Source organism: Perna viridis, chromosome 8 (genome assembly GCF_037379345.1).
Source record: "Perna viridis isolate PV_CMFRI_1.1 ecotype Kerala chromosome 8, ASM3737934v1, whole genome shotgun sequence".
In the NCBI taxonomy this organism is placed as follows: domain Eukaryota; kingdom Metazoa; phylum Mollusca; class Bivalvia; order Mytilida; family Mytilidae; genus Perna; species Perna viridis.
In genome coordinates, this window is record NC_142452.1 from 32,885,698 (window position 1) to 32,952,654 (window position 66,957).

Below are 66,957 nucleotides of genomic sequence, written 5' to 3' on the forward strand. Positions count from 1 at the left end.
TCAGTTTCCGCTATATAAATGACGTATCATCTTTAAACAATCCTAATTTCAGGGATTTGATACATCGCATCTACCCAAGAGAACTTGAGATAAAGGATACTACAGACACTGTGAAGTCAGCCTCATATCTTAATTCATACTTAGAGAAATCGATGGTAAAGGAAAACTATTGACCAAACTTTACGACAAACGTGATGACTTCATTCAGAATTGTCAACTTTCCTTTCATCTGTTGCAGCATCCCTTCGTATGGAGTGTTCATATCATAACTCATACGTTATGCCAGAGCTTGCCGAAACTACGCAGACTTTTTGTATCGCGCTAGAATTCTAACAAATAGGCTTCTGGAACAGGGTTATGTTGCTACAAGATTGAAGTCATCACTACAGAAGTTTTGTGGTCGTCATCATGAGCTCGTGGATCGTTCTGGTGTGTCCGTCAGCGCCATGAGAGTTGGTTTGTTCGGCGAGTCATGATTTTCATTTCCTCGTTTGTCTACCCCGGACTTGACTTTTTATGAGCAACTCGGCGGGTGTTTCTAGGAAGGCAGAGGACGCTTACCCTTCTGGTGCACCTGGTCCATGCTCCCAGTTTTTATTGGAGTCCGAGTTGCTCATTTGCTTTTGTTACTTTGTATGTATAATTTTAGTTACTTTATGTTCTTTGTTGTGTATGTCTGTTTTCCATGTCTGGTCTTTGTCCCTGGGTTGCATTCTTTTGATTGCCGCTATAACCTTGGTTCCCTTGATTACTCTTATATTTTGTCAGGACTTACCTTTCCCTCTCTTGGTGCTCTGCTAGACGATAATGCGACATATAATTGCAACCCCTGTTAGTGCATACTATTATATTATTACATGCTAAGTTATACAAATACGGGATTGCATTATATAACAATTTATGACATTGAAAATAACGGTAAGCTCTTAGTTTAAAAAAGATATCGCAAATGTTAGCATGTTAATAAGTTACTCATGTTATTGGCCGATAGACGTGTGAAAGTCAGTATCCATTGAGTTATTCTACCATGTCTGTTTAACTGTGTTTTGCACATTTTTTGTGTAAATATCATATGCAATTAATGTGTACTATAATTTGCACTTTACAAAATACTAGTATAATAAATTACTTTTAAAATAAATAAAAAATAACACGATAAAGAAAATCTTACAAATAACAAACAGAACCATTCAAAAGAAATGTTGTCTATAATGTAGATTTAAAATAATGTAGATTTGAAATAAAATAAACCACTGCACACTCAGTTCAACACAAGGAACGGAAACAGAATACTTAGTACGATACTATCAGAAAAGAACATATAAAAAGGCAAAAGTAATATAGAAGTGTTAAAACGATATGATAATTCATAGATTTTTTTTTCATTTTCTACAAGGCAAGTTAGAAATTTATCATAAAAAGTTTTAAAGTTATAAGATATAACCAATTCAGGAATGATGTTATATATTTTTTCGGTCTTTGAAGATATAACTTCAATCATGTAGTGCACACTTAGTAACTTGCATACGATGTTGCAGGTTATTTTCAACTTTGCACCACGGGCATTGAGATTATTTCAAATCGACCGAAAAAGTATAATAATTATTCCTTATAATTTAGTTCTACTATCAAAATTCGAGTAAACCATTGAAAAAGGTTTAGTCTATGAGATGATTGACAAAATTATTTATCCAGTCAGAGAGCGTTACACTTCTGAAATTAAATTATTCAGTTATATCTCAAATAACAGTGGATAACTTTTTTAAACCACTATTGCCAATAGTGTTATATGCTGGACAAATTTGGTTAATGTAAGGCTTGGCAAATTTACAGTATTCCCAATTCGTTCAGGGATAAGCAGGAGTAGTCTTGATTACTCCAAAGTCTATTCGAGGCAGGCATAAAAAGAAATAAACTACAATAAGAGATTTTCTTACATATAGGATGAATAAAGCTTTGTAATACATAAATATCGGCATAAAATACCGAAGTGTCAGCAGCGGGATGGTTCGTCAAAATCCAAAGAAAAAAAAAACATGGCCTAAACGTGAACATAGGCAAAAAAATACAATTATACATATACAATTATCGAACCGAACAAAATAGATTAAACATAACAACTGAAATTAGTTCTCAAAACTTTTGGTCTTGAAAGGCAAGGAAATGAACCATTATATTATAACGATAAATAAATAAGGGGATTGACAAAAACTCGTTTAAACAAGCTTAAAGCTATCATACACAATATCTATTTCGTATCTGGCATTTTAATACCAGTTTAAAATGATTACCATTAATTTATCTTCAAGCATAGTAATCTGGTTAATTGCCTCATTAACGTTTCACAAACTGTATTCATACGACAGTTAGTTAAAAGGAACTAATTAAAAGAAACTAAGTAGAAAGAATCATTATATAGATATAAGTAAGTGTTCAAACAAGCAACAAAATTCTCGAAAAACGAGCAGAATAAGAGCAGTTGACGTCATTAAATTACGACAAAGTATGACACAATCATAGAATTTAGAAAAAAAATCATCAGATGAAGCGTCTGTATGAAATTGATACACTACATGTCTGTGAACTTAAAACGATGCAGTACTGTTAATAAACCTCTGGCATTATCCCGTCATAAAATACAATTATGTGTCTCCAGTGGTTTGTTTTGATAAAATCGATGTCTCCGTTAAAAGTAAATTTTAAGGGAAATAGTAAATTTAATTGGTTTTCTAATTCATTATCATGATTTGTATTTTGTTTAATTCTTCCCTCTAATGACTTTGAATTGAAATGATGCCATAGAAAAATGGCATGCCACTTTTAAAAGACTTTTGTTATTATGTGTTAACTTTATTTAGCCATATTTACATTTCTGGCTAACAGGAAAAGGTCAATGTTCATGTACATATTTCCCATTTAAATCAATTATCATTTGTAATTGTCTATTTTGAGGAAGACAATTATAAAAATTTTGACGTATATATGTACCAACTGATGCGATAGTGCTGCAGAGTGATTTAACAGATAAATGGTTGGACTGATTCGTTTAGTGAGGTCTCTGCATTTAGGTAAGCATGGTTTTCTTTATTTACTCCACTAGAAAATAAAAATAAATAAAAACTAGCCAATTGCATTTTCATGAAAATCTTTCATATTTATACGCTTCATTATTCAGCAAGAAGTATAAAACTAAAGTAGTTAAATACAGGTTTAATAAGCTGTAATACATGATGCAACTAAACCATAACATTCACTAAATTTGAGAAATTATATACTTGGAAAAACCTGCTACCATCCATTAGGCTTTCTTAAGAAAAAGTACGCCATAGTTTTAACAACAGAGTTATTTAATGCGTTTAGAAAAAAATCTTCTAACGTTGTTTTGTAAGAGCTCGCTGGACATTTTATACGCAACTCGATACGAGTGTCTAGATAAGCATAGAACGCTTACTTTTTTGGTGCACCTAGTTCATTTTCCTAGTTTTTAGTCGAGTGCGGGTTGCTGATTTTTGTTTCTGTGTGCTTGTTATTTTTGTTATTTCATGTTCATTGCTGCGTGTGTCTACCCTACCGGTGCACCTGGTCCATGCTCCCAGTTTTTAGTGGCGTCCTAGTTGCTTATTTGATTTTGTCACTTTGTATGTATGATTTTAGTTACTTTATGTTCTTTGTTGTGTATGTCTGTTTTCCATGTCTGGTTTTTGTTCCTGGATTACATTCTTTTGATTACCGCTATAACCTTGGTTACCTTGATTACTCTTTCATTGTCTTGTCGTTATCCATGGATTTTATTCTTTTAATAACCGTTCCAATCCTAGTTCTCTTTCATAAACAGAACTGATAAATAATAAAATTAAAATAAGAGATTTTTTGTTAAAACAATTTTCCAACTAGTATGCCTTCTGAATAAACGCAATTATAAAACTTTACATTATATTTTTGTCACTGGTTTTCTTGTTTTTGTTTGTTTTTGTTTGTTTCCTTTAAGGTTTTCGTAATTTTTGGCTTTGTTTTGTCTTGGTTTATATTGTGGGATTGTTTTTGTTTGTGTTTTCAGTTTTTGTTTCGTTTTTGTTTTATAGTTTTTGTTATTGTTGTTGTTTTTTATTTTGCATTTGTGATGGTTTGTACGTTTTATTCGTCCGTTTCAACTTGCAAAAAAAACGAAGACAATTTTCTATACCATTCAAAATTAATTAGAGGTAGTTGACACACAAATATTGAATTATTTCCCCTCACTTTTCGAAATTCATACCCTTTGACAATAACCGTAATATCTTCTTTAATGTAGGCACTAAAATAAGCCTCTTGTTACATCTTGTTGCATTGTTAGAGATTTCAAGTCAAAATATTAAACAAATGACTCATGTACTTTAGAACAATTTTTTTTTAAATTGTAATAGTAATTATATTAAAAATTGAAACTGTGTTTACAAGCAAAACAAAAAAGTCGTCAAAATTCTGAAGCCGCCATTGAATTTGAAATGTATTATTTACGCTAGAAATCACTTTTCATTGAAATCCATCAAAGTTGACATTTTGCCAAAATAAAAATGGCGGCTTCTTGACAAAATCTGAAACCGCTACTGAATTTTAAAAAAAAAATTTTATGAAATCGAACAATGTTGGTATTTTGCTCGACCATTTAAAAAAGATGGCGGCTTTTTAAAAAAAAAAAAGATATAATTTGCGCCTGTGATGTCAGCAGGTAAAAAAGGCTATTTGAGTAATATTCATTCAGTTGAAAAGTACCACTTATTATATAGAATTTGTTTTCATTTTCCTGGATTTGTTTTGGTGGCCATTTTGAATCATCGTCGTTTTGAAATTCTGGAAATTGCATACAGACCCTATATGCATGCTTGTTTTTTTAGCCAAAAAAGAGAAAAGGATAACCATATCATAAAGATTACAATCAGCTTTAATTCAATATCATTTCAAGTTATCGTGGCATTTATAGAAGATGTATGTTTTAAAATGTTGGATCATGTTTAAATAATGTCGTGTTCTATACGCTGATGATTGTAACGTCAGACACTTAGAAAATACGTAAAGCGATGTAATCCAGGACGCGGCCTTTTATAGAAATAGCGTATTTGACGTCATTACAATGAATAAGATGTTTTTGTATTTATGAGTTTTTAAATTGCTAGTGAATGAGAAAATAGATACAAAGATAATTAAATTGTCTGCTTGTAGTTCGTAATATAATTCGATATTATTTTCCATAGCTTCCTTTTCATTACATTTAAGAAATGCAACAATCTAGAATAAAAGCAATTTAAACCATGGTAAATAATAGATTTACATTGTTTCATTAGAGTGATGTTTCATAAATAATCGTTAGGGTTGAATTATCCTAAGAAACGACGTCTCAATACAATTTTCTACTACATGTATCACCGCTAAACTTTCGCCTAATTATACACTAATTACTTGACATGAAATAGAGCCATTAGCAATTAATACATTCTCTTATTGTCAAATAAGTGTAACAACAAAACTATCGATAACTAATCCGATTCATAATCAAGTCAACTACAAAATAAATTTGGCAAAATAGATATTACACCACCAAGGAAGATGCTACCGCGATGATTCTAACCTGGTACATGCATTTCAAACGAAATGGTGAATTAAATATAGATTTTACAGCTTGCTAAACCCCCTCTTTAATTGCAGCGTGAATATACCAGTGGTGTTTAAAAAGTATTTGTATGCTATTGTCATAACCGGCAAATCAACGATCACATCAGCACAAAGAACAATTTTCTTTGTTCTTTTATGCTACATTATCAAAAAAAAAAAAAAACAAACAAACAAACAAACAAAAAACAGATGCAAGACCTAGAAACTCGGGTCGGGTCGAGATTTTAATAGTAATTATAGTATTTAACAAGTAGTTTGGGTAAAACGAGAAGATAAAGCAAATTGCACACCAGACAACAATCAAAATAGTGAATAAAAAATTCCAGAAAACGTGGAAAACGAAAAAATTTAAAACGACCTGCTTATTGCGTCCGTCGGAAGGGAAATCAAGAAAACCAGGATTCGAACGGTTATCAAAAAGAAGAAACTTAATCCAGGGACAACGACTATACGAGAAAAATAGACATACAATATAAATGACATAAAATGATCAAAACAACGCGACATACATAGAAAACAAAGATAATGAGCAACATGTCCTTAATTTAAAACAGGAAGAATGACCAAGTGAACCGTAGGGTAAGCGTCCTTTGCTTTTCTAGAACAGCCGCCAATTTTTCATAAAATCAGACGTCCGGATAAACGAAAAAAAAGAAAAACAGTGTGGCGCAGTGAACAAATCGCTTCTCATGCTGTACATGGACACAGCATGACGATCCATGAGTCCCTAAAGACGACTATAAAAGTTTTGTAGTATTTGACTAATTGTAGAAAAGGATAAATAGCAGAGCAGTACAAAAAGTCTTCAGTATAATATGAGTTGTAATATGAAATCTCAATACGTAGATGCTGCAGGGATGTTTCCACATATGAAAGGAAAGTCGACGATACAGAACGAAAGCTTAAGGTCATCGTGTTTTTCTTAAAGTTCGGTCATCAGTTTTCATTGCTATCGATCTCTTCAAATATGTCGTGATTCTTAAGGACAATTATGAATATATGCTATTATACTTAATAATAAAAATAGAATAATTAGAATAATTGTGATTCACAAGTGGATTTCGAATTACATATTCTCTTAGAAATACTGATTGAAATTACTCAAATTTGATCTTCTTTTCAAAATTATAATACAAATCATGGTTCCATCACGAATGCAATCCAGCACCTTTAAGTTGACATACTATTATTATTTTATTTGCTTTCGATTTCGAATTACATAATCTCCTAGAGGTACATGTTTCAGAAATATTTATGAATCGAATGAAATAACAAGTTTCTTACAAATATATTTACTCAAATTTCACGAATGCTATCCAGCACCTTTGACATACTATTACTATTTCATATGCTAGATGGACACTTCCTTCAGTTTAGGCAGTATATGATGCACTTGGTTTTACCTTATGCTGGACTACTTTTTGTTATGGTAACAGGTAAGAGTTTTTTTTCCCTGTTAATACTTGCAGCCTGTCTTAACCGAACTCGAAATAATCCAAAGATCTATTTAAACCAAACGTTTTCTTAACGTCCCCATATATAACTTTTTATATATATTAAACCACGTGTATAAAACGAAGAAATTGCAAGGATTTGGTTTGACAGGTTTCGCTGTAACATGCTGAAAACTTCTGTATTTTGTTTGTTAAGTGTAAGTGTTTGTAAGAATCAGGTAAAATGGGAAAAATCAGAAACATGCATGTCAAAACCCCACCGATCTGACAATGTAATATCAATTATTTGATCTCTGCATCATTGGATTTGCTAAGAATTTTTTCAATAGAATCTTAGAAAAATAATATTTTTGACAGAGTTATCTGTCCTTAAAATGTTCATTTTCAATGCATTTCAATGACATTATTACTCGATCCACCAACATAATATGGACAATCCTGTCTTTTCCTTCATTCTGGTGGTGCAAATAGTCAAATTACACTATCAAAAAGATGAGTTTCTTCATACCATGTTCCACCCACTGCCTGATTCTAACAGCGCCTGACACTTAATGCAGATAAAACCTATAACACTGAGCATTCTTTTCTGTCATTTTGCAAAATCATACAGAAGTATGTATTTTCGATTAGCAAATAATGTTTGAAAAAATCCAAAAGAATTGTCTTTAAATTATTCCAATTTTTTTTCAGCATAAACCTAAATATGGTAAAATTACAAACATTACATTTGTAATTTCAAAAACTCTAATTCAATGGGGAAAATTGACGAAAAAATTATCTTTAGAAATGTAATGGGAATTTTAGTTTTTTTCAATATTACGAGAGGAAAAGTTCGTTGAACACTTATTTCTTTGTTCAAACATGTAATAGTGTCTGAAAGTGTTCATTATACAAATTTCAAGTAATTTTATCTACATTTTAATAGTATGCGAAGCTTCGAAAATCCCCTACAGAACCTATATAAAATGTTGTACAAAACTATATTTAGGCTCAATTATCCAGAAAGTAAGTTCGGAGACATATGTTTTCTTATCATAAAATTCTACTGTATATTCGTTAAAGGTCATCTATGAGAAAAAAAAATAGGAAATTCATTAGATATGTTCAACCTTTAATGTATTGTTTTCGATATTATAGCTTTTCATATTCCAGTTGTGTACGTAACTATACTTCACAGTTTAACGAAAGTTGACAAAATATAATAAAGTTGCTGTTTTTGGACAATTCATAACATGTATCCTTGAAATTTAAAAGCATTTGAGGACACGAGAAACTAGTCATGAATGGACTAAAACAACCATACTAAATAAGTAACTCTGTTCCGTAGTGGTCTCAGTATCGTATTAATTTTTCCATAGATTTCTATAGTGAAGTGCATATTTTTAAATTGTTTTTTTTTAAATATGTAAATTGATTCAATAAAACTTTCACTTATGTAGCATTTCTAAGGACATGAGATAAAATAATTTCCCGCAAAGAAAATAGGGTGAGTCCACGAAGATCGGACAGAAAAGTAGTCTTGAACTATAAATAGTCATTTTCTCTACTTTCACTTTCGCTTTGCACTCATCAAACCAACCTTTTCAGTGCAACATTTCTATGGTATTATGTGAGATTTTCTTTTAAAAAAGTTAGTCATCTTATAGTGTGATGTTTGCTCTATTTTATAAGTCATTGTTCACATCTTTTGACAAAACATTAGTATGTAAAGAGGCAAAAAGAAAATGCATTATATTTTTATAGCATCCATGTTTTGACCTACACCTGCCCAGGGGTATGCCATGCGATACTGGTACCTAGTATGTAATGACTCGTTTAAGGTTGGAGTTTATATTCCAAATGCTTTAGGTTTTTGTGATGTGTCTAGATTTATCGTCATTTTGCATATGTAATTATATATATTTTTGTATACATTATGCGCGAACATCGTCTCTGTTTCCTAGTTTTAAGTTTCGGTCCTTTATTTGGATTTTGTCCTTCTATTTCTTACACTTTGGATTTTTTGCCGATATTTTTAAACCGATCTTTTGTTTCTTCGGTCGAAATTTGACATCAGATAACAGATCGGAGATAACGACACAAGCTGAAAAATATGTATTGAATATAGCATAAAGATAATACCGAATTATAAGTACTATAATCATTTTAATTAGATATCTTCCTTAATATATACGCTATCATCTGTGAAGTTTGGACATTCTGTTTCTAATATAACACAGAAAATAACCCACAATGCATAACGGAAACAATTCTTTATGAAATTACTTATTTTTTATTATTTTTTTTTTCAAATCGGCATAACGGTTACCGAAAAATCTGTTCGATTTTTTTCTTAATAATTTCCACGACCGGAAATACTAGAAAATTTAATATTATAAGAATGAAATGAAACAGATGCCTTTAAGTTAATGGAAGCCGTATTCAACATTTGTCTAACAATAGTTTTAACTATTTTCGTTTCCTTATCAGCAGATTTGATTTTGAACGAAAACAGTGAAATGAGGGTAACAACAAAATTACCGAACACTAATCCAATCCGTAATCATGTCAAGTCCATAATAAATATTGTAAAATACATGTAGATATTACACCATCGTAGCATCGGGTCCAATTTAACGCCTTCAAAAAGTTATGATACATCTGTAAGTATAAGTGACTCAACTCTTTTAAAAAAAAATCGATTCGTTTCATTTTTGAATAATTATGTAATTTTATTGTTTCGTTGCTGTTGTAAGTATGATATATTATTTATTGTGTACATGAAACATTATCAACTAATCTAAAACTCAATTACTTACGTACAGCTCTGCCTTAAAACCAGGCAGAAGCTTATGTTTATTGATTCATGCATTTCTTAATCCAAAATATTTTATTGAAAATTCTTCCATAAGCCTCAGAGAAACTGTATTCAAAAACAAAAGTGTAAAGAAAGTTGGCCACTTGAGATGTCAACATTTAAAGTTTGGTTACGCTCTACTACAGAAACCAACAACATGAAAATTTTCTGCCAGAAGTTTTACACTACATCGATTCGAAAATATTTTACGATATATAGCAGGTCCAAGGAAATGAACAAATGAAGAATTGTCTTCGGACGTAATAAATGGACAGTGTTATTAATTATCTTGAGATATGATGAATAATACCCTGCCTGGTTTTTAGACAGAACCATACGAAAATGTTAAATAATTCACGTACAGTTTAGAATATGGCTTATTTGAAAGCATATTGGACAGTTTTAGTAGCTGAATTATACATGATAAAATATTTGTACTTTTGTTAATTAATACTATTACATAATAAGTATTTTTTTATATTTTTGTATCTGAAAATATATTTTTAAACATCAAAGCTACGATTTCAGTACATTGAATTGTTTGCTTTCCTCTAGAATAATACCATAACATGTTACATCATAGTTTTGCTAATGGGCAACTTGTTTTAAATATAGAATAGAATTCAATTTTACAAGAGATATAATCTCAATAATTGTCTTTGCAAACCAATAGTTTTAATTTGTCAGTATTATCGTTCATTGTAATCATAATTCACCACGTAAAACCGTGTATTAATAATAATAATTAAGCAGCAAACTATTTTAAAAGTTTCATGATAAATGACGTAAAAGAATTTTAAACATTTGTAATTTTGTTGTCAATACACTGTTTATGTAATATTTCACACACACACACACACACACACACACACACTATGTAAGCGTTTGACGAAGAATGACATATTTACAGTAAAATCCTCTTTATGAAAAAAAATGTGTAGCTTCTGAATAAAAGCGGTAGATTTAAATATTCAAACTGTCTTGGTACACGTAATGTATTCACGATGACCAGTTGATTATCCTATTTATCATATAGATTTTTTCTCCATAACTTAATACTACTTTAAACATTAATTGTATATTTTGTGATCAGCGGATTGATATTTGTGAGGTGATGTTTTGGTGGGAGATAGTCCAAGAGTGAAACATCACATTGTGAATTGTCGACATTTTTATTACACAGCGAGAACATTCGATAAATTACTGCTATCTATATAATAAATTTAAAAACTTAATTTAAAATAGAATTTATAAAGTTAGATCAAGTGCTTGAATTCTAACAATAATGAAAAATGGCTATATAAAAAGTGCATATATATTATACACAAACTGCCTGCCCTTGAGGATGATCTTCAACTGCAGGCAGTATGTGATATATCATACTGACAACCTGATAAAAATAAGACCAATCATTTGGTATACTTAAGGATACCACCCTCCTGAAATTGCCGAGCAAGGGTGATATACTAGAATTATTTATCATTGTAAACCAATGAAAAACGTAGAATTATATATGAAGCTATACATTGTATAATATATGCACATACTTCATTGCAGTAATTCACAAGTGCATTTTTGCAATGGATGAGTCGGTTACGTAGTTAAGTGCCAGTCGACTGAAACATGGTATAAAAAATCCACCATTTTGATTATTTAATTTGACTATTTTCATCATCTGAATCAAGGTAAACAGACAAGATTTTCCATACCATGCTGGACCATTGAGTTACAATTTCATTGAAATGCACTGAAAATGAATATTTCAATGGAAGATAACTCTGTCAAAAACCTCATTCTTATAAGATTCTATTGAAAAATTTCTAAGCAAATCCAATGATGCAGAGGTCAAATAATAGTCTTTCCAAATTGAGAAAGCATCCTTGAGTGATATTTTATTGTCAGATCGGTGTGGTTTTGACATGCATGATTCTGATTTTTACAAACACTTACACTTAACAGTCTAAATTAGTATTTCGGTCTTATTCAAACTTTCTCTTTTTGAAAAGCAAGAAAATTTTGTGACTTAATACAATCAATCATTTCAGCAATCAACATATGAAAACAAATTTTATCTGCGTTATGTATGAATAAGTGTATGTATTTCAGAAGTACAATGTAATGTCTACAAATTCATGACGTTTCCAAACGGGGTATTGTACGAAGTAGCAAAACGTGAGTGTGATAGCCTTGGATATCAACTCGCTGTTCTCAAGACTGCTGAGCAGATAACAAACATTGAAAGTTATCTTAACTCTCAAAATCTGTAAGTGTATGTATGTATATGAAAAGAGGCGATTTAACACATGGGCGGATCCAGACGCTTTGAAAAGAACGGGTGCCAGCCGAGGTTCTTCAGAAATAAGTGGGGTGCTAAGACATTATTTGCCAATGTTTGCTGATTTCACACATGCCAATGACAAATTTTGAAATAAAAAAGAGGGGTGTCAACCCCTGCTTTCCCATGGATCCGCCACTGTAACGACAAGACAATGTTTTTTGTATATCTCAAACATCCGAATTATTCTATTGGAAAAAAGCCTGCAATGTCATTGATCTACTTGAAAGTCACAAGGAATACCTTAGGAAGATCAATATTAGTTAAGTTGGATTAATAGGAAGACATGAACGTCATACTTAAATGTTCTATTAAAATGTAATGGTAATTTTATTCTATTTTTTAACATTGCAAGAAAAAGATTTTGGTGACACCCAAAGCGTAATCAAGGGAACCAAGGTTATAGCGGTAATCAAAAGAACGTAATCCAGGGACAAAGACCAGACATGGAAAACAGACATACACAACAAAGGACATAAAGTAACTAAAATCATACATACAAAGTAACAAAAGCAAATGAGCAACTCCGACTCCACTAAAAACTGGGAGCATGGACCAGATGCACCGGTAGGGTAAGCGTCCTCTACTTTTCTAGAAACACCCGCCGAGTTGCTCATAAAATGTCAAGTCCGGGGTAGACAAACGAGGAAAGGAAAACTGACTTGTTGAATAAATCAGTTTTCATGGTGCTGATGGATACACCATAACGATCCACGACTTCATGATGACGACCATGAAACTTCTGTAGTGATGACTTCAATCTTGTAGCAACATAACCCTGTTCCAGAAGCCTATTCTAGCGCGATACAAAAAGTCTGCGTAGTTTCGTAAAGCTTTGGCATAACGTATGAGTTGTGATATGAATACTCCATACGCAGGTGCCGAAGGGATGTTGCCACAGATGAAAGGAAATTCTGAATGAAAAATCATCACGTTTGTCGTAAAGTTTGGTCAATAGTTTTCCTTTACCATCGATTTCTAAGTGTATGTCAAGTTCTTTTGGGTAGATGCGATGTATCAAATCCCCGAAATTAGGATTGTTTAAAGATAATACGTCTTCTATATAGCGGAAACTGAGATTGAAGGATCTAGACAAACGATATTCTGTCTTTCTGATCAGATCAGCTATAAACTCAGCCTCATAAGAGTGAAGGAATAGGTCAGCAAGTAAAGTAGCACAATTTCTTCCCATTGGGATGCCGACCGTTTGTTGAAAAACACGTCCACCACACTGGACAAATATGTTGTCGATTAAAAATTCCAGCATTTTGTAAACATCTTCCTCTGTATATTTTGAAGATGATTTGGAATTATTTCTTACAAAGTATGAGGAATCTCTACCAAGAACTATATATTTGTTTCTAGGTGGACCATCTTTTTTTTTTTGAAAAACAACGATGTATAATGTTTTTAAGTCGGGATTTTAACTGAGTATGTGGAATAGAAGTATACAGTGTTGAAAAATCATAGGTTTTAATGCTATTATATTCAGATAATAGTCTTGAACTGATTGTCTCCAAAAGATCTTTCGGATTTTCGAATTTTTCAGGATCCACATTGAATTAATACCACTACGGGAGTAACAAGTGTTGTTGTAAGACTGCAGACCCTCTTTGACAGTTGTGAGTATAAAAGTTAAAAGTTTTGAAAGAGGTTTGGTGGTACATTTTGCAGATCCAGCTATGAAACGTTGTTTGTATGGATTCCCTTTTTAAAATATTTAAGACTGTTAGTTAAGTGTTCTTTATATGAAATTATAAGAAATTGTATCTACCAGTTTTTGAAAGTTTGCGAAATATTGAAAATTCTCTACAGAATCAATATATAACGTAGTAAAATATTGACTTTAATAAGGCTCAATTATCTCACAATCAAGTTCCATGACTTATGTTTTCCACAAAAAAATTGTAAAGTATATTCATTCAGGGTCATCTTTGAAAAACACTAGGAAAATGAATCTACTTGAAATATTAGGTATGAACTACCTTAAGGAGATAAACCAAGGGTAAGGGACATAACTCATGGAATCAGTGATATGTCTGTATTATATTCAATTTCACCAAAGCCTCCAAAGCTTTCGTTTGAAGCAGAATAAAATGAATCCAAGTTAATAAGATGCTGTCATAAGATTGTTGTAAAACGCTGAATACTAACGTTCCAATGATTTTTAAGAGTTGTGTCCCTTACCCTAGGTCCACCTCCTTAAATAATTTTGACTGGTATTACACGTGGTTGATTACAATTCAGACGGCATAATCGTTACTTATGGTGGGGATTTTTATTTAATTTTCTTCGTGTTTTAGTCGGATGTTTGTGCTTTTAAGAAATTAGAAAGTACAACCGTTCTGGCTCCTTCACTATTACAATCCTTTCCTTCTAATCAGAGAAATCGCACGTATAAAAAATAGTTTCGAATTTAGAAGCGTCTCGATATTTGCCTCTGTTTGTATTTAATACTCTGTAGGAATTGAGTGACAAATCGCGAAAATGCGTCTACTGTATTCTTTTTAAAGATATGACTTGTTTGGAGACGGTCGACATTATGAACTCGTGAATCGTAACGATGTATCCATCAGCATCATGAGAACCGATCTGCCTGACGTGTTATAGTTTTCATTTCCTCTTTCGTCTACCCTGGGCCGCGACAGGTGTTTCTAGAAAAGCAGATGACGCTTACCATTCCGGTGCACCTGGATCGTGCTCTCAGGTTTTAGTGGATTCGACTTGCTCGTTTACTTTTATTGCTTTGTATGTAATATTTTGGTAATCTCAAAGTCTCCTTGTGTGTGTGTGTGTGTGTGTGTGTGTGTGTGTGTGTGTGTGTGTGTTTCAAGGTCTGGTCTTTGTCCTTGGATTACATTCATTTTATTTCCGTTAGAATCTTGGTAAGAATAATTTTTTTTATAATAATAAGCTATGTCCGTCAATTGGTTTCAGCATGCAACATTTGTTCCCCCACATACCATATAAACAAACGATTACCTTTATTTAAAAGCAACATTTGAGTAATTAATTGTGTCATTCATACTGTAGCCGTGTTTGCCTTCTTTGTATTCATATTTTAGGGTTAGAGATGTGTGGATTGGGATGTACTGGGATGGAGACATTCGGCAGTTTCGATGGGAAGGCACCAATGATCTTGTAACAGAAAACGTTAACTGGAGCAGTGGGGAACCAAACTGTATGACACCATCTACAGCAACCTGTCCGAGCACTTCAATATTTCAGAACTGCGTCCGACTAGAGAGGGTATCATACTATCTAAAAACTCACAATTGTGAAAGGCAATATGATATCCTTTGCCAAAGTAGTGAGTATTATTTCTTAGATATACAGTGAAATCTGTCGAAATCGAGGTTACCCGCGAGAAAACCAGACAGTTTTTTTAATCACTTCGTACCAGTTTAAATACACTTTGAACCTGATTAAACGAATCAATATTCCAGTTTCAGAAGTCCGGTCTAGACAAGATTTACAAGATCTACTTTGATTATGGTATAAAAAAAGAACTCTTAACTCGGTGAAGAATGTCTAACCTATATCGCTTAATTTCGGGGTCTATGTATTATACCTGTAAAAATGCATTTTCATGTAGGTCTATTTCAGATAAAATACAATAACGACAGTGAAATGGAAAATATCAAGCACGAAGTATCGCGCAATAATAATAATAATAATAATAATAATAATAATGATGCAGTATCCATACCCATCTGTCAATGTATACATCTTCAATTAAGTTTTGTTAATACAAGTTGATCATTATATGATATTCACAATACAATTTTAATTAGTAATGAACCAAATTTAATTCATACAACTCTCTTCGTTACATGGAATTATATTCAGAAAAAAGAAATGTATCATACTAAACAAGAACTATTCGCATGGAAGTTCGGGCACATTAAATTGAATGTTAAATACCATTCCGAAATGTATTGCTTTTTATTGCTACAGAGAATACACCAACAACAGAAACCTTGCTTGAAACGACTATGCATAGTACATCTGAACACCTTTCAACAACCGAATATGAGATGACATCAAACCCATCAGAAGAAACAACTGTTGCAATAGAAGAAACAACAACAAAGGTTACAACTGAAACAACAAAGACCACCACTGCGGAAGTAGTATTAGAGACGACTGATGGAACTGAAAGTAGTACCACGGAAATTCAAACAACGCATGCGTACACAACGGCATTTGCTGAAATAACCAGTCGAAACAATACCAATACTTGTGTTTGTTCCTGCGCTTTGATTAATTTTCTAAATGCAACGACATCTGTGGAAGAACTAATGTCATTGCTTAAAGTAGATAGAACAAAAACGAGTAGTTATATTAGAAAACGTACTTCGGCTCCTGACGGGAGGTTCTCTTCTAAAGTTATTGGGTACTCTGGAGTTATATTTTTAACTGCAATCCTTTCTTTGTTTGTGCTCTTCGATTGTACAAATGTTGCAACATGTGGATATAAAAAATGTTCAAACGGATTTGAATCAATAAGCCGCTGATGGTGTATTCCGTGCCTTATTGTTCAGAACTTTTTTTCGGTGGATAGATATTGATCAATTAGAAAAGAATGCATAGAATGAACAAGAATTATCCAGTTGGTAAATATTTGACGTGATATGTAACAAACCTTCGGATTGGTTGGTTCTCTTTTAGCAAAATAAACTATTTTGTATGAACTTATTTTGTACTGTAAGAGTCCGGTCAATATTTATCCATTAACTGGACCGGTGCATTTTTTCTTCAATCTACAAAATATTTATCTTCCAGCAGATCCATCAGCGTAAAAAATCTACATGCCCAATTAATTGTCAAGGCAGTTCGACTTCTTTATTGTTGAAACAATTAAGTAGCACTCCAGTTAAGAATCATGCAAAATGTGATTCATGGGTGAAAAGCCTACATATTTGTATTTTTGATATTTTGCTTGATTTGCCATAGTAAACAGAAATTAACATTCAGTTTTTCATATAACCCGTGTTCGTAGGAGATAAAAATTATATAGAAAGCACTGTAGATTTCAAAATTGAGGAAGATAACTCTGTGAATGACACTCAAATACAATTAGAATCTATTGGATTTTCAATGTTGATTATCTCCTAACGGCAGAGATGTTTGAATGAATAATGACACATTTCATGGTATAGATTCATAAAATAACTTAACTTCAAAAATAAGATTTGGCATGATTCTTGCAAAGACAGTTACTTAAATGTAAAAAAGTTACTGCCCAGCATATGTACAAGTCATTAAAAAAGCAAAACTTTCTGCCTAGCTGTAAGATGTCGTTAAACTGTGTCCAGTATCCAAGTGCAGCCAAGCATTTTGATCAATATTGAACGGTCACTGGCGTCATTTTTTCCCCCATAACTATATAGTTTGGTTAAGGTTCAAACTTAAATCAGATAAGAAATTGAATTATAAGGATTGTTTTACTTTTTGAGCAACTTATACTTACGAAGCCAACTTCGATCGGAGCAATGTAGGCTTACTATCAACCTTTCCGGTAAAAAAGCTATTTACAGCTCATCTTTGTAGTTATGAAATATGCTGAAAAAAAAAGCACAAACAAAGAAACAAACGAACTTTCTTATCTTGTACTTTATAAAAAGTTCAAAGTTGTTTTGACGTATAACTTGAGGTAAATATTTAAGACAGTCCTTAAACGTTTTGTTTGTCTTGAAGCCAAAATGTAGGGCTGGTTGTAAACTTTATTTTCAGTTTAATACAAAATTTGCTTATTTGTCTTGAAGCCAAAATGTAGGGCTGTTTGTAAACTTTATTTTCAGTTTAATACAAAATTTGCTTATTTGTCATGAAGCCAAAATGTAGGGCTGTTTGTAAACTTTATTTTCAGTTTAATACAAAATTTGCTTATTTGTCTTGAAGCCAAAATGTAGGGCTGATTGTAAACTTTATTTTCAGTTTAATACAAAGTTTGCGTATTTGTCTTGAAGCCAAAATGTAGGGCTGGTTGTAAACTTTATTTTCAGTTTTAATACAAAATTTGCTTATCTGTCTTGAAACCAAAATGTAGGGCTGGTTGTAAACTTTATTTTCAGTTTTAATACAAAATTTGCTTATTTGTCTTGAAGCCAAAATGTAGGGCTGGTTGTAAACTTTATTTTCAGTTTAATACAACATTTGCTTATTAATATGTACGATTACTTTTCTTAGAAAAGAGATCTGCTCAAAGCAGAACAGAATATTTTACTTTTGTACTTAGCTGTCCAATCTGGGCTGGACTGTACTTTCGGAATAAGCAACGACTGTTTAATCATGAAGTGGGTTGGACATTTATCATTGTATGTAATAAAATTGTGTCTACTATTTTGATATTAATGTAGAACATGTGTGTTTTATTTCATTAGCAAACCATATATGATATGGGTATTTATTTAACGAACATGACATTTATGTAATATTTGTGTTTTGTTATTAACTCCGGGTAAAAGGAGTTAATATTTCCCCACCATTTGGCATTTTATAAAAGACGATGATGCATTTGTCTGACGTATACACATTACATTATTGCATTTCAAACCAAACATTTTTTTTTTGCCAAAATTGTCCTTATTTCAATAAGTATAGTCGATATCCCATGTCGGTTTTTGAAATAGAACAACAGCCATTTTTGTTTCCATAATATCAGAAATTTACTTTTGACAGATGACTCAATAATATTCTTTAATACTTATTTCATCAAAAAGATTATCAAGGAATCTTTCAAAGAATAATTATTGCGGTGTAAACAGTAAACAAACGCATTTAGAATGGTATGTTTTAATCTGTAATGAATTCGATATTAAACAAGATAAGTTATTAAAAAAAACAAACATTCGCATATAAACTTCAATTATGAATGCACATTCGACCATTCGATAATTTCCACTGCATTAAAGCATCATTTACATGTAGGCTTGTTTATATTTCATTTAATGGATCTTAAGTGAATTCAGTGAAATGGTACATCCTTGAAATGATGATGCTTTGTAGTTGCGGAAGTCAGTTTGGTTTCAAACTAAATGTTTTTTTTTTTTTGTTTTGTTTTAGACAGATTATTCACTAAGGAGTAAAAAACGATTTTCCTAAGTATTTGATTTTAAGGCAGCTGATAAGTGGTTAATCCTTTAAATTTACAGCATACAGAGATGTTCGCTAGTCTATTCAAGAAAAACAAGGATTACAGAGGGTTGTGAAATGTTTTAAGATCGTTCATAATAGAACAATATGAGAGGTCAGTGAGATGTAAGCATTTAAATTTTTGGCGGGAAAAGGATTTCTCTAGATTGTCCCTAAGTTTTGACTTATAAGAATTTCATTAAACTTCCAAAATAACATTTTAATGTATGTTAAATGAATTTATGAAAAAAAGTGGGGGTGGGCTCACCGGGCAAAAAAAAACAATAATGCTATGAAGTCGATGACAAAATCTGACCGAAATTGCTGAACATGATCAACATCCCTATGATTAGTCGGAATTTCCTCTGACCCTGCAACCTTCCTTTTTTATTTGGATATTGATATGCCTCTTTATATTTAGATATTGATTTGTCGACATATCAATATCCAAATAAAAAAGAGGACGGTTCTACGACAGAGAAAAATCTTTTGATTATATCCAGATGTGTTTTGTTTGAGTGCATTTTTAATTCGAGTTCTGTGTATGATATTTGTAGATTAAATACCCATGTAAATAGATTTCTGTGTGTTTCAGTTATTCACAGTAAACAGTCAAGCAAAGCATGACATCCTGTGGTAATTAAACGTTTGACCCATGATCTTAAAAAAAAAAACAATAATTGTGAACTAACTTTAGCGAAGTCTTCTGAATGATATTAATTATAGATTCTGATTGCAATTTTATTTTCTATGGAAGACATATCATCAATGCTTGATTAATTCAACGGACCCATACCCATTTCGTAGTAGTCTGACATATTGAGGCATATAAATACTATGCTATAGGTGACAGAAGCAGCAGCATGTCTCCTCATTCAAGACACATTCTGACTCACTTTTCACACAGTGGCTAACGTAAATTGAGCCTTGTGCTCTATGGAGCAGCAGTGACTTCTATAAATTTTAAGTCGTAGTCCTTGTAAGAAACATAAAAATGCAAATTCTGTGATGTGTGATGCACCCCAAAAAAGAAAGGCAACACATTTTTAATTTTGTTATGAAGTTGCTTTATAGGTCTATATTATGAAATATACAATTATTAATTCTAATCTGTCCGTTCTTAGGAGATAATCCTCATTGAAAATCCAACAGTTTCTATTGTATTTTAGTGCAATTTACAGAGTTATCTCCCTTAATTTTGAATTCTACAGTATATTCTATGCAAGTTTTATCTCTTAAGAAAAAAGCCACTTGTTAAAATTCCTGTTCCTGTAACAGTTTCAACAAAATATCAAAAAATAAAAATATGTATGTTTTCCAACCATGAATCACATTTTGAATAATTGTTATCTGGATTCCTACTTAAAGTTTGGTATGGCTGGTGATCGAGCCTACAACCTCCCATACTTAATGAACATGCTACCACTAAACCACTGTAGTCATTGATTTTAGAGTGTTAACAAGGCAGAAATACCAACAATACATGACATTACATCTGTCAGACATGATCAGCTTGATGTTTTTTTTCTAGAAATGCAGAATATTTACCTATTAATGAGGCTGCTTTCTACACTCTAGTTAAAAAACCCAAATAGGGCTGATGTACTGTTTTCTATCAGCTGCTGTAATATGTCTTTGTTATCCTTGGTTTTGTCTCTTGAAATAGTTGCCAGAGATTTGTTATTTTATTTCTTTTTTAAGTACAAATCCATCTAAATTTAATACTATCAATGGTGAAGGTGATTCAAGGTGCATGAAACCCATAAAACACATTGATACTAATGATAACTTTACCAATAGTACCGATTGTAGAATGTGAACGCACCCTATGTTTTTGGTCTTCATATGTTATTTTGTAATGTAATTATATCATGTCTGTATACCGAAAAAATATCATACATTCATCTCCCACTTAAATGCCAAAATGCCAATACCGTACACAATCTACAATGTATATAGTATTTATCTCAAAAGTACAGCAATCCTAAGACAATCTAAGACAGGTTATGTGGTCTGTAACTATTTCTGAATCAGAAATCAAACCAAAATTGGTAGGTTTTCGACATGCACGAATCTCATCTGTTTGATTGTAATAACAACTGCTATTTAAACTTCATTCATATACATACATGACATTTGCATTTAGAATGTACTTTAATATAAAGTATACACTGTAAGGCATAAATAGAGAAGGGTTTGAAAAAACAGGTTTAAAGTCTATACATTAACAAGAAACAACAGTAATAAATTACATCCATATGTACAGAAAACATAACAAAATTACAAGTACTTTAACATCAAAACACAAACAGACTATATTGCAGGATACATGTATATTACAGCCTGGATTACCTAGACTGCGTCCTTTATAGACCTTTTTCATATTCCCGACTGCCTTCGTTTTAATTTTTTTTTTTTATTTTGGGCAAAGAGAAGTAACACTCCAACCTGACAGACTGGTTTACTGTCCAATTGGAGAAATGGATAGCAGCATACTACAAACAAAAATATTTGACTTATTGTAGATGTGGTAAGTACTTTTAAATAATCTACTTTAAACCATTTATTTACTTACCAAAGCTTAAATAGTTTCAAAGAAAAATTTTAACTGTTCTTCCTTTCCCCAAAGAGACCGACAACCAGGTTGTTGTGTGTTGGTGGATTATATTCCTTCAAAAAACTTACTAAAATGGCTTGCATTTCATAAATATGAAAAAGGACTATTGGCCAGGTTCACACAGATTCTTTCCTTTATCAGTATATAACCTGGTTCACCCTGTACCTTCCTATATCAGATTACCGCCTAAATCACCAAGATTCTATCCTTTATAAGTTTATAACCTGTATTACTCTGATCATATCATTGATGTCATGAAAGTGGGTGTTACTGTCTGAAATTAAGATAGTAATGCAAACCAGTCTACATGTGCATATTTTACACAACTGAGTGCACTTCATACTACATGTAAATCAGGCCAATTTGCATTCAGAAAATCTTACAAAATACACCAATTTTTATATTTTGCCCAAAATAATTTCTCTTTTCTACACTGTGGGGGAATTTGGTGGCTTTAGTGAATCTTCAATTATCTCAACGGAGAATTTAACCTGTGATAAAATCATTTTCAGCTTTTTTCACTTTTCTCTCTGTAGTCTGTACATACATGCTATTTACATGTACATCTTCTATAATTCATAGGATTAAAAATGTATGTTTGCAAATGTATGTACAGTAACTTAGTGTACATGTAAAATATATTTTGATAACTCCACTCTGTTGGGTAGAGATGCAGTGACCTCAGTCAACTCCCCCTCCACTCAATGGAGACACAATGACCTCAGTCAACTCCCCCTCAACTGAATGGAGACACAATGACCTCAGTCAACTCCCCCTCAACTCAATGGACACAGAATGACCTCAGTCAACTCCTGCTCAACTCAATGGAGACGCAATGACCTCAGTCAACTCCCCCTCCACTACCCAGAGTGGATAAACTGGAATTCGTGCTGACAGTAGCATACTTTGTACCTGCTATATGTATCTGACAGAACATGTTTATATGACATGCAGGATAGATTTAATGTTAAAGTACCTTTCAAACTAAACTTCAAAATATTGCATTGATAAGGCACAAGATATCAAAACTTTCTTCCTTGAAAACATTTTTTAACCCCTAAGGCCAATAAAAAAAGAACATCTCTGTCCCCTCCTGCCTCATGTATATGTACCTATTGTTTGTACTTACCCTAAACAAATTAAGGCAGTTCCAAGCAGCTTTATAATCTAGATTGTTTCCCAATTAACTCAATTAAAAATATTGTTGTAATTTCTCTACCTACCCTATTTATGGTTTGCTGGTAGCAGGAAACGAGACTACTATTTTATTTTGCCTAAACAATCCATTCTTTCAAATTACAATTTTCAAGGAAGAACAAACTAAAAATTAATACAGACAAAGGCATACATGTAATTTGACCATTCGGAACTACTCAGCCATTTCCACTACACTAAAAAAATAACCTTGGATGCAGAAAGGAAGACTTTTTCTGTAAAAATTGCTGGAATTGTAGTCATACGAGAATCAAAGTAGTTCTATCTACCAGGTAGCACTCAAAATTTTAGTTAGATATCACTACAAAATAAGAACAATGACTCTTTCAAGAATTTAAGCAGGAATTGAGGAGCTAAAAAAAAAAGTAATGGTAAAAAATGAACCAGTTAAACTATAATTTTAGAATCAGATCAGTGAAATTCCCGACAGATTCTTCCTTTAGTGCATCCAAGGTTTTTCTTTTGTGTAAGGAGAAAAACTGTGGAGTTCTGATTGACAATTTGACTTGATGGGTTGATATATACATGTATATATAAAACTAAACAAAACAATGTATGTAAAATACACTCTAAAAGAATCTCTCCTAAAATGTATGTAAATACATGTAAAAAATCAATTTGCAAATACATGTACATGTACATAATGGAAGCTCTTGGTGCATTTACAGTTGTACATGTACATGTAGGTATTAGATGAAAAGTAAGTGCAAATAGTAAAAGTTAATCAATCTAAAAACTAAACACTAACCGAGTTATAAATGTGAAATGGTGATACATATTGAAAACCAATTTAATTGACCACTAAAATAATTACATCTAAATACATTTTTTTTTAAAAATCAGCAACATCCAAATTGTCTCCCTAACAAAACTACAATATGTACATGTACACTCTGTACATATACAATGTACATGTAAGCCCCTTGATTACAACTGGCAAAACAGAGTCTAAAATATATAGAACAGACCATCTTCTGTAAATCACAGAATTTCAGAGTTACATGTATCTTAGATACTGTACTACTTTCTTAAATAAGATATTGTTGTGATTGACTTACAATAATAAACATTTGAAACTTAAGCAGGCCATTTTTGGATATCAAAAAATTTAAATCCAATTATGTAAAAAAAAAATAAAAAAAATTACAATAAAAAATGCACCTAATAATTTCTAAATATACAGTAAGTAAAAATGTTCTAACACAAAACCTCATTCCATTTGGAATAAAAATCTGCTATGATGAAAATTTCCTTATTCCATACAAAGCACTTACGCATGTTTAGCACTAAAACAAAGCAACATTAGTGAAGGATTGGGATCTGTTTACCAGACCAAAATCCAATGTTTTTATATCCCTGAGTGATTTAGACAAAGGTTCGACATCTTTCAATGAATTTGTTCCGGATCTAACATATCCTAAAGAATTGGACCAAGAACGGCGACGGTGCGTAAACCTGGTCTTTGGTTTAATGATTTGGTTTGGTTGATTGTGAATTGGCATGCTTTTACTACTGTGGTTACAGTCGGTAATACACAACACATCATGTATAAATTCCTCAGTTTCTCTTTCGATCTCTGGTTTAAGTTCTAAATAAGAGTCCCAAGTCAAATCTTTATCATCACCCTCGTAACTTTTGGTTGGGCTAGGAATATCAATATCCACATCATCAATGTTGAAAATTTCTTCAAAATTGAAGCGTTTAGTGTCGTCTTCGTCCTTGTAATAATAAGCAATGGCCGACTCAAGCTCATTTGTTATATGGAGACATTGTTCAAAAGTATCGAAGACTTGTTGATTTTGTAAATTGTTCTCCTTCATATTAGATACATCAGCACTAAGCACTACATTACGACCACTAGCTGTTGATTCAAGTAAAATCTTATCAATATTAACACGATCCATGTGTCCTTCTAGCTGGTGAATGTTGTGGAGGGAATTTCCAACCTTTGATTCAAAATCTACAGCAAAACCTATATTGAGATTTCTAACAACAGGATTTGTGGGCTGAGGTTCATAGGGACTGGTACTTGGAAGAGCATTCCTTGGTGTTTCTCTGTTGACATTAAATTCTGTGATAGCTAGTTGGCAAGTAAACCTGCAGAAAATTAGAAAAAAAAATGAATACTATTTTTTTTATCAAGTAAACTATTACCTGAATAAATACTGATTCAATAATACCTCTATAGCAATCCGATCTTTTTCCCAAGGGAGTATTTTGCCTGGATCTGCCTAAATATTTTAATTAATGTTTTATAAAACCACTCCTTTGATATGATTAATTTTAGTGGGGTGAAGAATTATGGTTTTCTTAAAATTACAGATCTCAATACATGAAAGACTATCGTTATTTATCAATATACATGTAGCATACATAGATGGAAAAAGGCATCATTTGTTGAGTGGGTTTTTCTACACCATGAATCATCTTACTACAGGCATTGTCTGAATTTTATATGGACTGGAACTTAAATAAATACTTTTAATAAATACCCTACTGGTGCACCTGGTCCATGCTCCCAGTATTTTGTGGAGTCCAAGTTGCTCATTTTGTTACTGTGTATGCATTATTTGGGTTATTTTATGTTCTTTGTGGTGTTTGTCTGTTTTCCATGTTTGGTCTTTGTCCCTCGATTACATTCTTTTGATTTCTGCTACCATCTTGGTTCCCTTGATTACTCTTTGAGAAAATGTTTGAAATGCACCTATCACTGTACTAAGTGCAATTACAGTTCTTGATTAACTTGCCCTCAAATAACTTTAATTTTGCATTACATGCTGTCTGTATACATACAGTACAGAAAGAGACATACCATGACTAATCATTGACATGGTGGTGTAACACTTTCAGAGTGGCTGTAAATATCTTTTTAGTCTATGAAGATATTTTGATATTTCTTCTTGCAATTAAATTGGTAGAACTTACCACTAACGTCACAAAAGAAAGTATGAAAAAATCTTTAATAGAAATTGAATTATTTAGAACCACACTAAAAGTGGTACACCACTATGTCAGTGTTCAATCATGGTATGTCTCTTTCTGTACTGTACACAAAGTAATCCAGGAAAATGTATCCTTGGTGCCTAACAATACATTTTACTACATATTCAATAGAATTTTACTGGAACCTACCTTGCTGTGTATCGTCTCCTTCTGGAGTAAAGTCTAGCAGACAAATACCCCAACAAATCAATCATTTCTCTGTAGGCAAACACAACATCTTGAGGCAGTGATGGTAGATATTCAAACAGTCTACGAATATATATATATATATAATATCCTTGCACATCATTTACATGCATTGACCACAGGATTTTTTTAGCTTAAATTACTGCCCTGGCAAGATTTCTTATTTTACATGTTATATATATACATGCAGCTTGCTTTTTAAACTGAATTGTGAGCCAAAAAAAATTAGTCAAACATAATAAGATACAAATGTACATGCTAGAGGAAATATTGTAACAAATGTTTTAATATCATGTGTGTCTGAGTTCTAACAGAAGGAAGGTTTATCAATTTCTTTTTATTTTTGTAGCATCCTTTAGATGGTAAACAAATATATAAAAAAAAATTGAATTTTTTTTTTCTTGTTTTTTTCTAGATTACATGATATTTCCTTCAACCAAAGCAGAATAAAATGCTCTGCATGGTGCAGCTTTATACAACCACAGAGCTCAGACCCTAAAAATTTGGGGCAAGTAAGAACATTCCAATCTGGAATCTATGAATTTGGTTTCTTATCAAATATTTGACACATTATAAAAAAATTGATTGAACCAATGTCACACCTTTTTGGTCAAGTCATAACCCTGAAATCTATTTCATCCATTTGTGGCATGGCACCAAAATGGCAAAGTTTCAATATGATACTTATTCTCTAGTTATTGTGTGGACACTAAATGTCTACAAGCAATGACATCATTATACCATTATACATATTCAAATTATTGTACTCATATAAAAAATTCAAAAAATTCGGAACTTGATCACACAAATATAAAGCATGACATTTAGCTTGAAGGGTCCGAACAACCTCCTGGATAATAGCAATAATAGCATGTTCAAAGCAGAATATTTTAAATGTAAGAAAAATAAATGCTAAATGGAGAGGTGGTTGGACAGAAGATATTTAAACATATTTTCTCACCAAAATACTAAATATTCCTAACACAACAAGTATTTGAAGAAACTGATAGCTGATAATTCTGAAAAAAAACATTTGATAGATCAAATCACAATAATTATCTACAAATTACCAGATGGAGGTTAAAACTTAGTTGTAAATTTACGATCAAGGAAAAAAACTGTTTCCTTATTGGAAAATGTGACAGACTTTAAAGTAATCAAAGAGCTGATAGCACTGGTGGTTTTTGGTTTTGTGAAAATTGTAGTATGAACAAAATTTCAAAGATTTTATGATGTTAATTGAAACTATGGTCATACTTCATACATTGCATTTTAACTATTATAAGAACTTCCTTTTTAAATATATATAAACTGATGTCAATCTATACTACTGATCCAACTCAACGCTCATTTACAAATTTTGTTCCATTTCACCTTTTTTCCCAATTTTAAATCTATCCAAAAGTTAATGTGCATTTACATTCAAATCTATGTAAACAGAAAATTTATCATACATTAAAATTATACTTAAATAAAACCGATATCAGCTTAAAAAAAAATAATTTCCTTAACACAAGATTTTCAGAAACCAGAACCTTTTATCAATTTTCCCGCCAATTTTACTTGGTTAAAGTTACAGATCCTCACTTCCTGTTTATAAATAGTAAAATATCAATGTTAGGATGGATAATTAGACTTATAAGTGTGTTAAAATGAAAATACTTAACACATTTAATGCTTCCAGAAAAATTACTGCAAAAAATAAATTCCCTAAATGTAAATTATGACTAAATATCTTTCAAAGCCAAATTGGAGTCCCTCAAATCTTGAGTTGATTTGAAGACGAGATCTGAATTTTATTTGCAGAAATAATAAAATATTATTGCGCTGATTAATTGCAAGAAACATATTTACTGGTTATAAAGAGGTGTTGAATGATATAAAAGGAATTACATTTGGACTACTGTGAAAGTACTTTAATTTGTGGATACCAATGTTCGTGGATCAGGGAAAAAACACATATTCGTGGAATCTTGAATTCGTTGTTTCGAAGTTTTCAGTTATACAAATTAATGAGAATCTCCAATTCGCTGAGAACCAAATTTCATGGTTAGGCCTACCCACGAATACCACGAAAATTGGTACCCCACAACTAATATTTTCACAGTATATTTTTGTGTAGTGTTCTGAAATACATGTAGTAGGGAAGATCTAATGACAGATCAGTGACATAAGGTACATGTATTTTGATCCTGATCCTGAAGGATCAAAAACCCTAAAAAAGATGTTCTATAAGTAAACTAGTTACTGAAAATATAAAGTGGGGGTTTCTAGAGCATTTAGATGTTAACCGTGTCACATTTTGTCACATGCCTTCTTAAAAAGTAATGACAATCACAAAGCTTTAAACACCCCAACCTACAAAGTGATATCCTCTGAACAGTTGCGTGTCTGTCAATCATTCCCCCAAGTTTCAAGATGATAACATTAGTAGATATTAACGAGTAATAAAGGGAACTAAGGTTACAGAGGATATCAAAAAATGTATTCCGGGGACAAAGACCAGACATTGAAAACAAGACGTACACAACAAAGAACATGAAGTAATTAAAAATATACACACAAAGTAAAGGATCTTTTTTCAAACTTTGTATAGTTATTTAGTATCATAAAATACAGATCAAGTTGAAGTTTCATCTGATTATTAATACAAAAGTTATGGCCATTTTAATTTGTTTCCCCCCAATATTTTTAATTTTTGCAACGTGGCAGGTTTTATTTAATGTCCCAATTTTACCAATTATGATGTCACCAGTTATGAGATTTTGCGAAATTGATTAGTGGTTACGTTTTATTTCAGCAGGAAATCTTTTTTTATCTACTTTCCTCCATGTGGGTAGATAATTCTTCCGGAAATGTTCCTTTGTGAATTATGACAACTTTTAAAACCAGGTCACTTGCACTCATCTAAACTCATTCTCTTAACCAATGAAATGTCTTAAAAGTGGCAGTGTAATAGACATAAACAAACAAAGGCAAGTGAAAATCTGACGTCACTATATACTATGTTTCCAGAAATGGCGGTGCTCTCAAGGGGAAGTGAAAACATGTTTTAATCAAAGAAACAGGTACTTATTCTTGTTGCAAATCAAAGATCTGGTCATCTGTCTTCATTAGAATAATTCTTGGTCTTTTCACTCTTACAGCTAGGCTCCATTGGTGAAAAAGATTTGAATATCTCAAACTAGTGAAAGAAAACCCGATCTTTTATCTTCACCCATGCAAGAACATTTTAGTCTTTTTTTCGTTGCAGCTGAGTAATATTTTATAACATTTATATTGTTACTCACCTTAAAGCAAAATTATAGGCTATATCAAATGGTAGCACCCAAGGAGTGGCAAGAACTCCCATAAAACGTACAGCCCTCGAACTATGAAGATATGACTGGAAATTACGACTCATGGCTGACTGGAAGGCTGTTAGAGAAGAGAAAATTTTAATTTTTGAATGTTCATTTGAAATAATATTTTCTTGGCTATTAATTTTAAAAATATGTACCACCATTGCTTGGTTTGGTTTCGAATGCTTTTAAATTTATCATTTATTTGGGAACCATTTTTTTTTGTTTCAATATACATGTAATAATTTTAAAAATATGTACCATCATTGCTTGGTTTGGTTTCGAATGCTTTTAAATTGATCATTTATTTGGGAACCATTTTTATTTTTTTTTTGTTTCAATATACTGTTAAAGTACTATTGTTCGTGGAATACCAATATTCGTGGTTTTCATGGGTAGGACAAACCATGAAATAAGGTTCCCAACGAATACGAGATTTTCATTGATGTGTATACTGAAAACCTCAAAACCACAAATTTAAGAATCCACAAACTTGTGTTTCTTCCTTAATCCAAAAAAATTGGTATCCACGAATTAAGGTACTTTTACAGTACCTATATCTATAATTATGTAAGCTAGTACATGGATGAAATACAAAATTTTCATCTTAAAATAAAATGTCTAAGTCTGTGAAACAACTAAATTTTTCAACAGGATACACAACAAATAGATAGACCTAATATTTACGACAACATAGAAATAAGAAAGGATATCCCTGCTCCCAAGCTAAGTAACCATATGGTCAAAGTCATAAATAAAGTTGTCAAACAGGTGCTTCAGTCTGAAAGTGAATTCCATGGTATGGCATACCTACATTGAATATAAAGCTTCTATAACAGCCTTCACTATTTAGGAGTAGTCTGAGGCCCGTGGCTGGTCAAAATGGAGGTGGGCCTGTAAAATTTACTACTACAGGCCAACAGTCAGTATATTAAAATTTCTGAAAAAATGTATTTCGGGCCTGTGAACACTGGAAAGTCAGTTGTGAAGACTGCTATAAATTTTAAATTTAAGTGATTTTGAAGCAGTTACAGAGAAAACTGTAACTGCTTAAAACAGCTACTGTTTCAAAAGGTTGCAAATGGACAAGCAAAAGAACAGATGCCATAATCACTATATACCTCCCACAAAAGCTGAAAAAGGAGGGGAGTATAAAAAATATCAGATTAACTACCTATACATGGATATATAGTATTCAATGGATTCAAGCTAATTAACCCAGATAAGGCCAGTTTCTTATCATACCTTCAACAACAATAGGAGGTAGAGAGTCCATTAATGCCCCATTCTGTTTCTGTCTACACTCCTCACAGTGTTCCTCATCACATGGTACATCCTGACCCTCCTCATTTACCTCAGTGTGATCATGGGGTATTAGAGTAAATGTTGAGGATTTCTCCTCTACCGAAACAATAGATGATTTCACGGTTAGATGACGAGAACAGGTAATCAGTTCTGAAAATAATTGGAAAATCATCTATAAATAAATTATACTGTGAAACCTGTCTAAACCGAACCTTTTAGGACCTTAAAAATTTTTTTGTGTAGACAGGTGTTCCATTCACCAATGTACAAAATACAATAAAATTTATATAAAGGGACTTAAAAAATTGTTTTTACTTATCTAAACTTAGCAGCACATACATTGTATAGTATCACTAGTTAGAACTGTTTGCTGTTTGTATAAATTTATTTAGCAGAACATTTTTATGTTATGATTCAGCAATTCAGTTATGCACTCGTAGATTTCTTTATAATAAAACAATTAACCGTGCTAACACACAGCTTAATTGTACAGTTAAATTCTTGTCTCATTGAAGTATATGTACCAAATGACAAAAGCATATGTTAAATAGACCAAAATTAGACAAGAACAAACAGACCCACAGCAGTGTTCAAGTGCATTAATAGCAAATTACAGAAACTAACATAAACCCAACTGAGTTGCTTCCCTTTGCATGAAGCACAGAAAATGTAGTTAAGTACATGTATTGTGTGTTTGAAAAAGGAAACAATGAGAAAATGTTAAACTTTGTGTTATGTCCATGCATTTCGGTTTTTTTTCTCTTCTATACAGTTTTGTATTTGTTATATGTAAATATATTTTTTCATTTAATTTTAAATACATGTACAGTAAAGCTTTTTACCATTCCTTTGCAGAAATTTCAGACAATCATCAAATCCTTGTTTACACATGTCACTCAGGATTTCAGGTTTGCATGGAAACAGTGTCCGTGTAAGGCGGTATAGATTCTTTCCCGACATTTGTAGACTTGTATTGGCAAGGTTGACATGGGCGAAACTGGCCACATTGTCTTTTGGGCAAATATCATTTTCCCCAGCGAAAGGTGAAACAGTTACAGTATGTTCATTTAGAATGGGCAAGTTGTCGCTCAGGCCACCATCAACATATCTCTGAAAAATAAGAAGATACATGAATAAATCCCAATATAATTTTTTTTAAATCTATCCTTAAAGTTATGCTGAACAACACAAGATTAGTTATGAAAAGCATAAAAAACAAGATAAGAAAAGGCATGCCAGTGATATGGTTGTCATTGAAAAAATGCCTTATATGGTCATATGAGTATTAAGTTAAATGTTTTACAGTTAAAAAAAAATCAAGTTGAGTACACATGGTATCAAACCTCTGACGTAAGGAAATCATTTATTGATTATCATATATTTAAAGTATGGTGTTGTTTACATGTATGTACATGTACATGTACAAAATACAAAACCATGTACATGTGTATATGTACATGTGCATTGTGAATCATTTATGAAACAAATTAAGAAGACATTTAGAATAATAAACTTACTGTTCCTTTAAAAGTAGGAGGGAGAAGTCCAGAATAAAAAGGTACATGAGCACTGCATAACAAAGCCTGAAAAATAAATAATGTTTTATTATACAGCAACCAAACATCACATAATACAAAGCTACTGATCATATTAATATTGTCAATTATTGATATGCTGTACATGTGTTTCAAGGAGTAACCTCTTATCAACAGCATTAAAATCTAATACATACATGTAGGAAGGATTTTAATATTAAATAATTTACATATACGTGTACCTGCATTCTGTGCAGGTACATTTACATGTTTTGTACATGTGTTCTGTATGTACATGAATGTTCACGGTGAGTCCTTCGAAATATCAATATATTTCAAAGGGATTTGTAATAGTGAGGGTCCGAGGCCTGCTACCCTCAATTTCTGATCTAGAACCTTGGAAAGTTCATTCAACTACATACAATGTATTGTAAGTAAGTTCTAGGAGACAGATCATTTCACTGAATGATATTCTATTCAGTACTTTTGGTTTTACATCATTATGTGGACCACTGACTTGAAACTATGAACAGTTCAGGACTTTCCAGTCTTGAAAAATTTAATTTTAATGCCTGTTGCAAATGTTGTCATACTAAGCATGCATGTACCCCATCTTGTAATTGCAAAACACATAAATATCGGGTTGCATACCTCGGCAAACAGGAAGCAGACTTACAAACTTTAAAGAATCAGATCAACAATGTACATGTACATGTAACAGGAACCAATAAATGACATTCAGGATAAAAGGAATCTATAATAATCTGTTTATCTTAAGTGTACCCTGAATATCCAAAGTGTATCCTGAATATCCAAGTGTCAAAAATAAATTATAGGATCTGGAAAAGGATATCAAAATACATGTTTGTCTTTAAGCTTATTGGAATATACATTGTACATAAATCATATAACTTTAATATTCAGAATTCTGTAATGCAATTTATAATTGAAAGTTTAGTCTTTCTTATGGAGCAAACAAAAATTTTTTTTTGCAGTGATATTTTTTTATTTAAGTCAACATGGAATTGTACAACTTTTACTTTCAATATAATGTACATGCACACATACTTTAAGGAGGTATAACTCTTGAAATCAGTAATATGTTTGTATCATATTCAATTTTACCAAAGCCTTTCAAGCTTTCCTTCGAATCAGAATGAAATCAGTCCAAGTAACTTTTATGCTTACATGAGATTGATATAAAATGCTGAATACAAACATACCAATGATTTGTAAGAGTGGTGTCCCTTACCCTAGATCTACCTCCTTAATTCATGTGATTACAACAAAAACAGATCTTTGAATTGATTTTTGATTTAACAACATTATATATAACATATGCTACATTATATTTATACTAGAAAACCATCTGTCACCTGTCAACTACATATTGCCAGACTAATAAATTGCATTGGCTTTATTTTAATAACATATTTTGTACTTGTACATGTTGCATGAATCAAAAGATGTACCCCTAACTTAACTAGAAATGTATCCACCCACAGTTGTAGTAATACATTCTGTACAATGCAGATCATAGTGAGATGATCGAATACATTTGTACATCTACATTTTTAGTATGTACATTATGTATATGTAAACGTGCATCTACATGTACATCGTCCATGTGGATAAGGTGCATGGTGTGTCCCTTGAAACAAGATGTATCAAACGGATTCATAATTGTGCGGCTTCAATGCCTGAGACCAGGGACTATCAACTTCGATCTTGTTAATTGGAGCATGATCAAATTTGTTCATTATATCACTTTACCACAAAGAATGAAAGGTTCTTGATTTTTGCATCTTAAGGAGATAGACATAGGGTAAGGGACACAACTCTTACAAATGATTAGAACGTTTGTATTCAGCATTTGACATCAATCTAATGTAAGCATCAAAGTAACTTGGATTGATTTTATTCTGTTTCAAATGAAAGCTTGATACGCTTTGTAGAAATTGAATATGATACAAACATATCACTGATTTCAAGAGTTATGTCCCCTACCCTAGGTCTACCTCCTTAAGTGGATATCCACAACAACTTCAAGCAGGAATGCCTGTAGTATTTCAAGTAACAGGAAAGCAAAAGAAAAAGTAGCGGATAAACTGATGAAAATTTTGCTAGAGTTCACCCATTTTCAAAAATAGAGCAGACGTAAAAAACCCAAGCAAATAGACATCCAAATTTGCGGGTTGACAGATTCTATTGACATGCCTGAAGAAGAGAGTAATAGTTCCTTAATAAGAATTAATAGAAAGTACTGCATCTGCATTTTAATTTTCTTGTGTTAGAAACTGAGGGTTCCAAACCTTGGACCAGTCATGGTAGAACTTCATGTACATGTAATTTTTTTATCATTTCGGGAGTAAAATTGATTTCACATTTAATGTGACATCAATTCTACTCCTGTAATGATATTTTTTTAAATGAAAGTTTTCAAATCATGCAAGCATTTTGCATTAAAAAAATACCACACTTTAAAAACTAAAATTCACATATTAAACTAAAGTACAAGTGCCAGTACATGTATGATACAGCTCTTCAATCATTGAGTGTAACATGTACATGTACATGTATATAATTATTTGCTGACAATAAATCATTTTGCAACCAGTTTTTGTGAATTATATAGACCAAAATGTGTAGTCTGTCCTGTTTAAATACTGCAAGATTACACAACAGTTCTACCTTTTTTGACATACATAGCTTAAAATGCCAAAGGCAAAATTCATCAGTACAAGTTGAATGGTTACCTTTGTACATTTATAGGTACAAAAGTGAAGGAGTGATTTAGTTTCTGGACAGGTTTTAGAGAAATGAATTCATTTCTGGACAAATGTCAAGATAAATTCATTTCTGTACTAGTAATCTAATCCTAGCCTAAATAAAAGCATTAAGTGCCCTCAATCTTTAAGACTGTTAAAAATGCAAAGTATTGTATATGTACAAAATGTACATGTACATGTAATTGTGCTTTTTAAATCTAATGTCAGAAATTTAATCATTTAGGAATGTATGGTATAGAGGGCAATTACATTTTTGTACCTTAACGGTGCAATAGAACTTTTAAAATAGAAAAATGGGTCAAAGACAAAAATGACTTGGTTGCTGTAAACAGAAAGTAGAAGTGTGACAGACCTGAAATTTTATCCCTCAATATTGGACCCCATACTGAAGTTGTGAGTGCCAAATATCTAATTGCTGCGATTTAAAAATGCTGAGAACAAAATGTAACAGAGATATTTTCCCTGCAGACTTTCACAACTCAATAAGCCCTACAAGTACAACCCAGCAAAAAATCTCAAGTCATGTATAAATGTACAAGTACATGTATGTGAATGCATTGAATAGTTTCTGAATTTACAGGTAGAGTACACTACTGTCAACACAAATCTTAATTTCTCCCCTCTCCACAGTGGAGATATTTTGAGTGCAGTCACAGTGTCTCCACTCTCCACGGTGGAGATATCATGAGTGGAGTCACCATTTCAAAAAAATGTTTAATTAACTTCTTTTGTCTTTATACCAAGGTATATTGAATAGTTCTAGAAGTTTAATAACATGTCAGTAAAGGACAGAAAAAAATACCGAGAATTATTGAAATGGAGCAATTTTATCCCGGTTTTTACTTTGGTGGAGTTACAAAAGACATGAGTGACCCCACTATGAAGAGTGGAGAAATTAAAATTTTGGTTGACAGTAGTGTATATGCATCTAGTTCCTCCCTGGATTTTGTTTGAATATATCCCAAACCTAAAAATATAAAACTGTAAGTTACTGTTAAAACAAATACTAAAATGTCAGTTACATGTGCAATGTACATATATTGTCATGGTAGGAATAAAGTTACAGTAGTACATGAAGCTTCTATGTGTTCAAATTTCAGTCGTCATGATTAAGTACAATGTAGTAGTCGGAGGCCTGTGCCGTCTACTACAGACAACTTTACAAAAAGTTGTATGTATAAAACTGGGCATTAGTTGCTATGTCATAACTTTTTTGAGGAAGCAACCACTGGCTTGTATATGTGATAACTGACTTGCTACTATTACTAGGACAAAGCTGTAGAAAATAGTGAAAAACACTGAAGTGTATCAGTGAGTGTCTACTGCAGGCCTTTCAATACAAAATTTACATGTACATTGTATATGTACCGCAGCAGAAGACTCAGGTGTGGGTAGAATATGCACATACATGTAATGTATCAACATGAGTGGGTGTAGCTTAAGAGTAAAATAACATCAAACAGTAAATTAAATAACATCAAATACATGTACATGTAGGTGTATACCCAGTTAATGTTATCTAAATGGTTCTCAAAGAGCATACAGGTTCAGGTACATGTACATTTTGTACATATAACATACATGTAATGTTGTCAGTGTATGCAGTATACACCTTTACAGATGAATTTATCAATCATGCACCATGTCCCCTCCTAAGTTCAAAAAGTTTGGTTAATTATGTAGACAACACTAAACCCCCTCCCCAGATCAATAATCCCTATTTTTTTGGTTTTCTAGACTGACACAAATGTACATATACATGTACAAAAACAGGCCATCGAGAATACATGAGCCTGTTTTACAATAGTAACATAAGACTAAGGGCAAGAATGCACTGTTGTATACATACAACTCAGGGAATAACAGCTCCTGATTGCGAACTACATGTAGCTTAAATAAATCTGATTCGTGTTAACAACAAACACTTATACATGTACATGTATATCCTCTTGACCCAAAATGTCATAATAAATAATAATCAATGTACACAAAGTACATGTACAGATCTGTACATGTACAATGTACACGTACATTTGTAGCCTTAATCAAAATGGTTAATACATGTATGGTACATTTTCAAATTAAAAATTTGAATTAATATTAAAGTATTACCTGAATAAGTTCTGCTTTGGAATCAAACTGTGATACTAGCACTGGTTCACGATCTGACACACGTGTTAAACAGATGAACAACTTTCCAGAAGCAATCTGATGGGCATTAGCTGGTAAAACACTATCTAAGGCATCTCGTAAAATCTTGACAATATTAAAACTTGGATGTAAAGGTCCAAGGGATCTTGACCTAGCCTTAGTAGCTAATCTCAAAACAAAACTTGTACATTCACCTGAAAATTAAAATGAATACCACATTTTATATAAAAGAGAGCAAGTCCTGGACATACATGTACATGTACATTATAATTCCTCCTTTTTATTTTATAATGTACATTGTACCTGTACTTACATGTACATGCACTACTAACAAGGATTATGGCAAAACATGGAATATTGGTGTATTAAAGATATCACGTAAAACGTTTTGTGATCTTCCAGTCTGTTCATCTTAAAATTCCCATGAAAGGCATTGAATATTGATTCCCTGATATTCAATTATTGCTTACATGTACAATCTGTATAGTATAATTAATAAGAAAGAGTTAATAACCAAAATATTATTAGGAGTGCTGTAAAATGCAAAAATTTATCAAGGACACATGCATAGGACTTGTTCCTTACATGTGCTGTTTTGTACATCCATTGTACATGGCGTAAATCTTTGCAAGCATTCTCAGTATGTTACCAGTAATTATATTTTGGTCTTTCTTGTTAGCCAATTGATTATTCAGCAAATCTTAATTTTTGTAATGGCAAATCATTTGTGACATCACAAGAGGAATTACAGATCAGATAATGAGACAATGTGAGGACATGGAAACTGTACAATTAGCTACACTGAGATTTTTATTGTTTCTATTTATAATAAGTTAGAGTCCATTGTCAAAACTCAACTGAAATAATGTAGGATTTAAATACTATCAAAATTCAAATAAATTAATCCTGTAAAATCTCATGTCACAGCCAGGTACTTCTTCAAATACATGTAAATCGTTACAAACAAATAAACCTATTTAAACTGCACTATATGACCACACTCATGACCTTTTGACCTATTGATTGTACTGGAATCACTTAAGCTAAAAATAGACTGTGTTTAAACCCTATTTTTTGTGTCTACACTTAAGTTTTTTGGGCCATTTTTTGACAAGCACTATGTTTGAAATCTGAATATGTCTAAAAAATTTGGAAAAAGTAAAAAGTGTTGCCAACATGTACCTACCAACCCTAGTTTTTTTTTACGATGTTTGCAGAAACATTGATTTTTTCTTTGCATTATAATGTAATTTACATGTTAGTTTAAGTGTCTATACATGTACAAAATGTACATGTCAGGGGTAAAACTTAGGAATTTTAAGCAGTAGCCCAGATAACATTTCTGCTAAATGCATGTACTTACTATACATTGCATGTTCAACTAAATTTTACTCAAAAGATAGGTAGCCCATCTCAAAATCTAGTAGCCATGGGCGACTGGACTACCATCAATTTTTATCCCTGCATTTACAAAAATATACTAACATGTACAACTTTATGTATATGTACATGTACATTGTACATGTATGTTTTCTACATGCATGAATAAATATTTTTACATGCAATTCAAATTCCAAATCGTAAATGTACATTTTTGCATACAGTACAATGTACTGCAATGTACCAGTATAATGCATTCATAAGATTTAGAAGAAAAAACAAAATAACAACATTCATGTATATTCTACTGATTAAACTGCATGAACATGTACATGTAGATCATTGTGACATGCAAGACCTGTGAAAATTTCATTTTTCTTAAAAAAAAAAAACAAAAAAACCACACACAAAAAAAAAAACCACACAAAAAAAAACACAAAAAAAAACATGTACAGTGTAATGTACAATGTACATTATACATGAACATCATGCATTTCAAAATCAAGCATGTACTGTACATGTACACATGTGCCTGCACGTTAATAATGTACAGACTAAGTACTCAATGCAGTCAACCTATGTGTATTGGGCATGTAAATATTAGCACATGAACACTTCATTTATTTGAATACTCAAATACTGTAAACAAACATTTCCAATTGACTAAAAGGACATATGTTCTATAATTACATGTATTATGTAATTTAGTTCAAGGAAGTGTGTTTAATGACCAGTGGATAGCACATTTAAATGATAGTCACAGCATGGAGTCCTTGTTCTTTGTGTCAAAGGTATTGTGACATAATATTGTGTCAGACTTATGGAACATTTTTCATAACTTAAAGTTGGTACAAAAGCTTGTCTATTCAAGAAACTGAAGAATGGAGAAATGATGTCAGAATTTAGGACAAATGTTGGACATTCTTTTAAACTTTCTAATATTGTTTATTTATCACTGGTTAAAAAATGTACATAACTTACTGTACACATGAAATTGAAAGTACAATATAGTGTTTAAACATACATAATGTAATAGGAGAGCATGATTTGACTCACAAAATTATACTCTGCCACCAAGGATCAAACCCTAGACACTCGGTGAAAAGCAAGCGACAAACCAATTTGGCTAAAGAATTAATCCTTTAGCAGAATCGGTTTGTCACCAAGCGGTCTCCGTCTCGGGTTCAATCCTCACTGGTGGAGTATCATTTGGCACCCAACTAAAAAACCCATGGGATTTGGATAGCTAATGAACTACATGTACATGTAGTGTTAAAGTCATTTGTGGTACAAAGACCTTTAAGGTGGGGTAAATGTGGCAGAACAGCCTACCTGTGTTGTACATGTAGTAGGAACCTGGAAGTGAGATTTAAATAGCCAATTACATGTAACTGACTTAGCTGAAGGAACAATTCTTTAGCCAAATCAGTTTGTAGCTGGATTGTCACTGAATGGCCTCATGTTCGGTCCTTGGTGACGGAGTATAATTTTTGTGAGTCAAATCATGCTCTCCCCTTACAATAACATCAGTACATGTACAAATGCACATGAACAGAATTTTATCTGTAGGCATGTACATTTTATACATGATACTTCTTTTTATGCATCCATTGACTTACAAAATAGTCATTAATTTGAAGGCAACCCTTCACTTTTGCTCTACTAAATAAATTGTTTTAAAATGAGTTCATTTACATGCAATGTACAAAGTGTTTCTGTTGCTTTCAGCAAATAAATTGTCATGAAGCAATTCAGGTACAAATGTTCAATAAAAGAACACTTCTAAGGATTTAAAAAAATATTTTAGTACAATGTTTTGTAAAGTTCATTTGCACATGTACATGTATATCCAATCAAATTCAACTTATATGTACAGTTTCGTATATTTGTGTTTTAGCAGAAATGTGAAATAAAAAGAAAAATTGATTATACATTGTACATCTTTACATTCATACATGTACCTGTAAACCTCAGAGAGTGGGTATGTTGGAGATCTCCCACATTTCAAATTTTTAATGTGTTTGACAACAAAAACAAAATTCCCAGTACAATTATTATTGTTAGGCTTAAGCAATAAAATAAAACTGCATTGTACTTTGATAATTCACAACTACATGTAATTGTTTTGACTGCTACATTTTTTTCTGGAAAATTACAATTTGGTATGCTGAGTATATGGGAATTACATGCAAAGGTTTGCTGTGTTATTCCTGCGAGCAATGCTGGTCTTGCAACAAATTTTCATAGCCATGGTGTAAAATTGACCCTTGTTCATGCTTTGTAGTTCTGCTTTACGAAGAATATGATTACATAAAAAAGCAAATGAAAGTCAAAACCTCTTCTTAATTATATTTTGTACTTAAGGACACACATTTTTCAGAGGTTCAAACTTAATTCCTGAAGTGGAAGGTCCTAGACTTTTTCATGTTTAAAATCAATTGTCCACTAACGGGAAACTAAAAATACTCAATAAAATATAAAGAAAAAAAGGTGATAGGTCCTTAATCAGCAATGTCCCAGACTGCAGGCCATTACTAATTTGAACCCAGGTTGTTCATATTGAATTGTATCTATCTATTGAAATTTGAATTCATATTTGTGTAAAGAAAAAAAACTAAAAATTTACCATCTTATCATCAATATCAAAAGACTGATCAAGTTAAGCATTGTTTTACATGTGCTTGTTCACATGACTTTGTATTTACATTTAATTATGACTTACATAAACATCAGAAACTAGGTCATTCATTAACCTGAATAAAGCATCACAGCCTAGCCGTGAATCCCAGTTGTATGGTGTCAAGCGATGAAAATGACTGGGATGATTTTGGTCTTACCTAAACAACAACCACATAACAAACAACAAGACACTATGGCTCCAGCACTAGCACCTGCAAAACTTCCATTTTCTATAAGATGTGGAGCGTGCTGTCGAAGGCAACTCGCAACCCCAACATGATAAATTCCCAGGAATCCACACCCAGCGAACGAAAAATTCATACTCCAACAAGATTCACTTGTAGTCGAACATCATGACTTTCTGTCAAATATACCGAAAATTAACTATTGCTAAAGTTACAAGTTTAAATCTATAGGATCCTATGATGTGTCAATGACTTCACGTTTGTTGATATTGTTGACGTAGAGTTCGAGCCCCCTAATCAGGACAATTTCATTGGCTGTTTTAATCTGACCAGATTCATGGTCTTCTCTGCGTTTTACAGTGAAATCTGTAATTCACGAAATTTCAATTTAACGGTTTCTTCCATTAGTTGTAGTCGACAAATTTGCTGAACACGAATGAATGAATGTTGAGATTAATCACTTTGATTAATTAAGATATTTTACCTTGCAGATGATATAATATTTATGTGCTAAAACACTTTTCCGGAGTTTTTACTTTGATATGGAATTTCGTTCTAAATTTAGTATTTCCTCTGACTGAAAATATGAATGGTAAATTTGTGAATTTGGTGTAAACGATTAAACCTTTAAAATGCAAAATGATGGGTTGTAGGTGAATGATAGTTAATATAGTAACAAATGTGTTGCATTGTTTGAATCCTAAGTTGTGACTTGACTCTAGCTTGTTCAAAATTAGCAAGCCAGACAGCTCAGAGGTTTGACTTTAATGACAATATAACCAAATCGCATGGCATGATGCCCTGCTGTAGCATAAAGAGTAAATTGTAGTCCAATTAATGTATGATATTTTGCAATGCTAATTTTTTATCAGTGATGAAGGAGTATTGTCTGATGTAAACCTTAATTATTGGATTCATGTGTTGGTATTCACTGTAGGCTGTAGCCAGTGTTGCGGAAGGCCATGCATTGTAAGCAAGGCCGTGATTGGCATGACATTACAGTGGACTAATTAATATTTTTTTAAACAAATCCTTGAGCTTAGGTAGTTTTTTATGAAAAAAAAAACTTATGAGTTTGTGCAATATTTTATATAAACGATATGATAACATTTATTGAAGAAGACTATTCTTTAATAATCATATTTTGCAGTTCAATGATAGAATCCTACGAAATGTACCTACTCAGAAAAGCTTTTAATTCTGAATTATTGTAGTTTTTTTATGAGTCATAACATGTACAAAATGTATATATGTGTACTCACAGAAATTATTAATATGCTATACATGTGTGTGTGTGTGTGTATATATATATATATATATATATATATATATATACAATGTCTCAGAATGTGACGACTCTATTCGCTACACTGCTCCATCAGATCAAATTGATACAGGGAAGATAACGTAAACTTATAGAAGGGTCTGAAAAATTCCCAACGATGTTAGAACTGTCGAATTGGCGAAGCAAATTTTTGGTCGTTCCCTCCGCGGAACTCGAACTCGTACCGCTGTGACATCTATGGCAACACCGCCTGCACTAAGTCCAGCGCCCTAGACCACTCGGCCAGCTAGGCTATATAAAAATATAGCTTTCGCTGGCCGGGTCATTCCTCCTCATAGGATTACTCTAGGGCTGTAACTTAGTACACGATGTATGGTAGTACTTCTATAAGTTTACGTTATCTTCCCTGTATCAGTTTGATTCGATGGAGCAGTGTAGCGAATAGAGTCGTCACATTCTGAGATATATATATGTATATACACATGTGCTACATGGTTCAAATTACTTATCACAATGACCTTTGTGGAAATCATTGAACTAAAATTTTGCATATTTTTGGATAGAATGCCTTTTAAAAGGAATGTATTTCCTATACAGGTACATGTCAGACCTTATATGTACACAATAGTAAATTCTAATAAGTCTATTGATAAGAATATTGAGAACATAAGAAAAATTGTAATTTAGTGCATTCTTCTATTTATAATGGTTGCCAAATATAGTTGAATAGGTATTAGTTTACGTGAAATCTATCATGTTTAGCATATTTAATTTTGTAGAAGACGATGTTCAAAGTTCACCGATTCGCACTCGGAATCCATCTCCTCCCCCATATCTTAAAGATAAACAGGAACTTTTGGAGGCTGATAGAATTGGGAAAACCACATTCAGCAAACATTGGCTTTTTACTACATTGATGAAGTTGATTGAGGTACATTTTGTATTATGAACAATATTGCTAATCCATTTATTGTGAATGAATGTAGCAAACTGTCACATGATTTGTGTTCTCCCCAGATACTTATTTGTAGACTACATTATGGTAAAATGCTAGTTTTGAAATTGCATCTTATTTCTATAATAAGGTATAGTTTCACATTCATAATGAAATATGAAATATTTCAGGTAGTATCATATTCAATTAAAGCTGCATTTCAACACCATAAGGCTGAAAATATATTTAGACTGGTCTCTTTTGTAAATACTGTTGCTGAAAGATAGTAGGGTTAGTTGTTCAAATTTGTTTTCACTATTTGAGTATGTCATTAAAAATTAAATTTTCTGTGTTCATTGATACATGTAGGATTATCAAAATGTCAATTTTTTTTCAAAATTGTTCACACAGGAAGTTGAGAAAGAAGAATCAGAGACTTCAGAGTTTGGAGTTGATGTTGATGAGGAATTACAAAATGAACTGTGTAAACTCTGGGACATGTCCATGAATACTGTAAGTTCATTATAGTCTGATGAATATTTGTGATATCAGGGTAGGAAACTCACTCAAATTCTAGCAAGTCCTAAATACAATTTTTCAATAAATTTACTTTATGGCTATATAAATTTTTGCTAAAATTAGCCGGCCCTGCCAAAAAATAGCCAGTCTCGGGCTGGCGGGCAGGCTACTATTTCCAACTCTGGTGATATTAATGGACTAATCAATATTTTTAATAAATAATCAGAGAATTACAGTAGCTAACTTTGTTAATTTGGCAAATGCTATTCTTTATTTTTTTACATTTGAATAATAGGTTTTGAAAAGTTTTCTTTTGCATCTGTGGTTTCTTGATATGACTTTGGGATGTGGTAAAAGTAAACACTCTTGGATGGAAATTTACTGGAGAATGTGCTCAGTTCTGAACTTATATATGAACTTTTCCTCTATCTGTGTAGATTTTTTGATCTTTTTAAATTTAATGAAACTTTAACAAGATAACAACCATTTACAAATCTTATTCAGGATGTTGCCAAGTTTTTAGAAGAATTTAAAGCTGTAGATATTCTGTCAGGGGTCATACAGAGGTCAAAGGCGCCAAGGGTTACGGTAAGTCATTGTCTTTTGATTGTATAGAGTTATGTATTTATTCTGGTTAAGTAAAAGATGTTTCTTGTAATTAAAAAGTTTGCATTTGGCATTGTTACAAGTCCAAGTTCAAGATAAAGATTCAGTATTCCAGAACTCCCATTTCCCGTCACCCACAGGGAAAATAGAATTTGACAACTTCATTCATTAATTTATATTATGTGATTTTTATCATTAAAATGTTTCATGGAAAGTGAAAACTTTAAAATATAATTCTAGATCACCAGGGTAGCTGAGCAGCATCTTGGCCTTCATGAAATTATCTCATTTTTATGATGAGGCTTTCATTATCATTGATCAGTAGAATTATTTATTTCTGTGTAACCGACATTTGTTTTTCAAGATTACCCACAATTAAATGATAACTCCTATGCTTGTCAATTAGTTTCATACTTTTTCTAAGGACATAATTAATTTCAGTTCTTACTTTGAGAGACTAGCAAATAAACATGCATATTTAGTCAGGCCAATCTGAAAAAATTGTTGGTTTGCTGTTTTATTATCCTACTCATTAAAAATCCACCTATTCAATTTTTTTTGTTCATCCTTTCCAAGACAATTAATTTTTTAATGGTTCTTTTTTTGGCATTTTTCAGAAGGAAAAAAATCAACTACTTGTACCTACACTACCATCAACCGATATTTTAATTTCCCACTCTTCACAGTGTAGTCACTTGTGTCCACCAATGTGACTCCACCAAAGTAGAAACTAGGATAAAATTGCTCCATTTCATTACTATTCTATATATTTTTCTGTCCATAACTGAGAAATGTTATTAAACTGTTAGAAACATTAAATATACCTTGCTATAAAGATAGGGGATGTAAACAGTAGTTTTGACAGTAGTGTACCTACAAATTTATTCACATCAAAACCTGTAAGTCAATAAACAGTAAATGAACATTTTTTAAGGATGGCCTGAGTGGAGACATATTGTTTCTGTATTCTACATCCTCAATTTTTCTGTCCGTCTATCATAAAGCTAGATATTTTGAAAGATGGTTAGTATTAGTATGATTTTAGTATGTTTAAAGTGTTGTATGAGACTTTACACATTTAATTGGAAAATAATTGCAAAACATTTTAAGATTTTTCAAGAATTTCATTTTTGGATTTTTCAAGAGCAAAATATTTTTCTTGTTGTCTAAATACATTTTCTTATTTGATGTTATTTTATTTAAAATTTATTATTATTTTTGGTGAGTAGGGACATTTTTTACTTAGAAATTAGAATATGAAACCAATAATAACAGGAATTTCAATATGAATCACACAACTTCAATGATAATGAAAATAATTAAAATAAAAAATTGTAAGAAGTTCAATAAAAGGGAAAATTTACCAGATTTATCAAAGTGAAGCAATGTCAGATATGTCAAACAGAGATAATTTTATTGGAGGATTCAATATCATTATCTTTTTTTTTGTTTTACAGGAGATATGCATTGGTATGCTGGGAAATATGGCTTGTGATTCAAAGATTTGTGTGAATCTGTCACTAAATCAGAAACTTATGTAAGTTATTGAAGTTTTATGCAATTTAAATTTCTTACAGAAAAGTTCACTGAACATTCATTGGTGTAAAATTCCGGTATCAAATACAAATTTGCAATCCCACCCCACTTAGCTGGAAAATTGACCCTTGAAATGCTGCAATTTTGAAGCTCTCTATATTTCTAAAAAAGGATACCTAGAAAAAAGTACAACTAAACATTTTATGTGATTGATTATACGCTGTTATATCACATTTAATTAGTGCATGGTATATTGGAATAAACTTGTTAGTTCATTTGTCATTCCTTCTGTCCTAATGATGCCACAATGGATTGATTTCAACATTGGGATGTGGCTTTATATAGATGATGTATGTGCTGTACACAGGCAAAATTACTTCACATGACTTCACATGATTTTCACCCAAACTGAGCAAATAAACTTTGTGACAGAGTTCATGTAAAATATTTGTGAATCCTACCTTCATGGGAAATTCACATGAGTTCAGAACTGAGCAATTCATTATAAGTGAATTTCACTTGAAAATCACATTAATATCATGTGAAGTTCATGTGAATTTCATGTGAAGTTTGATTAACATGAATTTCACTCGAAAAATATCTGCCTGTGTAGGGGATTTTGTTTGGCTGTCTGAAATCAGCTTCCTCTATTGTGGAACTTGCCTTTTTTCACTATATCATATGGTACTGTTGGGGTATACATTGCAAGACAAACTTGTGCAGCTTCATGTGCTTTGAAACTACACAGACTTTTTGTATCGCACTAGAACTCTAACAAATAGGCTTCTGGTACAGGGTTATGTTGCTACAAGATTGAAGTCATCACTACGGAAGTTTTATGGTCGTCATCATGAACTCGTGGATCGTTATGGTGTATCCATCTGCACCATGAAAACTGATTTATTCAACAGGTCATAGTTTTCCTTTCCTTGTTTGTCTTCCCCGGACTTGACTTTTAATGAGCAACTCGGCAGGTGTTTCTAGAAAAGCAGAGGACGCTTACCCTACCGGTGCACCTGGTCTATGCTTTCAGTTTTTAGTTGAGTCCGAGTTGCTCATTTGCTTTTGTTACTTTGTATTTTTGATTTAGTTACTTTATTTTCTTTGTTGTGTATGTCTGTTTCCCATGTCTGGTCTTTGTCCCTGGATTACAATCTTTTGATTACCACTATAACCTTGATTCCCTTGATTACTCTTTGAAGTGATGAATTGCTCATTTTTGTGACTCACTATTTTGATTCGACTTTAAAAATGAATATGATTTTGATGAATATGATCGCCCTAGCAGCAATGTTTCAGCTATATTCAGGCGATTAAAAATGAATAAAAAATTAATTTCATTGAAATGAATATCATCAATGGATGATGATTAACTAATGACATAAGTATTTAATATATATTTGAAAAAGTTCATTGAATCAAAGAGAATGCACTATTAGATAAGATACACATATATTATCTATTTTTTTTCATTGTACCTTACAATGACGTAGTCATTTGTTATGGTTATCAGTTCATTGCTATTAAAGTGTGATATTATAAGGTCCTTAATTTGATATATATAAACATATGTATCTTTGTTCAAATTGATTTCACTATTCACTGTACTTTGTACATGTATAATTACATTGAAACCTTTATTGGTTTGTTATACATGTACATTATGATAATACCCCCTTTTTTGTTGGTATATAATGGTTATATTGTCCATTTGTCTGTTCAGACCTTTTTTTTCGAACTTACTTATAACAGTTGCTTTGGCTGATCTCAAGACCAATAATAGGTAAAGAAAAAAACTTCAGTTTGGGACATGAATTCAGGAGAATAAAAGGGCTAAAATTGGTTTAACAAGGTGACAGTTGAATAATGACTCAATTATAATTTGTTTTTCTTTTATGAAAACCGACATTGTTTGCAGTTTGGCCTATTACTAAAAAAATTATTAGATACAAAGAATTTGCAAGCAAGTAAGATATACACAGTTATGAGGAATGTATAGATTATATTCCAATAATTACATTTTACAGGAGTTATTGTCATTTGTATTAAAATTGACCATTTTATTTTCCCCAAATTCCTATTTCAATTTCAATCCATTGGAAAACTTTGGGATGTGAGGAAGGATTTTTGGGAACTCTAGACTTGAGAGTTCTCATTGAACATCATGTATGTTCTAACAGTTTAACATGCCCTGTTTCATGAAATTTGAGATTTCTTAATATGAGATTTTTCTCAAATTGCCTTGAGTACCATAAATTATAATTTTTTTTTCATTGGCGTTATACAAATATAATGAGTTGTGAGTACAATTCATACCAGCATTTATGCTTTCTGCTGAAAGATGTATTTTTAATATAGGACTTTGAGAAATTTTGTGATTGAAACTCGAAGAACTAAGTTGGACATACATTTTAGTTTTCATTTGCTGCTATAGATATTTCTAGTCCATTCTACAAATTGTATTGTTATCTGTTTTTTTTATTTATCAATGATGATAATTGTGTAAGATGAAGTAGTGTATATCAGGGAGTGAAATTGACAATCATATAATCAGGTAGTCATTTATATTTAACTAATGATAGAAAGGCAGAAGGTCAGAGATAAAAAGTTCTTAACCGCAGTATCTCTCGTGATCATGAGATAATTTCTGTAGATATGGTCAGGCCCAGATTTAATGGGGATATAGGACTCTTTAACTTTCAAAAAAACTTTTTAAGAAAACACTTTTTTTTTTAAAATATTTTGAAGTCTTTTGGCTTTTGTCATCTTTCATGTGAACCGAGCTTAAGAAATCCTTGATATATGAAAGGATTTAGGAGTCCATTATTTTTACAATTATACTGAATGCTTGCATGCCAATATATAGAAAATGACACCTAAAAAGATGAATACTAGTGTTCATGGTGTACTAGTATTTTATTTTTTTCTAATTTCAGAAATTTAGTTCTTCACTTACTAGAAGAGAGAGATCCACCTACACTGGTTGAAACAACTAGGTAATTCTTTTATCATACCCTTGCAAGCTAGGAGGTACCAGTATATATAATGATCATTCTGTCTGTTCATTCTAATCCACAACTTCTTTGAAACTACTAAATGGAATTTGATAAAACTTTCACGAATTCTTTATCACATGATGCTAATGCAAATTCATTCATTATTTGCTTAAAAGGTTTAGTTTTGGTAAGATAGATTAAGATAGATTTTACTGTAAATGTTAAATATGACGTTCAATTTATTGATAAGTACATGACAAAATCAATGTCCAGAGCATGTTACAAACTTTTTATATTAAAGTGCTATTTATAACATATGTATGCATAGAAAGCTGTGGATTGCCTCTGAAATTTTGTCAACCATAATGTTGGATTAGCATATATTTGTTCTAACTGCCCATTTGCTCTTTTTTGGATCAAATAGTCATGTAATTTGGTAACATGTATAAATATGATCTTCATTATCTGGGTCCCTGCCAAAAAATGTGTTCAGTCTACAGTGTTGTAGGATTCCCCTTTCCCATCACCTGAGGCAAGTACAATTTGGGTCTGGGAAAGTCATTTTTTAACTGCTACTTACCCTCGGAATGTAGGAATGAACTTTCCCATGGAAAATAATTTCCAAAATTCCTAGAACACTGAATCTATCTGTCTGTCTGTCTGTCCTTTCATTAATAATCTGGTCTGGGTTGTTAATTTTGATCTATCCAGATTTTATATTTGGCATGTGGGTAGACAAGCTATAGACAATACACTACTGTATGTTGCATTTGGTGGATAAATACCTTTCATTTTTTGACCTTGATGTTTTCTTTATGGTTTTATAATAACATAGTTTTGTCCAGGCTGAAACATTTTAGTCTAACAAGATGCTTTTGATGCTTTACACATATCTTTCAGGCTGATCTCTACTTATCAAGGTATGAAATTAGCAGGGCCTACTTGCCATTGGCCCCAAAACTTTGTGGTGTGGGCTACTGAAATTTCTTCTGTGATTGAAAATATTAATACATATTGGCTACCAAATTTTAAGCCGTGGGCTACAAAGCCAAAATTTTAGGTTAAAATCCTGCTTATATGATTCAGACTAAGTTTTACTTGGTTATTTCAGGCTAATTTTTACTTGTTTGTCCTGCAAAGAAGCAAGAACAACTTGGTTAGAGGTCATTAACAGTTCTGACAGTCTCCATGACAACATTATCTTCATACTGAAGAGTTCTACAAATGGTAATTTTTTTAAATAATGTAAATTAATGTACATGTAGATATTTCTATTTTCTTATGTCCACCGATTGTATGTTGTTGGGCACATAAGTTTCACGGGTTGTCAATTATCTTAGGCCGAAAAAAAAAATATGTCTGTTTCCTGTTACCAGCTTGGTGTGTCAGGATTCTATTTTTTAAATTTATTTTGACAAATGTCAAATATCAAACTTGTTAAGTCAATCATACTCAGATTTATTCAGGGTGAGTGATAGTTCTCATAGTCTAGATGTAAATATGTTAGCTACTCTACTCATGCTACCACTACTGGGCCAATAATTGGAACAGGATATTAGTCTTTATGAACTTAGGTAAGAATCTTGATAGTAAATGATTTTTTCCAAAATGACTGTCATACTATTTCCGAGTTGGGGGTTTTGAGTTAAGGTCGGTTGAATAACAGGAAATAAGGGTTTATATTTTTTTTCCTTGTTTGTATCAGATTTTTTAGCTTTGGGTCAGGTGAGCTTTTGCCATCCCTATGAGTCCCTTTTCTGTCTCAGCTGTCTGTAAACTTTTTCAAACATCTACTCCTCTGAAAGTAGTGAACAGATTGAACCAAACTTTGCTTAAATGTTCCTTAGGACATCTTAAACAATTTATACGTGGGGTTATTTTTTTTTTATCGAGGGAAAGACATGGCCGCTATTACTAAAAATTGACCATAGGGATCAAATTGCAGAATTTTGAAAGAAAAACTTCAAGACGGTTAAGTTAAACATAAATCTGGCAGATGTTTGTTGTACAATACAGTCAAGAGTCCAATTTTGAGTTAATGCTTTAAAAGGCTGAAAAGACTATTTTTGACCAGGTGAGCGATTCCGGCTCTCTCGGGGCTCTAGTTTCTTTCAATACCACATGTTTGTTGCTTTGTACAACCTTGATATTTTTTTTTTAATTAACAGAATTCCACTTGTTTATTTAGGAATTTACTGTTATGACCTTCGTTATTGTAGTATTTTCAAAACTTTTGTTTACAAATTTCCTTTTTTTGTCAGCTGAATAAAGCCATGTCTGCTTATAAAACTTCCTACATAAAGTTACACCTAGTTTCAGTCACACTGCTCTAATTGAAAAACCATGAAGAAAACACCCCCTCAAGTTTTAATTGCTGACTCAGTTTTTAACTTACAAAATTATTTTTGATAACTTTTTTTCTACAGGTACATGTTTGGTCATACCTGTTTTTAAATGTCCTTCAAGGGAGGGCAAAATCATGGACGCATAATACAGGTGCTCCTTATAAACAGATTAATTTTACATAGAATGCCCCACATAGCAATATTTATTAATCATAGGCAGGATATTACTGAATTTAGGTGGACATTAAGACAGGTTATTGATGAATACAGGTGGTCTGTAGGACATGTAATTGCTGAATAGAGGTGGTCTCTAAGGCATGTTATTGCTGAATACAGGTTGTCACTAAGACAGGTTATTGCTGAATACAGATGGTAACTAAGACAAGTTATTGCTGAATACAGGTGGTTTCTAGTTTATTGCTGCAAGCATGTCAGGTTATTGATGAATACTGGTGGTCTCTAAAACAGGTTATTGCTGAATACAAGTGGTGGCTAGGATGGGTTATTGTTGAATACAGGTGGTCACTAAGACAAATTATTGCTGAATACAGGTGGTCTCTAAGACAGGTTATTGCTGAATACAGGTAGTCACTAAGATAGGTTATTGCTTAATACAGGTGGTCTCTTAAGAGACAGGTTTTTGAATATAGGTGGTCATTAAGACAGGTTATTGCTTAATTCAGATAGTCAATTAGACAGGTTATTGCTGAATACAGGTGTTCACCAAGACAAGTTATTGCTTAATTCAGATAGTCAATTAGACAGGTTATTATTGAATACAGGTGGTCACCAAGACAGGTTATTGAATACAGGTGGTCATTAAGACAGGTCATTGCTGAATACAGGTGGTCACCAAGACAGGTTATTGCTTAATTCAGATAGTCAATTAGACAGGTTATTGCTGAATACAGTGGTCGTCAAGACAGGTTATTGCTGAATACAGTGGTCGTCAAGACAGGTTATTGCTTAATTCAGATAGTCAATTAGACAGGTTATTGCTGAATACAGTGGTCGTCAAGACAGGTTATTGCTTAATTCAGATAGTCAATTAGACAGGTTATTGCTGAATACAGGTGGTCACCAAGATAGGTTATTGCTGAATAAAGGTGGTCACAGGTTTTACTGTACTTTCATTTAATATAACTGGCTTGTTCTGAGATGTCATAGATGTTTAGGGTGTAGCATTATTTTAAAATTTCATTTTAAACCTTGCAATTTATACTTTTAAATTAATTTTGCTTGTCATCATTATCAGTCAAGTTGCACTAAATAGTTGAAATATCTTGCCAGCAGGTAGGCACGTATACCTGTTCGGAAATAATTTATCATTGACAAAATATAGTTTGTTCTTTAAAACTTTGTCTTTAATCTTACATTCTGTAAAGTGTTTTTCCTGAATTATTGATTTTCAGCTGATAATTCATACATACCTTTACAATGGCAATTATAATTTATTTGTCAATACCCTTTTCTTCTATAGGTGAATCTCTAAATAAGGGGAAACTATATAATTTCCATTCTTTGTAACAGCATGAACTTTCTGGCATTTATTTACCTATTTTGCCAAAGTTGGGCCGAGATGTAGAACTAAATATTCTAATCAGAGAAATAATGTCAAATCTAAATTGTTTTCTTACTGCGATAACCATGGGAACTTGGTGGGGGGGGGATCTAGATTTTGAGACATCTAATGCTGAAATGAATTGTCTTTTCTACTTATCAATGTACTTTATTTTATATGCAAGTTTTATATGAAAGTCAGCTTTCCTACTATCAGAGTTGGGCATATTGGATATCTGTCACTCAAAAGAATTTCATTTACCAAGGATGACTTGAAATTGGAAACTTAGAGTACTGCTAATGAGTTTAAAACCATGATCAATTGATGCCATTAATATAAAGTTTTCCAATCAAGAACTGTTTTCCCACTTTTTCTCTCATACTTTATGGTAACCTGAAGTTCAATCAGCTCTCTGAGTAAAATAATATGTTGGTCATTGAGTGGAGAACTAGGTTAACGGGTTATCAGTATAAGTTTTGGAATGTCAAGATAGCAATGTAAAAACACGTGGTGTAACATGTTCTGTTACTATTTATAGAATACTGGGTATATATGCAGTGGTAAAATGCACGTTTTCTGTCATTCTGAGGTTATCAGAACAGTATTACTGATATAAGATATAACGGAAGTTCTGACAAATTATTTACATAAGTTTTAGGTTACTAGGGTGTAGCAGTGTAGATTATAATAGAGTAACAAGTGCTGTGTCAGTATGCACCATTTATAAATGTCAGATAATGGGACAAGTTGAATGTTCTAGGCTTCTGATATGACATAATATGCATGCAGTTGTTTGTAGATTTGTTTAAATCTAAATTCCTACCATTTATGTTGCTTAGAGAGATCAAGGAACTTTTCTCTACCTGGCCTCCTGTTTGTTCAAACATTTTTTTGTATTTAGACTTGTTGGAGTCATTGGGTTTGTAAATGCAAAAACTATTGTTTGCATGTATTGAAACGATTTTGTAGTATAAATCAAAAAGCAATTTTATTTTTGTAAGATCAAGAATAAATTTTAGTTTGAAAATGCATAATGCAAGTTTAAGTACTTCTCTGCCTAAGAATCAGGCAAAATATCTATAAGATGTGGCACATAAAGAAGAAAAACAGTGCAAAGATTTTATTATGTTAAGCAAGTATTTCTGAATAACCTCCAAGTGCTTGTAAAGTTTACCATTTTCAGATATTGATTGGTCAAATTAAGTTGAAATGCACAATGGAAAATGGCAGGAAAATTTTACATAGGCATTAAAAAATATTTTATCATACACGCTTCAGGATAAAAAAAAAACAAAAAAATTAAGGAAAATGCTGTGTCAACAATTGCCTGATTCTTACACAGAATGGTACTTTAAAGGTTGCAATAATATCTTAATTTGTAGTAATTTCACAACATTACTAGGTTATAACATAAAATCTGTTTTGAAAAGTACATATATATATTGTGTGGTTCTTTTCTTCTCTCGGCATTTAAAATCCACACACAAATTTTAAAAATGAGTAATTTGCTAATTTTTATCATGTTTCCTTAAAATAAACTTTTTCAGTTGATTTGTTGAAGAACACTGGTGAATTAATTGATGTTCTACTAGATCTACAAGATGATCTGTGTGAGAGTTGGGCTACATCAGAATTCATACAGTCCCTGTTGGAAGCAGTTAAACAAATCGGGTATGCTATACAAACATGTAGATCTGAGGTATTTTTCTGTCAATAAGTACACATTTGTATACATGTACTGTGAAAGTATTCATTTTTTGTGGGGTACTAATTTTTGTTATTTTCACAATGGACAAATAAGTACGAAAAGTACGGTAGTACCTGCAAAATAGATCGTTAATACTTTCAAATGCTTATCATATTTCTGAACTGTGAAATGTGATCCGTATGAACATGTTTACTTGACAGAAACCCAGAAAATAAACAACCATAAATCTTTATGTTAGTGTAAAAATTGTACGTCCAATGTCTCGTCATGATATCCAGAAAATAGGTACTGTTTTAAATGTTAACCATTTTAACTCTTATAAAATTGTAAAATTCAGTACATGAACCATTTGAGAGAGAAGAAAAAAAAGAAACACATTATGTAATTTTGGATATCCAGTCCTTTTACATAACATGACAAGAGCCTTTATTGAGTTTTGTGATACATTAGGATATTATCAGATAGTCCAGAATATCACTTCTTTCTTACTATAATTTATTTATTTTGTGTGCATGCTTCATATTAAGGGAGATAACTCTGAATTGTTTAATAAAATGTATGCATTATTTATTTTGTAGATTAAGTCATAGTCAATCATTGGAAATCTATTTCCACATCTTACAGCTTCTATCTACAACGGACCAAGGTGCTGAATCATTAGGTATTCATTATTTACATTATTTGCATATGTTTCATTAGAATACATGGTATTTTAATATTCAAAATCATGACCAATATATCATTATATTTGACATCATATCTATTAATTTTGATTTCTAGGTAATAAGTTATTTAGTACATTTTTGTATATACTGGACAGTCTGGTATTTTAACAGACACCAAATGCCATTGAAATTGATCTGGGTTTTATTTCATATATTTCGTCTTATGAAATTTGAATGCGGTGTTTATTTTCCAGCCCCCAAAGTAAAACTGAAGAATAATACTTTTATTTCATATTTTGATAAGTAGAGATTTTCAAGTGATTGGTGTTTTCCAAAATTATAATGTAATAAAGTTGACAGTTCTTCAGTAGCATGATTTTGCCATGAAATTAACATGATTTATTTGTAAAATTCAGTAATACATACCTGTTATCCATCTAACATCAGAGGGGAGACTCACTCTATAAAATCAATGAAAAATTCAGAATTGTAAGACTTGTTAGAGGTTTTTGGTTAAAATTACATCTGTGAAAATATTTAATAATAATTTTTTTACATACAAAATTTTGCTTTTATGTGAAATCTTCCACATTTGAAATTGTTAATGGGGAGAATCTCCTGCATGAGAAAGTGTCAATTGGGAAGAGTTTCCTACATGAGATGGAGTCAGTGGGGGAGAATATTCCACATGAATTGTTTCAAAGGTTAACAGGAACAGTTTTCATGTGAAATTCACTTTATGCAATTTTCATGTAAAATGGACAATGCGTGAAAATGGGTCTCTCACTCGAAAATGGTCATTTCAGGAGCCCCCTGAGGGTCATTCGTGTGAAAAAATGAGGATTTTTCCAAATTTTGGCCTTTGTTTGTCCATAAACCAAAAGTAGTCAATACAAGGGGTTGACATCGAAATAGTGGTGACAGAAATCATTCTTATTTAGTTTCAAGGCAAAATAGAGTACCACAGATTTATTCTGCTCTGGCGAGGGTTTGAGAAATGAAGCGTACACTGCTAGAACTGATGAAGCGGAACATGGTCCAATCTCGAACAGGTCCAGGTGTAGCACGACAAGGGTTAAGTTAATATAAAATTAATGTGAACATTGTATAAAGTATTCATACTACAATCTGTATACAGTTATAAATTAAGACCAAAATATAAAAATTAGAGCTATCCCACAATTATTTTAGTTTCCTGTGCTGATGATGTAGAAAAACCACTGATGAAGTATTTAAACATAATCTGTGACGATGAAATCGTGGGTATTGAGGACCAGGAGTCTTGCATAGCCTCAGCTTTGTCAGTTCTTAACATACTCTTCTCTGCTAACGACGAAACTTCTCACAGGCTGATGAAAGGTAAGTTTGTGTAGATGAATCAGTAATTTTATTAATCCTGTAATTAGGCTGCAATGAGCTGACATTTTTCTACTATGGTGGGGGTTATTGTCTCTTTGACATATTCACCATATCCATTGTTATTATACTTTTAATCTACAAATAAATGCTGTTTAATAAACCATTGCTGTATTTTAATAGTAGCATAATATTTTCTCCTGTTTACCTTTTCATTTGGAGCAGTACCAAAAGCAGAAAACCAGTAACCAGTGTTAGGGTGCTTCCCAATACACCTGTGTTCAAAAGTTATGATTTATAATATGTTTTTGCTATGAACATTTAAGATTTTTTCCTTTAAAGTAGAGTTTTAGCCAGTACATGAAATATTGAATTGATTTGTACTTGTTTTGCAACATCAGAATCACCTCGGAATCCATTGTGGTCTGTAAAGCTTTTGTGTGCATAAGGTACTGAAATGTTACAGGGTCATAGTGGTGTGGGTTTCATTGCAGGCATCTCTTTAGAAATAAAGTTTACTCTAATTTCAAAAGTTATTATTCAAGGAAGAGTTAATATACTGTGGGAGCTTTGGAAATTTTCATACATGTACATATATATGATTATTATTATTTTTTTTTTTTGGAAGTATTCATACATTTAGTCAATTTCATAAAAATACCAATTTGTGATAGTGGTGATTATGAATTGCCTCCCTTTGATAACAGTTTGCATTTTTGCTTTAATTTTGAAGTTATAATTTGTCTCTCCCTGAAGGAATTTTATGTTTTTCTACGGCATTGACACAGATTTGTATGTGGCATTTTAATTTAAATGGGAATGTCATGATCTCTAAATAGCAAAAAAACTGAATATAACTGTCGCCAGAATTTTCTCCGAATCACCAATATTGAAATTTCAGTTTCAACTGAAATGACATAACCACAATAATTAATGCTGGTGTAATTTCTGAATTTACAGTACCTGATTGCCTATTATTTCACAAAATATCAAATACATTTGTAGTGTACTGAATTCAATAGGCCTTAGTCTTATTGTGCAAGCCAGTATAAAATTTTCACGCCGTTGTTTCTTCTACCAAGTTCAATGACATACACTGTGGAAGTACTGTAAAAGTGCTTGTTTTCACAATGATTGACTCACCATATTCACAAACAGGAAAATTAAATCACATGAATTATTTTGAAGATAAAATAGAGTTATCTATCTTTGTCTTACTCATTGAACAATTTGTCTTCCACCAAAATTACATAACACAAAAAAAAACCTTGCCGAGTTTTTGAAGAAAAAACAATTCCACACACAAAAAACCACTGTCAGAGTTAGGAATCGCAGCCAGCCCGCCAGCCCAAGACTGGCTATATTTTGGCAGGGCTGGCTAATTTTAGCAAAAATTTATATAGCCATATAGTAAATTTATATATTGAAAAATTGTAATCAGGACTGGCTAGACTTTGGGTGAGTTTCCTACCCTGCCACTATACAGTATTATTGTTCTCAATGAAAAGGAAATTTACCTGTCATTTGTATGATAGAGATGACATATCAATGAATTCAAGCATCTACAAATTTGGTTTTTTGAATTTCCATAAACCACGAAAATAGGTATCCACGAATAAAAAAACTTTCACGATACTAAATTTTCATCAAAATCTCAAAACAAAAATTTTTGATTGTAGACTGTCCTGACCTGCAATCATTTTAGTTTTTGCTCGTATGTTCAATTACAGTTGATTTGATTGATCCATTTTTGAGTTGAGAAAAGATTTGAGGAAAATCTCATTTTCAGATTCCTTGTGAAACTGGGTCCTGATCACAAATTGCCTGTATGTCTGAACAGTTTTTTTTTAACGAATTGAACTAAATTTCAGATGAGAAACTGCTGCGATTTTTTGTAAAAATACTGGAACCTTTGTATCCTTGGTTACAAGACATTAAACAAACCACCAAAAATGAGTGTTCAGAAACTGAAAAATCAAATGAAAAAAATACTGTAGACAAATGTGAAAAGGAAGAAAGTGGAAAGGAAGAACAAACAAATGAGAAAAGGGAAGAGGATTCAGAGGGGAATGAAATATCAGAAAAAGTCAAACACAGAAATGAGAGAGAATACCAACATCTAGATATTCTTTTCCATATTATTCAGGGATTTTTGTATGATTACATGTTCTCATTACAAATGGTAAGTAGTTAGAAGCTTAACCTTTTACATTTTTAATCTATTTATTTTGACCAAAAATTAAATTCCATGGATTATGAATGTTAAAAATCTGTAAATTCAGGAGTTTATGATACAATTTTATAAAATACAGTGAACACTATTGATTGTGACTGTTACAAAAAACTAACCCTAACAGAAAACTAAGTGTTGAAGTCATAATTCAACTCTAAAGGTCGGGAATTTTCAGTTTGGTTATATCTTTGTTATATGTTATAATCAATATTAAACCAAAGGAATGCGGCATTTGGGTGTATCTTTGTGTAGCTGTTCAGTATAAAAAAAAAAATTATGTTTGTTTTTAAAAATGAGTCTACTACTTTTGAAAAGATCAATTATGAATTGCAAATCCAATTACTGTTTAATCAACAATACTTTAATTATACAGTAAATACATGTAGAATAAATATATAATTTATTTCACATTTTTAATTGTGAATTATCCCCCTTTGTCCACTTTCATGCTTATTTAATCACTGGACTTAAACTATAAAAATGAATTTTAAATTTTTTGTTTTTTCAAATGTACACAGAAAAATTTCTCACATCTCTTTCGTAGATCATCGACGATGACGATGAAAACAAGGAATATCAAAAACCAGATATTAAAATCTTCTTGTCATACCTCAATGACTCGTGTAGTCGATGTCGAATCAACTATCTTGTGTTGACTATGAAGGAATCTGTTGATGAAGCATTTGACCCTGTGGAACTTTTAACAAACTTGGCATGCAAATATGAACAAGAACGTTTAGTAAGAATTATTTCTGATGCCATGTCCGGACGCAACTTAGAGAGATCAGACTCAAATACTAACGAGGGACAAAGTGTTACGTAGTAGTAAACAAGACAGGATAAATCAATTGGAAAACCATGTAGAAAAATAAAAATTTGTAGATAAATATCGTTATTTTTTGTTTCAAATGTTTTCGTGTACCTCTGTTCTTTGTCTGTCTGTCTGTCCATACATTGTATCATAAGGCAAAAACACTTTGAGGGATTTTAGAGTTTTTTAAACAAGAATTGTCTTTAATAACAGAAGTTTCCGTTTGTTAAAACCTTTCTCTTTGTAGGAGGTATATAATGTCATGGTGTTCATCTATCAGTCCACAAATTTGTTTTTACTGTTTTTTTCTACAACTACTTATCACAGCCTTTTGATATTTTAACATAAGCTTTATACAGGCATGTCTTATCAAGAGACTTGATTTTAGAATGAAGCGATATTAACTTCATGTTTGACATGTTTTTTTTTTTGATATTTTGACCATATGGTTACTGGAATTTGGAGCAAGGAGTTTTCTTTAGTGTGCTTTGGATACAGTTTTTCCTGTTTTTCATTGTTTTTCCGAAGTTGTTTTATCGGGATAGACGATTAATTACAGTTATTGTGTTTTATGATTTTTGAAAACATCAAAGATTATACGAAAAAAACCCAAATGGTAATTAACTAATGTAGCTTGTCCACTATTAAAGTCTGTTTTCCACACTTAACAAATCCTTTCAAAAATACAAATTTTTTTAACTTGCCAAAAGAAAAGTAGACAAAAATAAACAACTTTTCCATAGCAAAATTGCCCTGGATGACTGGAAAGTTAACTCCTAGAACACTGCATAAGAAACTGTTCATTAACCTATTTATAGAAATGATTAAAACACATGGTATGGTAATTCATTTGATGGCGATTTAAAGAGTTTAATCTGTAGTTACTAATTGGATTATGAGATTATTGTAACTCGGTTGTTTAATCTCTATTAAGTGGTTTAAAGAACACTACAAAACAATTAATCCTTGTGAAGAAACTTCCTATGTTCGGGTATAATTCTTTCTCATCGTCTATTTGTTGTTGGTATCACAGCATTAGAAATAACAGGGTAACTCTGGATCCAGTATCTCTGGCTTAATTTATGGGGATTTTGGAGCAGCTGCGACCCTTTATGTTCGGGTATAATTTGTTCCCATCCTTCATTCGTTGTTGGTATCACAGCATTAGAAATAACATAGGGTAACTCTGGATCCAGTATCTCTGGCTTAATTTATGGGGATTTTGGAGCAGCTGCGACCCTTTATGTTCGGGTATAATTTGTTCCCATCCTTCATTCGTTGTTGGTATCACAGCATTAGAAATAACATAGGGTAACTCTGGATCCAGTATCTCTGGCTTAATTTATGGGGATTTTGGAGCAGCTGTGACCCTTTATATTTGGATATAATTTGTTCCCATCCTTCATTCGTTGTTAGTATCACAGCATTAGAAATAACATAGGGTAACTCTGGATCCAGTATCTCTGGCTTACTGTGTAAGTGGTTATTTTCACTGACTTAAATTTCACTATATTGGTGGTCAAAATTGGACTGCGAAAATTAAATCACACAAAATATTTATCAGGATAAAAAAGAATTATTTATCATTATCTTATTCAGTATATTCTTTGTCTGCCGCAAAAATTACATTAAGCAAAAAACCTCACCCTGTTTCTGAAGGAAAACATGAAATTTTCCACATTTGAAGAAACCCATTAATATGGTAATTGATGTAGATTTTGGAGTAGCTAGGGCTCAATATGTTTGGTTATGATTCTTTCCGAACCTTTATTTGTTGGTATCACAGCATTTATCTCTGGCTTAATTAATGGGGATTTCAGAGCAACAAGGGCTCAGTTATAGGTCAAATTTCAAGAGTTAAATAGCTTGGATGCCTTGTGGATGCCCATCGATTTGATAGGCTTCAGGAGAAAAACCTGAGGCTTAATTCAGTCTGGACCTGTAAAATTCACCCTGTGCTTCCAGGAAAGGTATAATACAAGTTGCTAAAAGGAGGTGACCCTGAGAAAAACCTGAGAGCTGAAGATGGAGGTGATAAAGCCCTAACTAGTGCACATAAACAGACTACCTACAACACAACACATTTACAGCCATTATGTCACTTTGAAGCCAAGTTTTCTTTTAAGTTAAAATGGCTATTGTTTTTTTCAAAGGGATTAAATATGCCCCTTGAAGTGCCCTGGAAAGTTGGTATGATTCAGTCTTACTGCATGCAGCCATTTCCCCATTCTGATTTCTCCATATGATTATCTCTGTGTGATGTGAATAAATTTGGTATTTTGAACTCCTACATCCATTTCTTGCATAGGTACAAAGGATTTTAAGGTCTGGTTATCATTTACACTCTGAAGGACTCGTGTCTCACTCAGTACTCTTCAAAGCCGATATTAAATGATGTGTATAATTAATTTCCAAATGAAAATGAAGTTTAATCCTTTGCCAGGGATTATATTCTCATAAAAACTAAGTAAAAATTGTTGAAACATTTTGGCAACTCTCGCTGGTACTGCTTTAAAATCTGTATCAAGTACAGAGTTATTGATTCCACTGAGAGATCCCCCTTTAGTTTTATTAACATATCAGTATACTGAAGCAGTCTGCCAACTAACTTAGTCTGTTGGTGTAATTATAATGATTAAATTACAATAAAAACTTTGGACTTCTAAAATGCATAATTGCATTAGGATTAAAAAGATTATCAGCATAGATTTTGATGGATTATCTAAGATTAGGGGATTATCACAATGAATGCACATATAATGCACATGTTTTGTGGTAATTAGTTTTTGTTGGCTGGTAATTAGTCACTTAGGTGTCAGCCAGGTTTCCGATTAATCCAAAAAAATAATTTATTTTGATCTACCCAACACAGTTGAAGGGTCGCTATTTGTAAGTGTACCAGTATATTTTATACCCCACTAAAAATTTTAAGTTAGAGCTGTACTAGAAACCAATTGCATTTTGATGAGTTTAGATATAAAAATTAGGGGGATAATATTGGATTCTATTTGTCTCCTGATCTGTCCATAGATCTTGTAGTTATGGCAACTTCCCAAAAACTACTGAAGGAACCATAATATAATAATGATTTTCTTAAGGTTATGTTATTGTTTGGTACTTTAAAGGGAGACAATCTAACTAAAGGATATAACATTAAAATTCATTTTAAAGAAACTCAATTTAAATGAATGGATACATAAAAAAAATGTGAACTAAAACAATGTTGTTTTTTTTGTTTTTGTTTTTGTTTTTTTTTTTTTTGCATTATTTTGGATTTTAGAAAATGAATGATAATATGATAAGTAAATACATGGTACATTTCTTTTTACATCTCCTTATGGTGATATGACTAACACATGAAGTAAGAGTCAGTTTCATTAAAATTTTTGAAATTTATATCTAAAATTAGAAATAATTTCAGATTCATAATAAACCTATTAATTTTGTGAGCAATTTGTATTTGCTTATTATCTGAGCAAAATGGGGTGGGGGGGAATAAATCCCTGCAAATAATAGCCTTTATTATGTAATAGTTGTTCGGCTGAGTGTAAGTTTCGAAAATGAGTAGCAGGGAACTAGAATTGATATCCCAACACACAAAAAATGTATCCACATTAGTAAGTTTACTTACGGTATTCTGTGGTCGTGTTAATCTTGCATTTGATAGAACATTTGATTGATTAATTGACCCAATTTGTTCAAAACTTTATCCATTGGATAAATGGTTATCCACTGGATAACTTGTAAAGATTGTGTTAGTTATCCAGTGGATAACTTGTAAAGATTGTATTGGATATCCAGTGGATAAATTTTGATAACTGGTCCAGGAGTATATTATTGTTTTACCATGGGTGTGTACCCAAAGAGTAATTATAAAGCCTTAAAAATCATGATTGATCATTTTAAGGCCATGCTTAGTACTGTTGTCAAGATAGTAATATGATTTTTTGTTCTAATCTGTTTCCTGAATAAATAAACTTCGACATCCTTATGTAAATGCCATATACAGTGAAATCTATCTAAATCAAACCCTGAAAAAATCAGAAAAACTGTCTGAACCAGACACTTTTTAAGGTATCTTTTTGTCTAATTTTACATACTTAGAACCAAAACCTGTCTAAATAAAACAAATTTTCAAGTTCAAGTTTGGTTTGGTTTTGACAGGTTTTACTGTATACATACAAGAAGTAGATATTGAGTATATTGTTGTTTTACCATGGGTGTGTATCCTAAATGTTTTTAACAAGCCTTGAGAAAATCATAAATAATCATTTCAACTACTTCCTTTATTGCTTGATTTGCTCTTGCTATTGTCAATTTTCGTTCTAATCTGCTTCCTTCACTAATAAACTTCAACACCCTTCTTTAATTGCCATATATTTATACAAAAAGAAGATATTCTATGTATTGAAGTAAAAATCATTAGAAAAAATCCTTTTATACCATATTAAGGGAACAAATTTTATATTATATAACCCTTTTAGTAATGACATGTATGCTCCAAATCACTTATTGATTACGGACAAAGATTTGATCAATAAAAGGGAGTTATATTGATTATCCAAATCTTCCCAATATGTAAATAGGTTTTCATTTTTTCATGCACTTTTAGTCCTGTCATTTTAACATAGATAGCAAAACCACAGATCAATATTGCTTGTAGATTTTGTATGTCTTTTCCCTTTTTGGAATACATTTAATTTTGTATTGATGTGATTTTTTAAATCTTTTTATCCTCACAAGTAGATTCTGAAAAGTGTTGTATATTTTATACATTACTTATAGCTTTTTAAAGAGGACATTGACATTAGAGATATAACAAGTTATGCAAATGTTTTTTTCATTATTTTTATTGTTACTAAGATTAGCTTCCCACTTACAGTTTTTTCTCCTTGAGTTTTGAGGCACATGTAATCTTAAAAAAAAACTAGAAAAAACTTTCATGTAATTAGTTTGTCAGGGGATATTCCTTTATCTTCAAACTTGACATTTTATGAGCAGGAGGGTGTTACTAGAAAAAGATGCTTACCCTCCCAAGTCACCTGGTTCATGCTCCCAGTTGTTAGTGGAGTTCGGGTTGCACATTTACCTATGTTTCTTTGTACAAATTATTTTTCGTATTTCATGTTGTTTGTTCTGTGTGTCTATTCTTTTCCCTGTCGAGTCTTTATCCTTGGAATAGACTCTTGTGATTGTACTGCTCAAATCTTGGTTCCCATGATTTACTCTTTCATGATCTATGATTTATAAAACTGATCTCAAAATCCAAAATGGTTTACTTTCAGGCTTTTTTACATGTACTCTAAGTAGACTTTTATTTATGTGAACCAATTTTCATAGCTTGTCCAATTTAGCTGATAAGACATCAATTTTAAGAATGTCTACAGAAAAAGCTTACAAGATGAGATATTACTAGAAACTTTAATTACAGTAACCCAATTTTGAGCTAAGTTACTTGTTCAATGTGTCATAGTTTTCCTTTCCTCTGTCGTCTACCCAGGACTTGACTTTTTATGAGCAACTTGGCGGATGTTTTTTAGAAAAGCAGGGAGATGCTTACCCTACCGGTGCACCTGGTCCATGCTCCCAGTTTTCAATGGAGTCTGAGTTACTCATTTGCTTTTGTTACTTTGTATGTATGATTTTAGTAACTTAATGTTCTTTGTTGTGTGTGTCTGTTTTCCATGTCTGGTCTTTGTCCCTGGATTGCATTCTTTTGATTACCGCTATAAACTTGGTTCTGTCGATCACTCTTTACTGCTTTTTGTCTGGCTCATCTCATATTGAACATTTTTGATGAAATTTTACAGCCATTTCACATTTTCAATAATAATTAAACAGTGCAATAATTCCTGAACTGACAATTTTTTATTGTGCAGTTAAAATGTGATGTTTACTTTTTAACTAAATGTAATTACATCTTTGATCTTCTACTACAAAGACAAAAATTTATTCAGAAAAAAACATTTTATATTTATTTAAGTACTATTGATGATTTGTAAAAACCAAACAATTGAATAGTGTTTGCAATTTCATATTTATGGTGTTTGTCACAAGTTTTTGGTACAGTGAGACAAACATTAAAATTATTTGTTTTATTGTTATGTATCTACTTATTTTTGTCATTTTTATTTCATTCTCATGTTTACTGGTACATGTATGAAACAGATGGATGAAATATTAGTCTAATTTAGAAAAACTGATGGTAATGTATACATGTACTTGAAGTAAGTATGGCACATAATTTGCAACTGTTCCAATTCAGGAATTTGTGACCTCTGTATGTCTTGTTTTGTTTTTACTTTTAGGTTGACTTCTATGTTGCTGGAGTCTATAGGGGCATTTATTTTGCTGTACCAGTATATACTATTGTTTTGGGGTCAGCCATAACCTTCCCTGTGGAGTGAGGGTTAAAAAGTCCTCGTTCATTGAAAACCTATGGGCAGCCATGAGCTGACCATTTTTCATTCTGGTGGGTTCGTTTTGTTGTCTTCTTCATCTTAGATGTTATAATGGGTTGGTCTTTCTCATTTGATCGATTGATTGATTGTTGGGGTTTAACGTCCGAGCAGCAATATTTCAGCTATATTCAGACGACTTTCTCG

General features: G+C 32.0%; 3 protein-coding genes across 4 annotated transcripts; 2 read left to right on the forward strand and 1 right to left on the reverse strand.

Moving 5' to 3' along the window:
- The first annotated feature begins 2,871 nt into the window (after positions 1–2,871).
- On the forward strand, positions 2,872–20,470 carry LOC148610287 (uncharacterized). The gene is made up of 5 exons (XM_088542620.1): positions 2,872–3,068; positions 7,005–7,085; positions 12,046–12,202; positions 15,340–15,584; positions 16,232–20,470. Exons 1-5 carry the CDS (start codon positions 3,029–3,031, stop codon positions 16,789–16,791), a joined length of 1,083 nt encoding a protein of 360 aa, XP_088398746.1. The 5' UTR covers positions 2,872–3,028; the 3' UTR covers positions 16,792–20,470.
- Positions 20,471–21,356: 886 nt separating this feature from the next.
- LOC148610288 (patatin-like phospholipase domain-containing protein 2) lies at positions 21,357–42,089 on the reverse strand. The gene is made up of 8 exons (XM_088542619.1): positions 41,771–42,089; positions 37,515–37,747; positions 32,596–32,661; positions 31,921–32,188; positions 31,019–31,228; positions 29,723–29,849; positions 26,376–26,495; positions 21,357–25,340 (listed from the first exon to the last, which is right to left on the reverse strand). The coding sequence occupies exons 1-8, from the start codon at positions 41,931–41,933 to the stop codon at positions 24,530–24,532; spliced, it is 1,998 nt and encodes a 665-aa protein (XP_088398745.1). The 5' UTR covers positions 41,934–42,089; the 3' UTR covers positions 21,357–24,529.
- Positions 42,090–42,277: 188 nt separating this feature from the next.
- Positions 42,278–60,428, forward strand: LOC148610289 (protein saal1-like). Of its 2 annotated transcripts, none has more exons than XM_088542621.1 (12): positions 42,278–42,389; positions 43,862–44,013; positions 44,428–44,529; positions 45,040–45,123; positions 46,599–46,678; positions 49,614–49,673; positions 50,785–50,900; positions 55,127–55,250; positions 55,866–55,948; positions 57,144–57,311; positions 59,180–59,490; positions 60,086–60,428. In XM_088542621.1, exons 1-12 carry the CDS (start codon positions 42,383–42,385, stop codon positions 60,362–60,364), a joined length of 1,566 nt encoding a protein of 521 aa, XP_088398747.1. In that variant the 5' UTR covers positions 42,278–42,382; the 3' UTR covers positions 60,365–60,428. The 2 variants fall into 2 exon arrangements, with proteins under 2 accessions (XP_088398747.1, XP_088398748.1); XM_088542622.1 differs by having other exon boundaries at positions 42,375–42,450.
- The last annotated feature ends 6,529 nt before the right edge of the window (positions 60,429–66,957 follow it).

Bases quoted from the DNA above. Each gene is read 5' to 3' on its own strand.
- LOC148610287 (XM_088542620.1), top strand. From the start codon at position 3,029: ATGGTTGGACTGATTCGTTTAGTGAGGTCTCTGCATTTAG. The intron at 7,086-12,045 runs GTAAGAGTTTTT...TATGTATTTCAG, and splicing joins ACTTTTTGTTATGGTAACAG to AAGTACAATGTAATGTCTAC. The intron at 12,203-15,339 runs GTAAGTGTATGT...TTCATATTTTAG, and splicing joins TATCTTAACTCTCAAAATCT to GGTTAGAGATGTGTGGATTG.
- LOC148610288 (XM_088542619.1), bottom strand. From the start codon at position 41,933: ATGAATTTTTCGTTCGCTGGGTGTGGATTCCTGGGAATTTATCATGTT. The intron at 29,850-31,018 runs GTATGATAAGAA...CTTCTCTAACAG, and splicing joins ACCTCCTATTGTTGTTGAAG to CCTTCCAGTCAGCCATGAGT. The intron at 26,496-29,722 runs GTGAGTAACAAT...ATATATTCGTAG, and splicing joins GCCTATAATTTTGCTTTAAG to ACTGTTTGAATATCTACCAT.
- LOC148610289 (XM_088542621.1), top strand. The intron at 50,901-55,126 runs GTAATTTTTTTA...AAACTTTTTCAG, and splicing joins ACTGAAGAGTTCTACAAATG to TTGATTTGTTGAAGAACACT. The intron at 59,491-60,085 runs GTAAGTAGTTAG...TCTCTTTCGTAG, and splicing joins ACATGTTCTCATTACAAATG to ATCATCGACGATGACGATGA.